The 72,089-nt window shown below is 41.0% G+C and overlaps 1 protein-coding gene across 8 annotated transcripts; it reads left to right on the forward strand.

Annotated features, from left to right (window-relative positions):
• Window positions 1-29,164: 29,164 nt before the first annotated feature.
• On the forward strand, window positions 29,165-57,658 carry pax2a (paired box 2a). Of its 8 annotated transcripts, none has more exons than XM_061039839.1 (12): window positions 29,165-29,909; window positions 31,323-31,500; window positions 32,080-32,100; window positions 32,534-32,731; window positions 36,345-36,430; window positions 36,564-36,683; window positions 37,688-37,732; window positions 44,519-44,685; window positions 47,378-47,498; window positions 54,554-54,655; window positions 56,818-56,904; window positions 57,101-57,658. In XM_061039839.1, the coding sequence occupies exons 1-12, from the start codon at window positions 29,867-29,869 to the stop codon at window positions 57,220-57,222; spliced, it is 1,290 nt and encodes a 429-aa protein (XP_060895822.1). In that variant the 5' UTR covers window positions 29,165-29,866; the 3' UTR covers window positions 57,223-57,658. The 8 variants fall into 8 exon arrangements, with proteins under 8 accessions (XP_060895822.1, XP_060895821.1, XP_060895823.1 ...); XM_061039838.1 differs by having other exon boundaries at window positions 29,166-29,909; window positions 44,510-44,685; XM_061039840.1 differs by having other exon boundaries at window positions 29,166-29,909; window positions 31,335-31,500; window positions 44,510-44,685.
• Window positions 57,659-72,089: the final 14,431 nt, after the last annotated feature.

The following is a 72,089-nucleotide window of genomic DNA, read 5'->3' on the forward strand; positions in this document are numbered from 1 at the left end:
AATAAATAACTTGAACCAGACGTTACTTACGGCAGACTCTCCACTTGAATAAAAGAAACGGTTGCACTCTTGGCCCCTAAATAGTCCCAGTCAGCATGTTTAAAGGCTAAAACAAAGGGATTGTTTTGTAATAGATCTGAGTTTAGTAATCTCTCTGGGCTCCAGAAAGCATGTCTCACTGCTTTATGAAGCCATGACACACTCATATCATCCTTTATGAAGCCAGAAAGCAGCCCTCTAACACCCAGGCCCATCAGAGCCGATCCCATCAGAAGGATGTGAGGCACAGAAGAAATTGGGCTCTTTAACTCCCCGTAGCGTAACATGCTAATGCAGGACAATGACTCGCTCATTGACTGCCATTATAGAAGATACCGGAGGCCCAACATGAGGGCTGAAACAGAGATGATGTGATGATACATGAAAATGCAGACTAGGCCTCTTTTAAAGCCAAGAGTCCCACTTTACCTCTCAGGTGTGAGGAAGATCTTTCAAAGTTTGAAAATGAAGATTGATGTCTTACATCGCTGTTATTAATATATTGATGGTGCTGTCAAAAACATTACAAATAACACTTTTTTACTCTATATTGATACATTAGCTCAGATAATTGATGGAAATCCTATGAAACTCTTTAATTTTCTCCCCTTAGGAGCTATTTGTCTGCCATCTGCTCCACTTAGAGCTCCCTGGGGACGCTCGTGATCGACTGAAGAAATCACAGCTGATGAAAGTCCTGGGTGTTCAACTTAAGTCGAGCATCATATTCAAAGCAACAAATACACACTTTTTTTCTTTTCACAAAGAACGTACAATATTTGGCATTAAGCATAGAGTCAGATAAAAATGGACACCATAAATGGCGATTCAAGTGCTTGATCCTAAACGCAACAGGACTTAGTTGAAGTTCTTGAAGTTCCTTAAGTTGCCTTTTAGATCAAACTTTCAATTCAACATAACCTGGAGGACTGAGAAGCGTATTTTTCATCACATGTTGACACTCATTGCACTCAGAGTATATTAATGCTAAGTCTATATGTATTTCAATCAATCAATCTTTATTTGTATGACGCTATTTCATAACTAATGTTCTCTCAAGACACTTTTCAAAAAGTGCTGTTTGTTAAGTGATGTGAGTTTTTCACATGAAAGGTATTATCCTCCTTATCCACAACTTTAAATGAGTCTCAGAGCTCCCCAAAACATGTCTGTGAAGTTTCTTGCTAAAACTCCTCTCTGATCCTGTATTTGTTCATGCCTATAATAAACCCCTCTATTTCCACCCTGCTCAGAACAGGCTGTTTCTGTGTCTGTAGCTTTAAATGCAAATGAGCTGTCTTCCACCCCACCCCTCTAGAGGGGCTTGGGTGACCTGGGTTTTCTCGCTCCATGGATTCATGACTGAAGATAAAAACCTGCTTTGGAATTTCCTCATCCAACAAGGATGCTTACAGTAGTTGTCGTTGTTTTAACTGTTGTTGCCGATGCTTTTCTACTCTCTTGTAGTTTTTCTGGTCAGAAACTTGCATAAAATAAACTTGATTGTGATCCTGCCATGAAAAAGTAATGATTTGATAATTTTTCCATATCTCACACCTCTAGTACAAAATTTAAAACAGGGTTGAAATAATTGAGCTGTGGCTGTAATTTAAACTCATTCTTTTTTTTCTTTTTTTAAGATTTATTTTGGGCTTTTTGTGGCTTTAATGGAGAGACAGGACAGTGGATAGAGCTGGAAATCAGGGAGAGAGAGTAGGGAATGACATGCGGGAAAGGAGCAAGAGGCCAGATTCGGACCCGGGCCGCCCGCCCTGAGGACCACAGCCTCCATACATGGGGCGCGCGCACCAATTTAAGCTCATTCTAAAGAGTGCGGGCATACAGTATTTAAAATGATCCGACTACATGCAGTTAGGCTAGCAAAAGAAGACCTCTGTGTTAGTTAACTATCAGTGACACGATGCTGAAAATCACACGAGGAGAGAAAAACATGACTACAGCAAGTACGACTGATGGCTACTGAGGGGTATTAAAGTTTGTGAGATTTTATTTTACACCAAGTGTTTGCTAAGATAATTGACTGAATTAATAATAATAATTCAGCAAGGACTGAGATTTTGTGAAATTCAGAGTAGATGCCGCTGTAACTACCAGATATACATTTGATCAAATCTGTATATATGCTTATAGGATGGGAGTAGCTGCAAAGAAGAGGGGGGGGGGGGGGGGGGGGGTGAGGGGTGGCTTTTAATCTCTCTGTAATCATGACTGCCGTTGATGTGAAATGAAGTGTAGCCACTCTCCTTGACCAGTTGGTAGTGGTCAGCGGCCCACATCCAAGAGACTAGATTGGATTTATTGCTACTGGGCCAAAGGTAACAAACACATGCAGCATAGAGGCGGAGATGGATGCCATTATCACTGGATGGATTTTGTGCCCATCATGAGGGGCGATCACACGGAATAGATTGATACTGCGAGCAATAGTTTTATATTAAGCTTCTATATCTTAACAGGACCATTCACTTACAAGAGGGGGAAAAACAAGAAGTGGCTGAAAGAAGCAACTTTGCAGACAAAGGGAGGCAACTTTAAACACAAAGGTATGTATCTATCTGCTCATTTATTCCCATCACATAACTTACAGTATGATTATTAAAGAGTGAAACCGGTCTGACAAATTGTGATTTTTCAGAAACCATTATAGCCTGGAGGTTTTCAGTCAGCTGAGGTGGAAATATCTTCATCTCATCAGCAGGGTCGGCCGAAGGTTCCTGGGAGTCCACGGAGAGTCGAGATGGGGTTGTGAGAGGTCATGTAGAACAGCTCAGTGTGACAGCAAATCAGAGGCCACCCCTCCGGATGGAGTCACGTGAAACAAAAGGAAACAGGGAGATGAAACACAAACAGAAACCTCTGTGGGCAAACTACATCAACCTAAGAGATTTCTGCAGCGCTGGTGACGTATGACCTCATTACAGGGTCGTGAAAAGAAAAATAAAATGCCTTAACTGTTCATTAAACTCTTAAATTTGATGTTTTCTTGCTCCTGCTTTAAAAATCTGGCTCCACAGCAGAATTGTGATCTTTTATTAGGGAGACAAAGACAGCCTACATATATATTTTAAAGTGTTTGGTAATAGATTTTTAATGTTCATTTGTCTATGCCCAGCAGGCTTGGATCTTTGACATTTGAAATAATTGTTGTTCGAAGGATCATCACCAGGGGAGGGTTTGTGAATAGTGCAGGGACAATTTGAGTAAATGACTGTGTCAGCCTGTTTATTTGTAGCATGATTGCCTCAGGCACTGCCACAGGACAGCTATTAGAGGTGTCTGGCCATAAAGAGATACAAAGAAAAGCCCAGCGATCTCCCAAAAGTTAGCACTTAATGTGACAACTTATCAGACGAAAGCTTCCCACAGAGATGAGAGAAATGAGAGAAAGAGAGAGGGAAGAAAGGAGGGAGGGAAGAAGACATCATTGCCCTCGAGACAGAATTGCTGGCTGATATAATAGCACAATGAAGAAGAAGAAACTGTATTATAATCACAATCACGTGAAGTGGCTGCAGTGTCAAAGATCACATGTCTATTCAGAGTCCCGAGCATCGCCCCCATATGTTAGCATATTGCACAAAGCTGTCCGCTCCATGTCGGCCTGAGGGGAGGCACGGAGCGCAGGACGTCCGGCCCTGGATTTAATTAGATCTCTCTAATACCCCTCGCCTGTGGCAGGGCCTGAAGTGTTGGTGTTAGTGTTACTGCCGTCTGTAAGAGCTGCTAAATAAACACCAAAGGTCCCAGTGGGCCTTAGAAGACATGTTAAACACAGACGGGGGAAAATGGAAATAGATAGGGTGAAATATGGACGTAAATAAACAAAATGATGTCATGGGTTATGACAACTTAACATAATTATTAAAAGCTGTGATTAAAAAAAATTATAGAGAAATTAGAAAATTATACAGAAAAAGAAACAAAAAGTTTTTATAACGCTCTTCAAATGCATTGATCTAGATAATAATCAGTAGATAGCAATGCTGAGTAACATTCACCAATTACTGTGTAAGGATCAGGATTGTTTTGGCATAGAGCAGGGAGCATTTGAAACTTTAAATTGTAAATAACAAGTAAAAACTCCTGCACACTGTCTCACTTGCTAAATCACATTTCAGTAGAAGACTGTCACCAGATCTTCTGCTAGACTAAAAATACATTCATCATCAACTTTTCGGCATTGTTTTCGGTAGTAGACCTCTAAATTAATTCATTGGAAATGAAGTCAAACAATGTGTATAGTATGCTTGATACTTGGGTGGACTCGTTCCTCGCCTAAGTGCCTGTCCTCTAAAGTAAAGTATTGTACTCCTTTAAAACTTCAAATAACAGAAAATGTTTCCCTTATGAATATTACTAATAATACATTTATTTATTTCCCCTTTTCTTTAAAAAAAAATGTTTACAAGATGAGCTTCTTTAAAAAAACAACTAAAGAGTTTCAAAAGGAAGACATTGAAAACTGAAAGTTTATCTTAAAACTCATCAACAGTTAGAGATTTGAATTCAACTATCTTTTCACACTGTGGAAGGATGCTCACCCTGCAGCTCAGCACCATATTCATCCTTAAGTTATGTATTAAAAACCCTTCTTTAGACTTACATATTCAGAAAATTACACACATTTTATAATTTCATCCATTTGTGCCATTCATATTCTGTTCTTAAAGACACAGACCATGTTCAGGAAAGTCTGCAGAACGCTCCTAGCATCACAGGTCTCCACGGCAGCCCCTGCTCTGTGGAAGAATGCTTGTAATCTCTTCTGGCAGGAACGGATCCTGTGGCTCAGGCCGGCTGTGGAGTGGACGGATCTATTGTTTCCTAAAACCTCAAAGGAGAGAGGAGAGATAGGAGGGCACACAGCAGGCAGAAAGAAAGGATGGGAGGAAAGAGACTCTGAATGTATTTAAATATAGCATCCATCTTTAATCATCCTTTTTTTTTTTTTTGTCAAATCGAGAGAGAGAAATCTACTTTGCTGTTTTGTTGTCTGTAGATATTTATGAGGTGCTTTGATATGACACGGTATAACTGACCTTTCTGTCATTTCCCTCTGGGTGATAAAATGGAGAGGAAGAGTTTCAGTACATAGATTGTGAGTGTGTGTTTTGAGGAGTCTGAGGGGGAGGATCCCATTTTTTTTTTGGGAGCTTATGCTAAATCTGTGCCGGCTAGAAAAAGGGGTGGAGCAGAAGGCCAGACAAAGACTGAAGAGGATGCTGCTGTTGGCATTTAAATGGGCACAAGAGGGTGAGGAATCAAGAAAAGAAACAGAAAAAAAAGAAGGAAAAACAAGAGAGAGAAAAGCGAAGACTTTCTCCGGCATGGCAGACATTTTTTTTTCTAACTCCTCAAACAGATGCTGAGGCAGATGGTGGTGAATTAACAGAAGATGGGAGAAGAAGAAATGAGAAAGACTAGAACGGGCCCATGGAGGGCAGACATTAAAACACTGCGTGTGTTTGTGTGTGTGTGTGTGTGTTTGTGTGTGTCTGAGTGCACAGGTCCAGGGGAGAGGCTGTTAAACAGTATCTCAGCTGGGAGGACTAAAGAGGATGGGTGGAGGATTCCCAGTCAGAGATAGAGCTCGCGATAATAATCACAGGCGTGAAATTACAATGCTGATATTTGTTGCACCCCAGGGTGTGGTGTGGTGGGGCTACCGGAGCTCGGAGGGCCCACATATCACTGGAGGACTGCGCCGGCTGACGGTCATCAATGATCAGAAGAGCGGCCATTCCGACCCCCCCTACCCCCTCCCCCCCCCAATCTCTGCCCAGTGTAGATCCAAATCATTCAGCAGAGACACAACTTTAAAGACCGTCATCTGTGGAGCCTGTGACAAAACACAGGAAGAACTGCACTTTACATTTGCAGAAGTATTTTTTCTGTTATTGCTCCAAGTTACATTTTATTTACAATGAACATTATTTACAGAATAGCTGATTTTACAAGATATGCAATAATATATATTAATGCAGTTCTTGTTTGTAATACACTGGTGCTGCAGCTACTTTGTGTTGAAGAGAATTCCAGCACTGTTAAATGCTCCTTTTCAAATATTCAGGTATATTAAGGAGGTGTTTGCACATCATACTATCTCATGAAAAAGGTGCATAGGACGACAAACTGTGACTTGAAAAGAAAAGAATCCTGCACACTTGCTAAGAACCACCAATTTATTCAAAAAAAATCACAACGTTTCAGTCCCTCTGAACCTTTGTCAAGTGACTGAACTCAAAGTGTGCAGGATTTTTTATTTTTAGTAAATATTAAAAGTACAAAAAATCATATTCAAGAAACCTTGAGGAACTTTTTGTGGCAGTGCCAGGGGGCAAAGCAGTAGGTCTTATGTCTTTACTGATCCGTTCCTGTACTACCCTTTAACAAAAAACAAATCTCCTCCTGCTCTCTTTTAACTGTCTTATACACTACTTACTGGGAAGGTCTGTCAAAAAACTCCTAACATTGACTCTTTTGGTCGCTATGTAAAAAAATTGAAAAACCTGCAATAAAAAAAAATATAGAAAGAGTTTTGTTCATCTCCTTTTCTGACATCGACAACATTTATAGTAACCATTATCATTACAAAAACCATTACAGGAGCTTGAATGTATCAGCGTTGGATTGAGCGTGTGATGAAGTTACCGTGCAAACATTTGCATCACAGTGTATTCCAGTGAATTTTCTGAAAACCTCTCTCTCCTGTCAGTTCCTCTTGTTAAAAAGTGAAATCTGAAGCAGAGCGGCGGTGGCTGGACCCTCTTCAGCATGAATATCCTCTTGGACAGAAGCCAAACTCTGACAAGATATGACACCACATTTTCTTCCATCCATTCAGTGAAGGAGGTGAAAAAAGAGGAGCTCATTTTCATGTCCATCATCCCCCCCCCCCCCCCCCCCCCCATTTGTGGGGTGAAAGTGAAAAGTAGATGTGTTGTCAGGGCAAAACTGATAATGGCAGTGAGACACAGACTGATCCCAATTGCCCTGCTTTCAGCCCCTGCCACCCCCGTGCACCCCGCCACTAAAGGGTCCACTGACAGACGGGACGGGGCACAGTGGGACTGAGTGCTGAGTTGGCATAAAAAAGCGACTTTTTCTTGGCATCATCAATCTGCACAAATATTTTATTGTTGGCTTCGTAACCATCTGCATTTTTGACTTCCACTCATTATGCAACACCAAGGCACGTTTTTAAAGGAAATGGACTCTTTGTGTGTAAAGCTTCTGGAATTTTGTTTTGAAATATTAATATTCATACATGATATCAGAGACGAGTCCCATTAAGCATCAACAAAACATTTGTTTTATTTGATTGATCTAAAAATGCTCATTTAGCTTTTAGACTGTTTCTCAAGACTATGTATCTTTTTTTATTGACATCTGCCAGGCTCCGCCCACAGAAGTGATGTCTGTGACAACAAGTTTGCAATTGATATGTTTGTGTCGTCTGATTCAGAATCTGAAGAGGAAGAAGATGCCTTGCCGTCTGAGGTTATATTCGCTTCAAATGGTCGCTGAATGGTGAGTAACAAAATGCCATCCATATTTTAAGTTAGAAGTTAGCATACACATCCAAAGTTAGCAGAGATTAGCCTTTTTGTTCTTGAATATATGAATGCAATGCAGCAGTTCTGCAGCATCTGCAGTCCTCTTATGATTTGTTATTTTTTTGTGTAGTATATTTGTTATTTTTTGTGTATTTTAGCATCACTTAACTATGCCAAAAAGCAAAAAGGGATTTTAGAAAATCACTGACAATATTTTGAATTCAGATTGAAGCTGATTTTAATACTTTTAGATGCCTACTATCATGCACATACGACCTAAACTTATATAGTTTGAAGACTACGAAGGATTTGGGTTTCCAGTGGCTTTATATGTTTAAGTTCAACTAAAAGATGATTTTATTAAAAGTTGGAAACAGTTTGTTGGGTGAAACTGGGAAGATGCTCACTGTTGATTTCAGTTATTTTGAGTGTCATTGCTCATTGATTCATGTTAATAACTTCTGTCCTTTGCACCCTTCGGTTTCCCCTTTCTTTGGATACGTCTTCTGATTAGCTCTTTATCAGCTTTGGGATACACTCGAAAAACTACATTCCAAACTTTGACTTGAATCTGGGACCAGAGCCAGTCGAGCACAGCGCCTCCACTCTACCCTGCTGTGTTTATTTTCTCCCATTTGTAAAGTAGCCTAGTGCCCACAATGCACTGTGGTTATCACTTCACAGCCCCTTTTCAGTCAGATAATGTTCACCTCTCAGCAGAGGGGGAGATAACGCGGGGGATCTATCAGCAGAAGGAGCGAAAAGTGAAGGTCATTATAATGTCATCACAAGTTCTCCTGCCCACTCTGAAAAAAAAGTCCCAGAGATTTAATATTGTCCCACTGAGAGTGGATACACGACATGAAAGAGAGAGAGAGAGAGACATGTTGACAGACAGAAAGTGAGAAGAGGGAAATAATAACATATTACGGTAACATATTTATGCAGAACCATGTTGCATTGGAACAGGTCTAATGTATAAGCTGCCTGTTAGATTTATTCCACAGAGAGTAGGGCTGGTAAAGATGCACTTTATCTTCAGACATGAAAACAGCCCTTCTGCTCCGGCACAATCCCAGCAGGGGCTTGTGGGAAATTGCTGTTTTTACATTTCTGTATCATTTTTCCCATAAGGAATATGGATAACAAATGAAATATTCAGCCCCATTGTCTGATTTATTCCTTTTATTATCCACAAATATCAGCCCGGCAGTCAAAGGATGCTTCGCCTCATTCGTGTGGGGGCATCTTCCCACTTGGGGCCCTGACAGCCTATCAAGTCTACGTGCATAAACAGGTCAGGATCGTGTGCGCGCTCCAATATGTTACACTTTAAGCTCTTCACCATGCACAATCACTAAACATGAATTGAAAATTACTGAGGAAAAAAAAATCCCACAGGTATCTGCAGGTCCCCCCTGCAGAAATAACATGCCTCAAATTAAAGTCAAATAAATCATATTAAACCCACATAAGAGCCTTAAATAATAGGAAAGTGTTCCTTATCCCTTCTACCTGAAGTGTCCGATCCCCCCACCAGTTAAAGCCTGTGTGCTGCTGTTGTTATGTCTGTTTGCAAAGCAGCAGAGACAGATGCCCAGTTACGGCGCTGTAGTAACACAATAAGCCTCATCAGATATTAGTAATTGACCATTAATGAACTCCCTATGATAGCCCACTAAGGAATACACACAAGGGCCCCTGGGGACCACAGGGCAGCGGGGGGAAAGGGGCCTCATGGCATTAACATACTCCCAAGGCTTCAAGAGGCTTTTAAATGGCCAATCAATAAAGAGCATTAGTTCATCATGCCCTCTGAGGGACCCTGGAGGTGTCTGTTGTGTGTTGAAAGGCAACACAAAAAAAGAGGGGAAAGTGTGCAGTCGAGAGGCCTTTTCTCTGAGAAGATGAATGTGAGAAAGTATGCATGAGCGTAATTTGCTCTGTTTGGAATTTGTCCATTATTACCTTCTTCATCTGGGAACAAAGTCACCGCATATTTTGTGTTTTTGTAGCTTTAAAATATTCAAGAATTCACCTGTGCTGCACGTCCCAAAAGCCCTTCTCCTGCAGGACAACATCAACATTTAAAGCACTACTGTAAAACCAGGACAAGGGCATCACAAATATCATGTGACATTTACTGTACATATCCTATTAGATAGCTATGAATAAAAGCTAGCCCTGCTCTGCAGCGTGCGGTTTTATTCTTAATTTTCTCATTTGTGTTATATGGCACAATGAAATGGATATCATTACATAGAATAGCACTATCGTACAAATACCACGGCGTGTCCTTGAAGGCGGCATAATAAATGGTTCATCACCGGCAACCAAATGGCAAGACAAATTTATGGGCGCTGATCTCGCTCATCATCAGAGCAAAGTACTCGGTAAAAATTTCATTGTAACTTCCAGGGAAATAAATAAATTTGAACCCTGACCTTGAGGAAAAAAACTCCTCCCACCCTTCAGGATGAGATGATGGACCCCTCCTCCTCCTTCTCTCCCTCTCTCTTTCAATCACCTCCATACATCTTACCTTCTTTGGCACTGTGTCGGTGCATAGACATCAGGCTAAAGATAGGTGTCCCACCTCTACTCGCTTTTTATTTCCACGCCCTGAGATTTGTGCCATCTTTCAATCTCCCCTCTTTCTTCTGAGACCTTAGCCCCCCCTGAGGAGAAACACCAGACAGAAACTAGCAGATCTGGAGGGAGGTAAGGGAGGAGAGATGGGGGGGAAAAAAAGGAAGGGCATGAAATGACAGTGGAGGAATATGCAGAAAGTCTCAGTTTAAATCAAGATAAAAGACAGAAATAGAAAAATAATGGAGGGAACAAACCCCTGGACGCTGGCTCCTAATGGAAACACACGACTGAGGGCTGAGGTGTTGTCAGCAGTCTACCTCCACAAGTTGACATTCCCGCCTGATAATCTGGTCCTGCCATAAAATTAGAATAGCAAATACCTCACTGACAGAGATGCATGTCCTCCCTCTCTTGTGCCACCATAAAAAAAACTCTTGCCGGTGTCTTCCAACGCCACTAACTTCAATTTAAATTTACAGCGCAGCAAAAGGAGAAGTGATGTGCATTCAAAGATTTTAATAACCCATTAAGTTATGACTTCAATTTCATTTTTATGAATATTTTCCTTGGGGAGCGCTGCCATCGGCGGAGAAAGACAGAAACTTAAAAAAGATAAATAGTGTCATTAATCTATAACATTTCTCTCCCATTATTCTTGAGAATGAGGAGTTATTTTTGCCCGGATCGTCTTATAATTAGCTCCTTATACTTGACTCACAAGCCAGAAAATGACCGTGTTGGAAAAGAACGTCAAGTCCGTCAATTGGCTGTGGGGATAAAATCATCATTTGTCTTCATAAAATCTCTATGTGACAAGCAGCATTTGAAGTTGATTAGCTTTCAGTAGCTTTATTAATAACAACTCCTGGATCAAAGTGAGGTAAGCCCTCTGTGTTTTTAAGTGACACAATGTGAGAATGAGCCGCTGCAGACGCCAGAAATTCTCTTTTCATTTTGAAGGATCACTGTACAATAAATCCTTGGATGTCGTTTATAACCCGACATTGTGTTTTTACTGCATAAACTGGTTTTGAGCCACAAAACTATTAAACAAGTCATCACAAACTCCACTTTGCAGAGGGCGAACGTGGGAGTGCAGCAGAGTATAATAGCTTTAATCTGTCTGTTGTTTGTCTCATGGGCATTAAACACCATCTTGATATGAGTGAGACTACAGTGCACACAGGAGGTGGTCCTCATAATATTTAATAGGTCATCAAAGGGAATGGGGGGTAGACTGCTGACATTTGCCTGGATAGTTAGGAGAAACCCCAGGAGTTGTCACATGACTCATTACCAGAGCGCAGTCGACGTGACACTCGGTTGCATCATCGTTCAAAGACAGAAAAATCATAATCCAAAAGACATCACTATTCAATCCACAACGGCCCCATTAACTAGCATGAGATTTTTGATTCTTGTTTCCACCCTGAAAATAGAGACTAATCAGTTAATAAAACTCCATTACTGCCTCTGAGAGTGAGATACTGGCTGCCATTAGTGTAAAAAAAAAAAAAACCTTTGAGTATCAGCGCTCGTCACAGATTATATTTGGGCTCTTTCGCTCTTAGTGCAACACCGCCTAAAGCTTCTTACAGCCTGCCTCAGCAGCTCCTCATCCTCTACCTCTGGTCAAAGATTAAAGCCAAGGGAGATGAAGGGACGTCATTTGGTAGCTGTTGGATTTTTCCATAGAAGAACAAAATGAAATATACCAACCGTACCAGCTGCTGACCTCCCCGGGCCGACTGGACAGCAGGTGTCAGAGGAAAGAGTGGAAGTTAAAGTGGCTTTGTGACACTTAAAAAGCCCTGAGATACATTTAAATAGACTTAAGAAACACATGTTTTTAAAAATATTGAATTTAAATATCGTTGCAAAGGTATCAGAAACAATTTTGATTTGACAGGCCAAAAAGGAAGTGATGCTTTTATTTGTAATCTTCTCATAAAAATGTATACTTTTGAAATAACTGATATTTTTGCCACACCTGTTGGGTTCAGTTCATTATTGTTTAAATGTTACTGAATTCAATCCTCACTGTATTCGCATAAGAGGTAATTAAAGTGATTGCTCTCATTGTTAACACAATCTGATAACTTAGATATCAAAGCACCATCAAAGCACCATCTCGGTTAATGCAACCTGTTTTGGTTGTTCAACACCCCGCGTCTTCATTAGTTTCCTATAAGACTCGGTTCAGATTTTTGGTGAAGGTCCCTGGTTGAGTCCACACCGTCCATTGTTTTGTTTTGGGATGAGTGTTCTTAATCGAACCTTTGCATGATCAGGGTTCAGTATCAAGAAGTTGCCATACAACAATTTTAATTGTGTTGCCAAACACAGTGCTGCTGTTTCTTCTTTGTAACCTAAAAAAACCATTTACAGTTATATTTTAGAGTGTCTTTAGCTCAGTGTCAGTAATAACAGAGGTTTGATTGGACCTGATTGATTATATATCTGCACAAAGGGGGAAAGTGTTCTCGTTAGTTTGTATGTTTTTCTTTTAAATCCATCACAGTTGTCCAATAATCCTGGGACGCAGCCACAATACTGATACAAAATTGTCCTTGGGGAGAACTTGTTTTGGTGGAAAACCTTCACATTGGGATGATAGACCTGACATTCACATGGCAAAATCCCTGAACGAAAACAAATCTTTAAGAAATACCCTATAAAAATATCAATTGAAAACTAAAACTTTAATTGATAAAAGAAAATATATAGTTTGAGCTTCAGTGTTCTCAAGGTGAATTTGAGACATCAAGTATTTCAAACGTCTTATTTGTATATTTAACCAACATGTCAAAAGCACCCAATACCATCCAAACCTGCTGTTGTCATCGTTGGATTTAAATAGTTGTTGGATGGCTTTATGAGGTATTTACTGTTCATATTTTGAACGGTAACATACAGATGATGAGGGGAGGAACCTGCCTAAAATGGGCAGCCGATGGTAGGCACAGTCACACAACATGACACCTACAGGAACAGCTATAATTGGTATGACTAAATGCCATAAATCTGCCTTCAGACATCCCAATTATAGAAACAGATTGGAATCTTGCCCTCCAACTCATCCCATTTTAAAACAGAGAGCTCTTCTTTGTCTGGAAGAACCAAACAAAATGTGGACATTTCAAAAGAGAATTCAACTGTCACATTCACGACCCCTCAAACTTTGGACAACCCCCACAGCCCTGCACAGAACAACAGTACAGCACTTCCATGCCCCTCACACATTGATTCCCCTCCCGAGGGCCCAAACCAATTTCTCTTGTTCTCAGACTCTCTCCCTGCCTCAACCTGCAGTGGCCATCAAAGACATTCATCCATCCACCCAGGATGACTATGACTGATCTGGCCTCCAAACGATCAATTTGTATCCCTTTCTCTTTCTTCTCTTTGTCTCCTTCACTTTCTCTCTTTGTCTCCTTCACTTCATACTCTTGCTATTTTGTTGATGTGCAGAATATGATGAAAAAGTGAAAGTGCAGATCACTGTGACACTGTGGCATGTGAGAGTAACAACGCAATCACTATTTGACCTTGGAGAACAGCTAATTCATATGTTCATCTATCTATGTTTTTGACATATAGAACTTTTTTTTAGTTCGGGGAAAGCTAACAGATCACCCATGCAAAGACACAACAACCATTCTTTACCTGCAGGATTTGATAATGAACATTTGATATGGGGTATGTTTAGACAAAAAAATACAATAAAAGCTGAGGGTTTATTGTGATTGTCTTCAGTATGCCCGATTTGCTCACCATTATATGTCTTTCCTTCATTCATTAAGCTGTAATTGGACATGATTCTCATCCAGGAATGCAGCATCCTCAGACTCCTCCAAGGCATGCAAGGTGATGATGACAGTGTTAGAAAGAGCTGTTAATCCATCTTGTAATTGCAGCGAGCAGACGGCAGGGTTGGTCGAGTCTGTGAAAAGGCTGCGAAGGAACATTTGTCACCAGACGGGGAACAATAGGAGGCATTATGTATTTTGGTACATGTGCCATGAAGGCTTTTGTGACGGTGTGACTGTGTACACGTGGTGCTGGTCTGTGCATTAATATACGGCTAATGCTAATGGTTGTTTGTGTGTGCACGGTGGGGTTTTAATGCATGTGCTGGGGGACCTTTTTTCTTTCTATTCACAGACAATTTGTAAGCCGGCTGTTGAAGCCAGGCCGAGGCCCGTGGAACAGCTGGAGCCCCTCCATGATTGATAAACGTGGCGGCGAGAACTTCATCTCCCCCTGAATGAAGACAAAGGCCCCACAATGCTGAGCCAGTGTGTTACGCCTGCCTGTCGTTAAGTGCGTACGGCGGACCTGCCCCAGTCCTCAGCTGGGGGAGTCGAGGTGCCAAGAGGGAGGTCAGGACCCAAACTAATTACCATTTTATGACAAAACGGTCTTTTGTCGTCGTTATATAATTGATTTACCTTTCAGGGGGAGATCATTATGAAGTGGCTTTAAGAGGGTGAGATTAAAAGGGGGCAAGAGGGATTAGCTTCACTTTTACATGCTCTCAGTGTCATGAAAGAAGGGACAAGCATGTTTCCCTGCAAATTTAGATTACTACAATGTAAGAAAATGTTGACTTTTAAGATGTATCATCCTTTACACAAAAAAACATGCAGTTATTTCGATTAATTCATCACACTATCAGTGTTTAAAAAATCAAAAAGATATACAGTTTTGGATAAAACAGTGGCAAAAAATTATTTCGGCTTATTGATATTGAAAAAGTAAAAATCAGTGATCCTATGATTGGACATGTGATTTGAGCAGCTATGTGTATCCACTATGAAAATGACAAAAACAAATCTGCATCAATTTTGCACGATTAAAAACATATCAGCATGTTTTATCGATCCTGGCAAATATCAGCAGATTTCCCAGACACTGGTTTTAAAAGAGACGTGTTCCCAGGTTCACTGCCTCGCTGTCGTAAACTTTTGCTTAGTTTGTGACCCATGCAGGAGCAGGTCAGTGAGTCAGATCAGGGCCAGCTTTGTCAAAGTCACCATGTGGTGATAATCGTTATATCGGCTGGGATGAATCCCACACAAGGATCTGTTTCCTGTGACTACACATTGTACTGGAAAATGTGAAGAAGCATTTTGATTTTTACAATTTTTTTCTTTTTGTTGTTTTTACCAGCAGAAGCTAGCCAACTTTGAAATAAGTTAGCTGCTTTTGCTGCACAGCTTTCTCTTAAGAAAACCCTAACTCATACATCTATTCAATGCATTATTTGCTTGTGAGTGTAACACTTCAGTTGTAAGCATTTCCTTTTGTGTGAAACAGATGTTTTTGCAAGCGTGCTCCAACTTTCTCTGTGTGTCTCAGAGAGCAGAGTGTAGCCTGGGTACATCCATCCTTGACCTATTTAATGGCTGGCTTCTGTTGAAGACCCGTCGCACAAATTGAAAAGTTTTCAGTCGCTAAGTGAAATGTATGGCCCTGCCTCCGGTCCAGAAAAATTGGGGATTGTTCTATTTTAATTCCAAACTCAATTTCAGACATCCTCCGCGCTGCGACAAAGTGGATTTCTGGGCCATCCATTGCGCCGAGGTTGTCGACATTTCAGCTGCCAGAACACACGATGAATGAGTGAATATTGATGAACACAAAAGCCATTTTTTCCTGTTATTGTTGGCGTGTAGGTGGAGAAGAGAGGAGAGAGGAGGCGGCCTTTGGATCCCCTGGGACTGAGGGAGCCCTCTCCATATTCAGAATATTCCCTGTGAAGTTCAGAAAGAGATATCAATCTCACTTTGAGGCTCTGGGCCTTCATTTGTTTGTGAGAGATGCGGAGCGCTGCTCAGATGACTGTGCCAATTCTTCAAATCCCACTTACAGTAGGAGTTCACACACACACACACACACACACACACACACACACACACACACACACACACACCACACACACCATGCACAGCAGAGCATCTGCCACTTTCCCCACCCAGCTTTGGTGTCCCAGCCTCAGTGTGTACAGCGGTGGAGTCTGCACTGTGCCTCTCGCAGGTCTTGATTGAGGAAGCAGTTGCAGCTCTGTCGGCAGCCGAGAGTTAAGAATAAAAAATACACCATGGCTGTTTGGGCAGCAGCAACAGCAGTCTATATTGGATAAATGGGTTAGTTTTTCTATGTCACGGGCTGTTCAGGAAAGGTGTGTATGTTTGTGTATGACAGAGAACGAGAAAGACAAAAGGTGGTGTAGCTGTCTAGCTAATTTTATATCGCATCACTATACATTTTTTCTCATAATGAAGTGTTGATGAGTCACAGGTTTTTTGTATTTTTACCTTCTGTTGACAGCAGGATGTCAGAAATAGTCATTGACTATCAAATCAAGATAGCAGCCATCCTAACTACTGTAAGGGTATTTATCACATCCCTACCAACTCCCCAATGTCCTGTCACCTCTTCAGTGTTCATTATTTCAAGAAAGGCAAGGAAACATTTTTTTTTAATACATGCATGTTATAGTAGGAATGAAACATGTCCATAGGGATTATAAAACTATGTCCATATTTGATATTTTCACACGTTTTCACAGAAAATATAGCAGAATTGTCCACTTATACATTTTGATGATGATTTGTCTTATTGCCTATTTGTGTTTGATGGAGGACGTTCTTGCCTTTCTTTGCAGCACTGGTCTGATAATCACGAGCAGAGGTAAGAGAGCACTTTGAGGGAAACACATGTTAGATTGCCACAGCACAACATTACACTGGTGCTCTGCACGTACATGCGAGGTTCTTAGCCGCTGACAGTACAGCAGGCAGGGCCTATAATGACTCTAAGAAGTGAAATAATTACATGCATCCCCACAAACACAGCCATTCTTCACCTCAATGAACACCCCCTCTCCCTGCCTGGCTCTCCCCCTCTCTTTGTGTGCTTGATGTGTCCTCATGTAGCCCGCTGCAACAAATAGACCCTCACTGTTAGCAGCTAACAACATTTTAAAAGACAGTGCTTGATTGTTTGCTCTCAACTTTGTTTTTATGGCACCTTTCACATACAGCCCCAAAGAGCTTCACAGAGGAACAAACAGACGAAATAAGGAGCACATATTCAAAACGGTCGATCACATTTTGCAAGAATTACGAAGAAATACAAACCAATCAATTAAGAAAAAAACCTTTGCAAAAATGTTGTTTTCTTTTTCTGTCTTTGGACAAGTTACCAGATATATACACATGTCTGTGTAGAAAATGTTCACATGTATATACACTTTTTTACTGTTTGCAGATTTATTAATGATCAAGCTGACGTGCTATGACTTTTTTAAAACTATTAAATAAGGAGTTGTTAAAAAACATGTTATTTTCTTGATCTCTTTGTCTCTATTTTTATGAGCCCCCCTCTCTCAAAGACACCAGTGCATCAGGCGTCCCAGTCTGGCTCTGGTTTGGTTTTAGCAAGCCAATGGGCCATGCCGGCCTTTTTTCCCACAGTGGGCTCTTGAGTGGAGTCTTTGCCCTCACATGCGTTCAGTTGGGCCTGCTTTACCCACACTATTGATTGCAGGTGATGTTCTGGACTCAGTCCAGCTGACCTCGAAGGGGAGTCAGATACATCATTGTCCAAAGAGGAACCTCTGGAGACTGGACAGAAGCAGCAGCACACGTGTTACGCAGTCTGACTCTGTCCAAATGCTGAATATGTCAACAAATACATGAGGAGCAAGCATCTGGGCTGCTTAACGTGGACTCAGAGCTGCAGATTCAGCCATTTCAATAGTAACACAGAAAAAGTAGATGATCCGCAGACAAATGTGCATCCTTCAGCCGCTTTGTTTCCTGAACGTCCATGCACCACATCTTCCTCCACCGCTTCACCTTTTCCTTCTGCACGCTAATTAGAAATCTTAATATGCAATCATGTTAACACTGAGTCTAATTTGTGCAGCGTGCATCTTTGTTTCTTACACACCTCATAGCAATTGATGGATATCCAATGAGACGCCGAGTCGCTGCCAAAGGGAGTCGCTCTGCAGCTCGTGACACATCGCTGAGGCTGGTGGGAAGTACGCCTTAAATTAATTAACATCGGACCTCTTGTAGCTGCTCACTTCTGTAAACAAACATTTTAATATGCAGTAATTAATTAAATCTGCCAAGCTTCTCTGCCCCTCCCATAGATCTCCCTTCATTCTTACTTTCCCCGTCTTGTTAAAGAGTTTATTATGTGCTGACTGAGATGAGGAGGAAATTCACAACTTTGTCCAGCGCCATCTCTCCAGGACACAGATTTCTAAATGTTAAACTGTGATCTTTGGTATTATCCCATCCAGATTTCACATGTCAGTAATGGTGACACATACAAAGATAAATGCCATCTTGCACTTGTAATGATTTAACCAAAAAGTAATTTTCACTCCATATTCCAATTCCGATTAATAATAATTGATCAAACGGACAGTCAAAAATGTGTGTTTTTGACTTTTAATATTCTGAACTTGTCTACTATAAGTGTTTATGTCAGTTTTTATTGTCTAATAAAATGTCTCTGTAAGGCACACTGGATATTTATTTTGTGGATTCACTTGAAAAGGCAGAATGTTGCATGTAAACAATTCAAGTTTTTTTGGATTTAAATGATGCCAAATATTGATAACTAGCGAGTGAATTGACTGGGCTGCAGGTGTAGGATGTCTTTAAGCAGAGAAATAAAATCAGTCCGGTGTTATTACTTATGTTAATTCTATAAATGAGTAAACAAGCATTGAGTGGAATCTGTAGGCCGACTACACTAGAATAAACTGTGCCAAATTTGTTGGATTAAGATTTATACAGCAAGATTTCTTATTCGAGATAAATAAATTCAAACACTTCAATAAATCCCTCAAATTATCTACAGTGGATAGCTTTGCATTTATCAGAGTTGGAAGAGGGGGGAAAATAAAAAGAGATTGCATGAGTTTATGGAAATCCACATCAGCAGGGAATGGATGCAGACTCAAGGGGCATCGCTGCACAGGTAAGCTGCTTTTGGAGGGTTCATGTAAATCCTAAAGTCCAAAAAGTCAATTACTGGGGCATCTCAAGCGTGTGTTACTGAAAGACTCTGATGTTTTATTGAAGAGAGGCTTTAATTCATCAGGCTTCTCAGCTCCCTTTCATGCAGCTTGGAGAGGGAGAGCAAAGGCACCTCCTTCAGATGGCCAGTGTCATATATCACACACACACACACACACACACACACACACACACACACACACACACACACACACAAACATACACCTACACACAGAAAGAGAGAGGGAGAACACACACTAATGCCCAAAAACAACTCTCAGGTGGTCTGCTTCACTCCACTGACCAGACCATTACCCCCAACACACACACACACACACACACACACACACACACACACATCCCCCTAAGTGAAGACCACACAGACTAAACAAGAAATTCTAACTCATCCATGCAGCTCTTCCTGTCCACAATTATTAACATTTCATACAAACCACTGACTAATTTTAATGACAGAACAAACCCTTTTATTATAACCCCTCAGTAGCCTTTCTTACTGGTTGGCCTTGAGCTCTAATCTTAGAGATTTTCCAATAGTGTATATGTTATCTTTTTGATTCCAACGCCTACATTTGGGAATTTGCTCATTGGGTATAAACCTGGTACCTGTGCAAAACTTACTGTATATATAAACAGCTGAATAATTTAAACTCTGGTTAGGATTTAAACCATTGCTCTCGTTTTTAATTAATGCCTGAGCTAGAGATTGTAGGATAGAGAACTGTCTTTCTGATGATTTGACCATCAAAACAAACAAATCTTTAAATGATATAACTATTCTATATGGAGAAGATTTCTTTGACACATCTCTCTCACTTTTCACTCAAGAGACACCATGACAGAAACACTGAGTTTTGACATGGAGTTGCTTTGTTCTGTGTTTTCATGGTGTTTAATTAATTATTTTCCTAATGAGTTTGTTTAACAGGGGTGAGACCACTGTGAAAAATATGATTCCTTTAAAAAGTTTCAGGAACAACGAATGTGAGGGGAATGCCAACCTGTAAACAGCTCAAGAGCCTTACAAACAAGCTAAGCTAACGTTAGCAGCCTGCAGCACTGATGTTTTTCTCGGAGCTGCTTTGCTCAGTGTTTTCACCCCCTTCGATTACCAGACGAGTTTGTTTTGGAGATGAGAAGACCTCTGAATTATCTGGTTCCCGTTCAACACTTTTTAAAAGAACAAACAATAGCCGTAATGCTAACCAAAAAACAAGCAGAGCAGCTACAAACAAGCTAGCTAACATTATCAGAAGCTTGGCTTGCAGCCCCTCTGACGTGCTGTGTCCTTTGTGTCAGAGAAACACAGATTTTTAATTTGACACAGCTTTATTCAGAGTAGTGCAAAATGTTATGCTTGCTATCATGACCTAATATATTACCTAAAAATGTTCTTCTCTAAAACAGTATTGACCTGAGTTTATCATTTTATACTATGAATAACATCTATATATAGGACACTGTTTTGGAGCATGAAAAAGAAATTAATTGGAGAAGTAAGAACAAAAACAGAAAAAAAAAAGGAGCACACTCGACAATGAATAAAGTTCCAGGTGCATGACCGCAAGCAAGACTTAAACAGAGACAAAAAAGTCAGCGCACTAAATGTCCTTCAAGTAACTTTTTATCTGGGCAAGAGCAGCGTACAAAACAACAACGGACGCGTTTCAGCACTAGGCCTTGTTGTTTTGAACGCTGCTCTTGCCCTGATAAAAAAGTTACTTGAAGGACATTTAGTGTGTTGACTTTTTTTTGTCTCTGCTGGAGAAGTAAGAAGCCTTCTTTTTTTCCAGGGTTTACAAGTTAGTTTTTGGATCGATGTACCAACTGGCGTCATTTTTGCTACCCTGTACCACATTTTCAATGGTTTGGGAAGCTTTTCTGAAAGTGTTACCAGGGTAAAAACAACTACTCATGCTGTCTCTTGATGTCATCCACAGAACCCTGGTAGCTCGTTGCGGCAACATAATGTTATTGTTTTATTTTGTCATTTTTCTCTGCTGATCACATCACGTCTCCGTGCCTTTATTCCCGCTGGAGTCTCAATAAACAAACACTGGTTGCAGGCTGACACAGTCCCATCACAGCACAGCGACTCCTCGGTCTCTAATGTCTCCACAGCTGGAGTGAAGGCTCACGTTGGCATCGCCCAGAGTGAGGCAAGCAGACAGCTTATTTTTCCACTGTGATTAGCTGAAACTGTGCCGCTCATATACAAATGGAAATGGGATGTGCATGAGCGTCCCCCTCTCCTCACCCTCTCTCGGTCTCTCCCTCTCTCTTCCATCTGTCAAGACAATAGATTTTAATCTTTAATCCATGAGCAGCCATTGAATACTCGGGAATCACAAATTACAGATGTTTTACTGTGTTTTTTTTTCTCTCAGAATCATTCCTGCCCGCTGTCTGTCTCCTTGTTCAGGCCCTTCAGCTACCTGCCATCTTAATGTCAACATACAAAGGTGATCACACACTCACATTTACAACAAACAAACGTAGGGGCAGGGGGGAGAGACACACACACACATATAGTACACACCCTCATTCTGTGCCATCATGCTACCATATGACACTGTCATCATTTGGTAATTAAACCCTTGCTGGCTTTAAATATGAAAATCTGGCAAGAGTTGATGATGATGATACTGGCTGTCGCTCAGCCCAGATTTCCAACAAACCATCCAGACATCAGGCAGGAAACATATTGTCCCGCTGTTGACTTAGTTTGGCCGACTATCTCCTTCCAAAGGAGAAGAATCTGAATCAGATATTCTTCTTTAATCCCAGTGGGAAAGTTTAGCCTTACTTTAGTATTTAAGAAGAGAAATAGAATATACCAGTATCTGAGGACAACTTCCATACTGCCTAGAATCTGATATCACTAACAGCAAGTATATTTTCCCCCCCAAAAAACAACTATGTTTGTGTGACAATAAAACTACAGAGGGCTGTACATGTTACTTAAAGCGAGCAAAATATCAACCAATATTATGTTTTTCCTTTAACCACAATATTGATGGGCTGCTTAATATCAACCAATACTCGGGTTTATGTCATAGTCAAAGCAGAAGGAAAAAACATGGAATTGAAACTTCTCTTTATAGAGGAAGATTTATTTATCTGTTTATTTATTTCACACAGGAAAAACATGGCAATGAAGATAACATGAAATCAGGTGTGTGGGTGTGGTCGAAGTCTACATGTGGCTTGTATGAAAACTACACCCAGAAGACTCATTAAAGGTAAAACAAAAACTATCTAGATTATCAGACTCCACATAGAATGTGTGAGATTTTAGTTATTTAAATAATAATAATAATAATAATAGAAACCTGAAAAAACGTATTATAAATGATGGACACTTTCTTCTATTTTTTTCATGAAAGAGTTTTCAAGTATGTTTTGTTCACAATTGTACACAACATTAAAAAACAATGTGCAGATTTGAACAATGTTAATGTTAAAAATAGTCAACAGCTGCAGTTTGAGCACAAGCTGTGAACTTTATGATAAATAGAATACAATGACATTGTTACTAAGCTGAAATAAAACTTCCTGTATATCAGATATACTAAAATAAGGGATATGTTATTTTAGTAAAATAGCCACACAGAATCAATTGCTCTTGTTATGTTGACGTTAATGGAAACAAAAGTTATACAAACCGAATCAAAGAAACTATTATCAGTTTATTTATATTACATTTGATGTAAGCTTAGAAGTCTATAGATTAAAACAAATTTAAAAAAGAAGCACATCTGAGCGATGATGAATGGTGGGTGAAGCCTGGTGACTAGAGCTACGGTGGCCTCTGAGTGGGGAAGGGGAGGGGGGGCACAGAGAGATGGAGGAGCTTTGAGGGTGAAGGAGGGAGGTTTATTTAATGTTCAGCCCATGAGCAAGTGGGACACTATTTTTAAAAAGAGAGGGAGGAGGAGGAGGAGGAGGGGGGGAGTTGGGAGGGTTTTTGGGGGGATGAAGGGTGGAAGTGCAGGTGAGAACTTAGAGAGGAAACAGGAAGAGCCATAACACACACACACACACACACACACACACACACACTAACTCTCCCCCCTGTTAGCCCCCTGGCAATCTTGGCCAGAGTAGATACCATTGACCAGTCTAATGGACTACGCCATAAGATCTCTCCCCCCACACTAACACACACTCACACACACACATTGAACACCATCCATCCAAAATCACTCCTCTCCTTCACTTTTCACTCTGCCTCTCCTGCAGACTCCGCTCATAACCCGTAAATGTGGTGTGAGGCTCGGAGAGGAGCTTAGGTTCCATTACTGACAGCCCACACAGCTTTATGGCCGTTTAAGCTCCTCCATTTGGGTTCCTCCCATTCGGATGTTTCTGCAGACCCCCAGTGTGCCGCCTGCACAAATACAGAGAAAAAAAATCACTTATTAAGATCATAAATATCAAGATTATAGAGGCAGAGTCGACTCTTTAGGCTGGAAATGTATTTTAATCCTCAAAATATAATGCATTAATCAGTCAAAACAACAGGATGATATAGGTGTTTCTGCAGGAGTTCATAATTCCCAGCTTTTATATTTGCATAAATGTAACATTTTGGCTGTAAATTGTGGCGTTTTATGGATCACCTTACATACAAAATGAAAAATAAAGAGAATGACATACATTACGATTGGCTGGTTGCTAATTTAATGCAATTCCAATTTACAAATTTAAAGGCCACTGTTTGTTTAGCCCATGCTTTAAAGCTTTATTCAAATATATTTGTTTTACAGTCACAAATTTAAAGAGAAAATCACATTTTCTTTATGAGATTATTCATTGAAATATTTAAGTGGATAAAAATGTGAAGGTGTTATGAAGTTTTAATAGACAGCACTGCAAGTTGTAAAGAATTAGTTTTTTTGTAGAATAAATCATGATTTCATGAAGATTTTATTCATTTAAAAGTTATTCTATACTGTGAACATGTCATGTCAATTCAACACACGGGACCAAGAGCTGCAAAGAGAGCCCGTGTTTAAATGACATTTTAAGTATGAACCGGTCTGTTTTAAGCTGAGTATCTCAGATATAAAGTGTTCCATAATATCCATTACTGGTCCTTGGTCCAGTGGCAGTCTTATTGCCGTTTCTGAACTCAGAGCACTGTAAAGAGACTGATAACACAAAATGTTTGTTAAATAGCCGATAGAGAGGCTATAATCTTTTAATGTTGGATTTTATAGCTTTACCACGCTCTGCCGTTCTTGTGGATATTGTAATATTGCATTTTTACTGGTTATTCATCTGTTAATGTTCCAGTTACTAACTTTTATTCTCTCCCTTATACTTTTTTTTTTTTGTATTCTCTCACACTGTTAAACACACAGAGAAAGTTTCCTCTGGGAACTTTATGTAGCCTCTCTCTGTGAGGTGTCCCACTGGACTGACTCTCCTGGGATGTGCAGTTTGAGAGGACTGTGTTACAGGGGTAAAGAGTCAAAGCAAGTTACATTAAAATAAAATAAATATATGAAGCATAAAAAGAGGGAAATGTCACAATAACAGATGTGACTGCATTTTTAAACGACAAGGTTGTTGCTTGAGTTAACGTCTGAATAATTAAAAAGTATTTTTGTATTCTGAATACTTATGATTGTGTTATGTCTCTCTCTCTCTCTCTCTCTCTCTCTCTCTCTCTCTCTCTCTCTCTCTCTCTCTCTCTCATACATATACACACTCGTGTGTGTCTGTGAGGGCGAGAGAGAGACATGTCATTGTGTAAATAGTAAGCCTGTGCATCAAAGAGTCATAGCTCAGTTAGCCCCTACAAATAACTCTTGTCTTTTTAACAAGTCAGTAATTATAACATAGTGTTTTGAACGGTGGTACATTTTTTGAGAATTCAAACTTCTACAGAAATGTTAAGCATTTTTTTTTTATTTCTCGTGCATTAGCTGTCATCCTGAATTTACCAATAATAAATGATTAAAAAACGATCGAGATACTAATTTCAAGTTGACTTTAAGTATTAAAGAGGTTGATTAAGCTACTTCAACCACAAACCATGATCAGTACATCCAGAAAAAAAAAGTGTTTTCAAAGAAAACAGAGATCACATCACGTTTCAAAAAAATAAATTCAGCACACAACAGTTAAGCAAGAACAAGTTTTAAAATGTCCAGTCATGTTGCTGGGTCGATCTCTGCAGGTGTTTGAGCACCAAACTCAGTTTTTACACACAACATATATTCAAGTTTACAGTTCTTACACTGCTCTTAATTCAGCAGCTGCATCACTCTTGTGTTCTTTGATTTTTTTTTTGTGACTTTTTTTTTTTTGTCTTTATCAATCTCTAGCTCATTGGAGCAGGGATGCTTCCGCTTTTTGTTGTCGCCTAAACCGTTTAGTTTTGGATGATCGCTTAAAGATTCTGACAAGCAGCGGGGAGAAGCGCGACGCTCAGCCGGGGAGGGAGCGCAGGAGGCCGGACAGATCTGCTGGGCTGCATCGGGGAGACGCACCATTAGACAGGGGGAGAGGCACGGCTCAGAGCGCGGGTCGATCAGGTAAGGATTTCTCCCTCTGACTCACACTAATGTCACTGTTTGCAGGTGTGTGGGCAGAGCTGCGTGGGGCAAAACTGCGAGCAGGCTGCAGCTCCATGGCTGCATTTTTCCTTTTTATTTTATTTCATTTTTTTAAGATCAGACAACGCATGCCTTCTATTTTTTGCAACGACTTTGTTGTTGTTTTTTCTGTTCGTTTTTGGTGTTTATATTTGGTATAAAAAAGGTAAAATATGTTATAATTATTATTATTAATATTATTATTTTATGGACATCACTTGTGCTTGTGGCTTTAATTGAAAACATAGATCACAATCTAATTCACCTCTCAATTTTGGGTTTAGATGGGAAGATCAATGGGAAACAGTTGTAATGATCTAATTAATTATGGCAAAATTAAAAGCAAGTACAAAATCAATCTGTGACGGTGTCGAGGATGGAGTCAAATTGATATCCATCTGCTCCCGTTATAAAGCACATGAATAAGCAATCTGAGGACGCAGCTGATATCCTGCAGTTTGCCTCAGCCTGCACATATGGCTGCGGGTGTCAGGAGACACCAAATCATTGAGGGACATTACGAGTGACTCCCGGTATGATGCGGATGTTTTGGCTAATAGAGGAAAAATAGATCCAAGGGAACAGTAGAGTGAATTATAATTTGGTAAAATCATGTTTTAAATAGGCTTTATATGAATGACAGGAGCTGGGCAGGTGAGTGTTTTGTTCACTGAAACAGATGTCCTCAGTAGGATTTTTTTTTTTATGTTTCCGTTATTGAAGTATTTTTTATACAATCAAACATTCTTTAAAGGGCTCTTTTTGTTGAACATAAATAAATATTTCACTTAAATGATTCAACATATCAGCCTAAATGCCTTTACAAGCTTCACACTAAGACATTGAACCTGAAATAGATCCACCATGGGTCAAAATCACAGGCAAATAAATCAAATACAGCCATCCAATGCCCCAAACAGTAAACGAAATCTAAAATGTATTTTCATTTCCTTAATGCTCCCCTGTGATGCCATCTTTCAAAACGTGTATTTTGTCTCATATCTAATAAATGTGCCTTTTTCATCAGAGATGATATTGGTGAAGAAAGGCCCCTGACGTGAACATGTTTGTGGACACACTGCATGGTCTCCAACACGCGTTGAAGTCACAACAGGAGGAGGAAAACAGAAATATCGATTGTTGACGTGCACGTGCGTTTCAGGCCATATGTTTTCCAAAAAAAAAAAAAAAAAACGGAGGAAGAGGATTTGTTTTGTCCTCCGTGGAAATCCATCATCCTCCTCCCTCCCTCTCTGTCTTCAACTCCCACTTTAGTATTCTTATTCCATGCACCAAAATTATTCCACAAATTATTATTCGTATTAAAGCATGTGATAAATATTATATACAATGGAGATTTTTCTGTAAATAAGCCAAACATTTAACCTCTGGTGATATCAAATAAAAGACAAATGTTTGCAATTATTTTTAAGTGTCTGAAATATAGTAAAATCATCTCTTCTCATCGTGAAGGCCCATACCCAACAACTGATCTCAGACTCTTTGGTGTGAAATGCAGGCAGAAAAAAAAAAAAATCGAAAACAATAAAGGCATTGGGTTGTGTGTGTGTGTGTGTGTGTGTGTGTGTGTGTGTGTGTGTGTGTGTGTGTGTGTGTGTGTGTGTGTGTGTGTGTGTGTGTGTGTGTGTGTGTGTGTGTGTGTGTGTGTGTGTGTGTGTGTGTGTGTGTGTGTGTGAGGTGAAGTCAGGACTAACAGTTTCTTAATTATCATGCAGTTTGTTGTGCTGTAGTGCTGTGACACCGGGACGTCACCGTGGCAGTGCAGGGAGGCGTACGGGGGGCAAATCGGGCTGTTGTGGGGGAAATAGCAGCAGCTTTAGGGCAAAAGTGCACTGACGTGTGAAATTACAGCCCATGGTGCTACATATTGTACCAGAAGCTCCCTCCAAAAAAAAAAAGGAAAAAAAAAAAAAACACAAACAAAAAAAGAGGAATCGTCCTCAAACTTGTCCAGAGGGCAGCGTCCACGAAGCAACATTATTATTATGATCATCAATATTATTATTATTATGACCTCTAATTATAATGTGAATAAAATGCCTAATAATAATAATAATAGTGTATATTATATCAACAAACAGATCAAATTGAGTGAATTCATTGCATTATAGGATATTTTTCTTAAATGAAAAAATATTTATATACATAATAAAAAAAACATTATTATCTCCTGCATGTAGAAACACTTTGTAGACAATATTCGTTTAAAGACTGCATACACTTTATTGCAGAAATGAATGCTGATCTCGTGACCCAGACCTTTAATGTGCAACCTTTAAAAATCTTCTTTGATTGAGTGTTTTTCTCTTCTTTCCCCTTTCGGATTAAGTTTCACCGGAAGAGATTAGGAGTGCATAATTCTTCTACAGTAGGCTTACCCGCAACCTTTGACCCGGCCTGCCCCTGCAGCCCCAGCCTACCTGCCTGCCTGCTGCACCAGCACAGCGGGCCGTGTAAGCCTCTGTGTGAGCGCCATCTACAGAGCGATGCTGCACACAGGCGGTGAGTGCATGAGGAGAAGGAGGAGGGTAATGGTCATAGTGATGATGATGATGATGATGATGGCCTACTGACTGACTCTCGCTGCAGGATGGTCTCGAGCTCACCTTGTGCACCTCGGGTCTGACCACGCACATCTAAATCCAGCCACAGCCGCTTTGAGCCAATGAAAATGTTATTTATTCGTTCAAAGATGTGGATAACTTCCTTTTAAAGGAGCAGGCCCATTTTTCTGATTCAATTTAACACAAATCAAAAAATAAATGAATGCAAAAATAACCTTTTGGCTGAAGGCCTTATAAATGTGGAAAATTTAATATTTGCATTGGAAAACGGACCAGATTCATATTTGTGGAACAGCAGGGCATGATGTAGCCTACATATTACCGGGGGTTTAAAAAAGCTCACACAGTGGATGACTTCTCCTCCCCAGGTGTAAAGGGAAATGAGGGATAAAGTTCGATATTATGAGCGTTTCATTTACAGAGGGGTCATAATTATGATTCATTTATCTTTGGCCTTTTGCTTTTGATCATCACTTTTAAAACGTTGAAACAGAAAGAAGAGAGAAAGCCTGTCCCTGAGTGAAAGTCTGCTGCTGTGAGTTGTTTTTATTGACACTCCTTCATAAGAAAACATTTGAGGAGCGTCTCTTTAAACAACGCAGCAGCCTGACAGCGCCGTACCTCTCCTCTACCCCCTGCCTTTAATTTCCTTGATTCTTCACCCCAAAGTCTCATCATTTCCCATTTCGTCTCCCTCCCCTTCCTGGCTGTCGGATGCAGGGACCTCCTCATTTGAGCTGCAGGTTTTTACGTGGGCGAATCACAAAGTGTTGGAATCTATTGCCTTTGTCTGACAAGTCATCCATCTCTATGCGAGGGATCTGTGGGATGGAGGCAGGGAGGAGGAGGGGGTGATCTGTGGGACTGCAGCTTTTAGAAACAGACACACAAGGAGAGGGGTTTCATTCTCAGCCCAAAGCTCCGCTCAGGCACAGCCCATTCCGGAGGAGAGGGGGACTCTCTCACACACACACACACACACACACACACTGCTCCTCGCTGCTCCGTGTCCATGTTGTTGTCATCTCCGCCCAGATCTGATTAGAACGCGAGCCTGCTGCTGCTCCTCCGTCAGAGGAGAAGGATTGTTTTCGGCCGCTGCGGACCCGTGGACCTCTCAGCTATATTCCTTTTGTTTTCCTCACGATGTCCCTGAAACACAAACTGTGAGCCGGTTTGAGTCCATGTTGCTGCGGCCGGTGCGCTCTGCACCTGACAGCCTCTCTGCACACTTTGAGGAAAACTCCCCGAGAAGTTGTTGACTGCTGCAGCCTGCGGACTCTGCCCTCACGGACTGATTTACTCCAGATCCTTGATATATATCTTTTTTTTTTACTTATTCAAAGCTCCATCACCGAGGCGAAACGGCGACCTCAGTCGATTACCTTTCTTTCCTTTGCTATCCCATGGATATTCACTGCAAAGCGGACCCCTTCTCGGCCATGCACCGTGAGTATTCTGAATAAGTTTACACACTCGCACACCTCTGTGTTATGACTTGAATTCATTCTTAAATCAGACCGCAGGTGTTTACAAGGGCTGTAGTCTAATTTACACATAAAACATGCATGAAATGTGCTCTTATATATTTTTATTTGGTTAAGTCCATTATGGCTCGTTATGTTTTAATCTTCTTCATAAACGCAGCTTTCTTATATCTAACATATCAAAGAAAATCCCCAAACACCTTTTTTTTTGCTTAAACCGAGTTATAGATCTTCATGGAAAGTCCTTTAGAAATACGTTTAGTAACGTTGACTTAGCAAATAATAAATATAATAAAATAATCATGATGGAGGCTGTCATAAATAAGGAACATTATTCATATTTCTCAAAGGTGCAAAGGTCACTGAAAAGGTTTGTTACTATTGATAAATTGGGGAAGCTTTATTGACTCATGTTTTAATTCATATAAAATAAAAAGAGTAGGCTACTGTTAGTTTGAGCTTCATTCACGTGTACTAAGTGACAAAACAGAAATTCCCAAATTTAAATACAAAGCTTTTATGAGCTGTGAAATGACAGAGACAACCCACGCTGTGTGTAAATAACGTGTCTCTTTATTCAGCCTCTCGTCCTTAACATTTAGGAAAGAATAAGATCTAGCTGGTCTTGTTTTAAAATCTAAGAAAGCACAAGCTCGAAGTGTTTATGTTTGTCTCCTCATGATATGAGTAAAGGAGAGCCGGACTGTGCGTGAATTATTTATTCCTCTTCAATCGCTCCGTCCGCGTTTGTAATATGAGTTATCAAAGCTCATTTAAATTATTTACAATAATTGTGCGAGGAAAATTAAACAGGTTGAAACGTAATATCTGCGACATGTGTTAGGCTGCAGAGGAGGAGAAGCTCCTGGAAAATATTGACTTAGCAGTCCATTGTCATTTAGAAAGGAAAAGGAGTTTCATTTTTATGTTGGGGAATGAAACGAGAAATATAGCTGAATTTATTTTTATATTTAATATCGATTTAAAATGTATATATTTGATTTTATTTTTTACCATGTTTATTTTCTTAAAAAGTTACAGTTTAGAAGATTGCATTTCTAATATATTCTAACTGTTTTATTATCAATATGTTATAATTATTCTATTACTATTATTATTAATATTATTATTATTCCAAATTAAATTCTACCTATTTTAAAAATGTTCAGAAAGCATGCAGCGACAAAGCCAATATAAAAATGTGTGTGTGGCTCTATACATTACACTGTTTGTGTGTATATAATAATGTGATTGAACGTCTTTGACTGTAAACAAACGCAAAAACAAATAAACCAAACTGGCTCCACACACGGAGCCCTGGAGCCCCCGTGTCCTCTGCAGGTATGTAATGTTATGCTCCCCTGTTCTGCTGTTGTGTCCCACGCAGGGCACGGCGGTGTGAACCAGCTCGGCGGGGTGTTTGTGAACGGCAGACCCCTCCCGGACGTGGTTCGGCAGCGGATCGTGGAGCTTGCCCACCAGGGTGTCCGGCCCTGTGACATCTCCAGACAGCTACGGGTCAGTCACGGCTGTGTCAGCAAAATCCTCGGCAGGTAAAAGAGGGGATCCACCTCCACCAACAGCACCAGAGCCCTTTAATGTGTGTCAAACATCAATCTTCTATAGAGCTTGTATATGCGCACCCAGCTCTATTTCAGCCTCAGTCATCGGTTATATAGGCAGGCCATTTTTTCTCTTTGCCCTTTTTTTCTTTTGCTTGAACACAGCAGTTCTACGTCCGAGATTTTCTATCCATCACCGGCAGCCTTTGCAAGAGAATAGCATCATAATCATGTAGTAAATTTTAGAATGAGACTATACAGCTAAACATTACGCATAAAATATCCAAGAGGAATATGAGACTGTTTTAATGTGATGAGAGACTGTATGAGATTTTTTTTTTAAGTGAATAAAAAGTTACAGAAAAAATTAGGGAGATTATTTGCAGATCAAAACACATTTGAGGCTACAATTAACTTACATTTAAGTATCATAATCCATCAGGAAAAAACACCTCACTCGTCTTTTTCGTCAGTCTACTTTAAACCCTGAGAAAATTAGCTCAACTATATCATTTTTTACTTCAGAGCACAGATGCTGTGAGATAATATTTTGAAATATATTTTTTTCAGCTATCAGAAGGCATATCAGAGGTATTTCATTTCACACACACTGAATGTTTGTCACCAACATTTACCAGTATAGGTCATGGTGGCATGTCGTGCATGCTGCTGTAAGCTCATGGAGACTGAAAAAAAAATGAGGTCCAAACTGTCCTTTTGTTCTGTCCGTCTCACTGCTTATATTGTGTGATTTTAATGACACATGCTTTTCGTGGAAAAATCCGCTCTGTTCACCTCCCAGCTGACACTCAATCAGGCCCATATTACAACACACACACAAACCAATTAATAGATTAAACCCGCCAACATATTTGTAGCTATTTTTAAATTATTTGACCTAAATGATCGGCGGTAATTTGTTTCCACACAGACGATTCTTAAACCACTCCTGCCATAAATCAGACTGAACTTTTGAGTTTAAAGAAGGATCCATTCAGGAACAAATCCCTCTGTTTCCATGCAGGTACTATGAAACCGGCAGTATTAAACCTGGAGTCATTGGTGGCTCCAAACCAAAGGTTGCAACTCCGAAAGTGGTGGATAAAATAGCGGACTACAAGCGCCAGAATCCAACCATGTTCGCCTGGGAGATAAGGGACCGACTACTGGCTGAGGCCGTCTGTGACAACGACACTGTCCCTAGCGTTTCCTCCATCAACAGGTAGGTGGAAAATACAGTTATATTTGATGTGATGATCGAAAAACTTGCTGAATTGTTGCAAAGTATGTAAATTATTCGTCAAACATAGTTCATTTTTTTAGATAACCCTTTGAATGTGTGCGTAAAATGAGCCAAATTTTCGACGAAAACTTAATGAGACATTGAGTAAAAAAAAAAAAAACATGTATTAATTGACTATTACAGCTGTTAAATAAGATGGTAACTTTTTTTCATCTGCACACTGAGCTAAAGATAGTCCTATAGCCCGAGACGTTTCCCTACCCGGGGTGGTCTCACATGTGCAATTCAATCCCCTGTGCGGCCCTCCACAACACAGCCAGCACGGGGGCTGAGGCTGGGGCCACGAAGAATCACATCTGTCTCGATAAAAACCGATCAATACCGCGTAACCAGATCCAGAGGCGAAGGGAAATACCCAACAAAGTCGTTCAATACGCGGACCACACTGCGACAGGGGCGGCAGCAGCCTCTTTATTGCCAACCAATTGCTCTGTTTTCCAACACCGAGGGGAATGTGGAGCGACAAAACATCACACATTTACACCAAGAGCGTGGTTGAACAATCCTGGATTATTCTCTATATCTCACACAATTATCATGTAGCCTATTATAGTCCTCGTTGTTTATATTATTATAGGTTTAAATTAATGCTGTAAATTGAAAAAAAAAAAAATGAAAGACTTCTTCCGAGCTACACCAGTGGTGAATTATGCGTAAAAGGACTATAAAAGCGTTTCTGTTCCAAAGCAGCAGACACCCTACACCTGCACCTTTCCCCGTGAAGCGGGACAGCAGTGGACAAAGTGTCTTTAGACAGAGGACACCGGTGAAAAGCCCTCATGTGTGCATGTGTGTGCAAAGTGAAAAAAAAGCCCCATAGTGGCTGCGAGTGATGAACTTTGGTTAGGAGGCACTGTTCCAGAGAGCTGGTCATCCGCATTACATTTTAATGAGCTGTAGAGTCTCATAACACAGGCAGCTAAATGTAGGAGATGAATGAATCTTTTCCAAAAACGTCAAAAGATGGCAATATTACAAAATCTGGCTGCTATGGAAATTGTGGCTTCAACAACTTATTTGGCGCCCTTTCTTTGTTTTTCTCTGTTGTTCCAAAAACATTCAAAGGTGTATGGAAGCATTTTTTTCTATGTTGTCATTTGGGGGAAAAAAAACTCTTGATTTTTACACAAAACTTTTAGAAGAAAATTTGACCTTTTTTTCCATCAGTTTAATAATTAAAACTAGGCCCTGCTGCTGCAACAGATAAAACTGCGCTTTAACATTAATAATAATAAGCTTTATTCATAGAGCTCTTTTAAATTAAAAGGGACGTAGAGCCCCACCAAAGTAGCAAAATTAAAAGAAAGTTCATAAAAATCACCAAGTTTTAAAATATATTAGACATCAGTACAGTGGTTATTGTGAAACAAATAGATTCATGACAACAAGCTGCTTTCATTCTTGAATTTTAATTCCTTTAATGGTCTTAGAATTTCTAAAATATGACTTGAAATTAATTTAACCAACTAAAAATGCAGAATAATATTTAAGAATGTTTATTTAACCTAACTCCAGTCATGGTTATCAATACTCTCCCACTATGGACTGTTTTAATGTTGTTTCTGGATGTTGGTCTTGAAGGGAGGATTGGGAAACGTGGAGGAGGAAGAGTGTGAGGAGGAGAAGCTAAAGAGGCGGGCAGAGGGGGGAAAGACAGAGACAGTGGACCCCTGGTGGTCTCTGTGGTTAGAGAGGTCTGACCTCTGCTCTGTTGACTAAAGAGGATGTCCTGGCTTTAAACACATTTTTCCTGCATGAATTATTAAAGATTACACAGAGACTCGGTTGCACTTTGTTTTGCTGCCGCAGAGAGGAGTTTCCACCCACTGGAGACGGAGGTGTACCCAGAAGGTTCTAAGCGGCTTTCAATCTTATTGATCCACATTTTAATCTTTCTTTGGAGAGATTTTTTTTTTTTTTTTTTTACAATACCCGAACATAGATGTCATTAATTCAGCCATCCAAATTGCTTATTCAATAGCAACAACATAGAGTTGAAACAAAGTCCTTGAATTTATGAGGCTCCCTCGAGTCATGAGGTCAGATAACTGTTGTGGTGAGATGTTAGAAATTCAAATAAAATATTGATGTGTGTTTTCTGGAGGAGCCTTTGTTGCCCTGCCTGGAGGAGAGAGTATGGAGGACACACGAGATAGCGAGGGGAATGAAAAGAGTGTGATGTACATTTTTGCCCCTGAGGAACTTAACCCCATAGCTGCCTGAGTCACAACTGATGGCTCATTGCTGCACGCGTGAAGCCTCAGTCTGCTCATCTGCAGTCTGTAAAAGTCTGTTTTTGTCACACCTCTCCTGTGAGAGGGGCGTCCATGTGGGATTTTCTGTCAGTACACAACGCTGCCTGTTAGTCAATGATCTCACGTTCATCTGTCAATCAAAAGATTACCACAGTCATGGTTTAATGTAATGGGATCACGTCCCATAAGAGCTAAAGCTGAGCTACGCTAAATCCCGCCGTACCTTTAAAAGAAATACAACAAATCTCTAATTTACAAACGTAACCTTATCTCCTCATCCTCTAATGTCAAATTATCAGATTATTGTGATACTTTATTTTTGCACATGTTAATGTCATTAAAACAAACTGGATGTGGTAGTAGGTCACAGTAGGTTGGCCAAATAAGACACTATTGCTCTTCTGTCACAGGCAATATATAGATCACCATTTGCATTTGTGGTTTCTCACTGCCGTTCGTCGTCATCTTTTCTATCCCAGAGTCCCAATCAATAAATGCCCTGATCCTCAGTGAGCCCTGTGAGGAGTCCTGTGTGCTAAACTGAGCAATATAAGAGATACCACAAAACTACAACAGACAGCAGAGAGGAGGCCGAGAGTACAGGGACGGAAAAAAGAGAGAGGAATTGGAGAAAAGAGAAAAAGATCAGGGGCCTGGAAGACAGAGACTGTGGAGTACAGTACATAGATAAGAAATGAGAAAAAAAAAAGGGGAAAAAGAGAGAAGTGAAAGATCAGCTTTGAGCGATGGTGAGATAAAGAGAGCGAGAGAGAGCGAGTAGAGGAGAGGGAGAGGGAGAGGGGAGCGGGAGAGGGAGATTATTAGAGTTGGCCAGGTAGAGCCAGTGAAGCTGATCATTGAGGTGAATTGATGTGATTTCATGCTTTGTTTGCAAGATCATTCAGACCAAAGTGCAATGAAGACTTTCCCGCCACATCACATCTTACTGGTGTGGGGACTTTATCATATTTCTAACCTCAGAATCCAGCTAGATTGAATCCACAATCTCAGGGGGCAGAACCCATTCAGCCTCACACAGGAGCACAGAGATTGGCCCTAAAGCCCCGAGATTGGCTATTTGCGACAAGGGAAGGAGGGGCTGAATATGAGGATACAAGCGGCCCCCAAACGGTGGAGCACTTGTACATGCACGGGTGTAAGTGAACCTGATGTGGCGTGTTTAAGTGTCCCGGCTGGGGCGGCCGGGTTTTGGGTGTGAAATCTCCATGCTCTGGAAGCGGTATTGATTGATCCGTGTCTGTTGTTCACTTTGCCAGGATTATCCGCACCAAAGTCCAGCAGCAATTCCACCCGTCCCCTGATGGCTCTGTCACACCACTCTCCACGCCGGGCCACACTATAGGTGAGCGGAAAAAAGAGGCGGCGCACAGATTACAACAACATCAGAAATACCCATTCAAATACACGTTTAAAATAGTTTTTCACATATACAAAAACACCAATAAAACACAGTCCAACTCTGCTTCCTCCATCAGTGCCCAGCACGGCCTCGCCCCCTGTGACCAGCGCCTCCAACGACCCCGTGGGATCCTATTCCATCAACGGCATTCTGGGTATCCCTCGCTCCAACGGCGAGAAGAGGAAACGAGACGAAGGTAAGAAAAAGGGAACACACAAAATCCCTTTGTGGTTTTTTTTCTTCTTCTCCCCATCCTTTTAATTCTCTCCATCACTCGTCTCCTTCATTTTTTTTTTCTCTGTGTGTGAAGAAGAAGAAGACGAAGATGACATTTATGACAGCGCTGCAACCGAGTGTGTTTCTGTGTGCTGTCTCAAGTGACTTGTTATGTTGTATATCAGGGCCGGGGCGAGTGTTAAGAGAGAGCGTTGTGATTCAATCTGCTTCTTTTTCTTTTTTGATGCCTTGTGTTTTTACCATGCACCCACAGAGCTGCATCTCTATTTTATACCATGCTTAGATGTACTGTAGATATCCTATATAGCTGTCTTACAACTCTAATCCCCCCCTTGGCAAGGCATCAGTGCTGCTGCTTCTTACTTTGATTTAAAAAGACAGAAAAAGAAGCTCTGGATTGACACAGCCAGTTATTTAATTTTCTGCACCTCATAGTTACATAAACACATTTTGATTGTTTTTTTATTGTGTGAGGCTGCACAGCATTAAAACACCCAATTTAAAGTGTTTTCTTTAATATTGTACACTAGTCTATACACTCCCAAGGGACTGGCATGAAAACAGACCTAGATATGCTCAAAGATTAAGTGGAAGCTTATCCGGTCCAAGCCAGAATTTCTCATTCCAAGGCAAGAGAGTGGACACACACCGCCTGAGGGCTAATAGATTATCGGTTTTGCAAACAATTGGCTTTTTTAATGCCTATGAATTAACATGTCCCTAGTGGAGGCCTGAACAGGTGTAGGAACAGACCGGTGCAGGCAGGGAGGGAGGGAGGGAGGGAGTGAGGGAGGGGGCCGCGTGTGTGCAATGTGCATGTGTGTGTGTGTGTGTGTGTGCGTGTGCGTGCATGTGTGTGTGTGCTGCATTGAGGGGGCTGATGGGATGATATGGTTGAAAATGATATCAAAGAGCACTCATCACAACAGGCCACTTCCTTCTTTTATGTTTCTGTCTCTTTAGTTCTCTGGAGTGGCAACCACTTGGATGGAAGGAAAATAGGACATTGTAAGTTCAAGTTAGACAACCTTCTCTTTTTCTTTGGTCAATCAGATCACAACTCTTTCCTATCTACTGCTGTTTCTGCTCTTCCAGGTTGCAAGCGTATTAAAATGAGGTGGGGAAGCCTTTTTTCAAATGTTAAGGCTTTCAGTTTGATAAACAGTCATAGCAATGTAGCTTATTTAAAAAGTATTATCATATAAAGATAATCAGATACAGTTTCTTATCAAATTAAGTTTCTCTATTTTTCACAATTCTCTATTTTGGCTTACCTTTTTAGTTTTTCTCAAATTATCTCTGTGATGTAATACAGTTTGTGTTTGGTTATTCATTGTGATTTTTTAACCTCCAATGTACACAAATATTTTGACAACTGTTGTTTAACAAAACAAAGCTATAAGAAAGGTCTAAGCCTCAAGAGCTGCTACGTCTAGGTCACATAACAAAAGTACCTGCAAAAGTGTTAACGTGTGAACTTGTCACACAACTTAGTAAATACAGAACCAGGTAAACATAAAATATGCAAATGAATAAATACTTAATGAGGGGAGATCTAGTGCTGCAAACTGTTTTAATGTTCCTCACTTTCTGTTGCATGTCATGTGTTTTGTGTCCACATTTTGGTAATTTAACCAAAATAACCGTGATAAAGAAGGCCTTGTACAGAATGGCGATAGTTGTACTGTGTGATCTCGGTGTGGCTGAAGTCAGCGGTTGCCCTTTGAGGAAGAAAAAGGTCCCCATTACTGGAGGGCTGTAGAGATAATGTAGTGTGACACGCGTTATGTACACCGGGTCCCCCGTAAGACGAGCTTCAGGGACATAGGTGCCATCAGAGCCATTAATCTGTCCTTGTCATGTGTTATTGCAAATTAAAAGTAGCATGTTACACTGGACGGCTTCGAGTGAAGACGGGAGGAGGAAGAGGAGCAGGGGGGATTAGAAAAAAAAAAATAGTGGGAGGAGGGAGAGAGGAGGTCTCAATGAGAGTTGAGCAAGGATCGGTTTTAGGATTTGTGCATGCACACACACACACACACCTGATGCACGGAAGTGTGTGTGTGTGGAAAGAGTGTCTGTTTGCAACTTCAGAATCTTCTCACACAGCGAACATAGTGACATTTAGAAGAATTTGCAATTCTGCAGAGAAAAGCTATTAATTCACAAATTAACATCTCCCCCCTCCCTCCCCTCCCTCTATCTTGGATGTGCAAGCTATCGCAAAGACAAAAGAAATAGCCTTAAGGGGGGAAAGAGAGAGTCTCAGCCCTATCTGTGCAGAGATTGGTTTGCATGTCTGCAAGCAGCGATACCAATTATGCCAGTGCTGGGAGAATGCGTCTCAATGCACTTCCCCCCTCCCCCCCTCCCCTCTTCCTCTTCCCACCACCGCCACCACCCTGAATCTATCCATAGCCAGATTTATTTGTGTATCTCATTACAGGAAATGGAATGTTGTTCCTGCCAAATGCATTAATAGTGAAGTGGGGAAATTAGCCTGTTGTACAGCATGCTCTCGCGCAGTCATTTAAACCTATGGTGGAAGTGGAAGCCAAGAAAAGAGAGAGAGGATTGGGTGACAACTGCAGGAAGATTGTCAAATGTGTATTATAGAGCAGGATGTCTATGCACTCCTTTGACAAGTGCCATCCTCGAGTCGTTTTTTCGAGTAAAGGACTGATCAAATTATCATGCCGGATTTGCTCATTTTTTAAAAGGAGATGTTGTCAATGTAAAGTCAGTGCTTTCCTTGTCTTGCACACAGTGACAGGTAGCTCCTGACCCGGCTCCTGTTTGCAGTCAGGTTGATGTGACCTAACTGTATGTTGCTCTCATCGGGCCCGGGATGGAGCCCAGTGGAGCTCCGGGGAGGACAGGCAGGCAGCAGGGAGCAACGGTGATAAATTAGATGGAGAAAGCAAAGGTCATAACTTGTGATTGTAGCGTGGGTGTGGGATGAGTGTAGAAGGCGCTTATGAGTGTGTGAGCAGGGAGGGGTGGTGGGGGGGGGGGACAAATGCCCGAGCAGGTTGTTCATTCATGACATTAAAAGAAAGAGTCATATCAACCTTGTGCAGTAGGTGCAGAAGAAAAATGAATACAGTGGCTGTTTTGATTTGTTCAAATTTGATATTTGGCCCCTTTTGAAGATTGCCCGTTGCGTATCTTTCAATACATACGACCCATTTGTGGAGTTCAAATCAGTTAGTGTATGGATTTGAACCTGGGCCTTCACTGGTTGGCTAGTCAAGCCAGTCCATGACAATGAGTCAATAGAGGATCACTTTAGAAAATAAATGCATCCAGAGCGAGGCAGAAATAAATGGAATCATGAGCACCATGATGGCCCTGATGGGCTGTGTTTGAGAGAGAAAAGCTCAGGTTTGAGAGGGGCCGCAGAGCGTATCACAGAGACAAGAAGCTGTTAGGGCCCCGACAGTAGAAGAGGACACAAAAGGGTCCACATTTTATTTCTCCCCCTCCTCCTCCACCTCCTGTGCTCTACCTCTTCAACATTTAATTTATCCTCTTATCGTCTGCCCTTATTCTTTCTGAGACTTGTGGGTTAACCGTTCAGCAACATGGCTGCATGAGACCCCACGTACAGTTGTAAACAATATACAATGAGAGCCGTCACAAAAAATATAAGGAGAGGGAATTCACTCAATGGAGAGGAATCATGTCAGAGAAAAGTCAATTACGGGCAGCGATGCCGAGAATTAATGGAGCGATGCATTACTCAGCTTGAGGAGGGAGAAAAGGCGAGAGAAAAGAGGGGATACGTTAATTGCATTTCCACAAATACTTGCAGCACAGGGTGGCAACGCTAAACGACAGACTGGTCCAGAGGAGGGAAGAGGAGGACAAAGAGAAAAAGAGAGGGGAATAGAGACACACTAAAGAGGGAGAGGGTTTACTGCAGTAATATCCATATAATCAGGTCATTTTTGACTATAACAGAGAATGACTTATCTTCTTCCATTTAAACAAAAATAATCTATATTTAAACTTGTGTTCAATGCAAACGTAAAATAAAACTATATATTTTTTTGCACTGCAGGGTCTAGCTTGAACTTTTCTTTCTGCATTTTTCTTGCAATCTTACTTAACTTCCATTTGATAAAATTAAAATATTTTCTGAATTTCAAACACTGCCACATTTTTTTTTCAAAATCACATGTGGATGGACCAAACGAGCAAGTCTTTGACTATTTTAATCTACCGCCGGCTGATGACCCCCTCCCCCCGTCTTATAGACTTACTATAGGACTTCATCTTGACTTTTTGCATTGGCCTGGATCTGTGGTTTAAAATCAAAGTAAATACGATAACTAGAGTTGAAAACACTACAGACCCAGCCTCAGTGCAGGCGGTGAGTGCAAACATCAAATAAGCATCTCTCTGCCCGCTGACAGTCAGTACACTGGTTGGTGGTGCTAAATCGAATTAATAAAGCTCTTAAACACGCCACAACATAACAGGATCTTAACAGCCATGGCAGTGCTGCTGTCTCTCTCCCCCACTCTCTCTCTCTCTCTCTCTCCCCCACCCCACCCAACCCACCCACCTCTCTCCTTTCCGCTTCAGAGCTTTCATAAATATAGCTAGCTTACAGGGGAGGAGTGTTCACCCTCTGGGTATACCAGTTTGTTTGCACTCTCTCTCCACCCCTCTCTCTCTCTCTCTCTCTCTCTCTCCCTTTTTTTTCCAAGCATAACTGCATTTTTAAAAAACATCAACAAATGATCCACAATTTGCGATGGCATCATTTCACCTATCAGCAGAGGACTCGCAGCCTCTGATCTGGGAAACCCCGCGCCATTGATTTACGGAGAGCGCCAGGCGGTGTGGAGGAATTCATTTGCCTTTCAAACAAGCCCACCCCCCCCCCCCCCCTCTCTTCTCTGAGTTATCTTATCACAGGAACAGGGGAGATGAAAGAAGGACATAAAGTACCACCGTGCCACCGCAGGACGTTAACATCCCCCTTAGAGACAAAGCAAAACAGAACAGCTTTTGATACGATTGTGGTCTGTGTCACAGTAGCTTCTGTCATTGGTTAGATATTTAGGTGTGTGTGTGTTAGAAAGGCTGAAAGTGCACGAGTAAGAGCTCGTTTGATAAATGAATAGAGCAGCTTTAATTTCTTTTCTCACCGTATTGTCTAGTAAAGGAGAGCAGCTGATCCGTTTTTCTTAAACAAAGCTGCTCAGTCCACTTATGTTTGAACACATCATGATAAAATACCCGACTCCAGAATTAACGGAAGTGCTATAATTAATTGTCTTATTAACAGAGTGCATCATTCTGTTAGTTCAATGTAAGAAACGAGACATGTGTCTATCACAATCTTTACATTATCTTACTTCATCTCCAGACCAGGACTCCATTGTCACAAACTGTTCCTTTAATTTTTTCAGTAGTAAACATCGCTTAATAAGGTCAAACAGCATCTGTCTGTGAAAGCTGACCAAAGAAAGTATCGATCAGAGAGAAAGCTTCTTTAGAGTCGGATGTGTGAGTGTCACTGTTGGAGAGTCTTGTTTTTATCTCCTCACACTTTGGTGTTAAAACGAAGAAACGCAGTCAGCTGGTGCTGTGGGAGAGATAAGAGAATACCTGCTGAGACACCCAGAGGGGTTGAAGAAACACTGTGAAAATGAAACAAGGCAGTCAATGAGACACACACACACACACACACCCACACACACACACACCCACACACACACAATCTGACAGTCGGGCTTCACAGCCCACTTGACACGCTGACTGTCAAAGGATGAATCTGATTTATTGCAGCTATCTTATGATATATGTCAAACATGAAGCTCTAATGGTGAATTCTGAAAATAAATGATTTACTAGTTTCACCACTTAAAGGCCAAATCAGTAATTTTTTTGACCACATAAATGTGAAATATATTCTGATACTTAACTTTAGAGCTAGAGACTTAAAAACCGAGCAGTCTGAATCAAACCTGATAAAAAATAGGCCTGTTTTACTCCAGTTTAGAAACATTTACAGGCTAACAGAGGTTGTGTAATTGGACATTTAATTTGATGATTTTTGTTTACGTTTTCATCAAATAAAGGGCAGCAACATAATCCTGTGGAGGGATTTTTTCTCCTCCTGCAGCCAGTTCAGTAGGCCTGATTAAGTGTTTGAGGGGGAGCTGAGTATAAGCACGATCCTCCACAGTGAATGACAAACAGTTGCTATTGATCCGGCTTGCCTCTTTTCTCACACCAGCTGATACGAGGTAATTAATGACTCCTTTTTCTTCTGTACCTCAGACAACAATTGAGTTTCATACAGCAACACTAAAGCTGCCCCTCCACCCAAGGGGAAAAAAGAAAAACTGCTCAAATATTCCAAAGAAAAAAATACATGAGGCAGGAGAAAGAACTGATTCCTTCATAAATGTTAGACAAAGCTACAGTCAATATATTTAAGCAATGAAACACAGACACACACACACACTCTGCCATCTACACACACTCGTACCCAATTGCAGTCCTCTATTCCATTCTCTCCATGGATCTATTTCTTGGTGCAAGTCGGGTTCATCCGCTGGCCTCAGCCATTGAAAAAAGGTCAAGCAGCCGAGCAGAATGGCAATAACGCCCCTGAAATGGTACCATCAGTGGAACATGATTGATCAATTGAATTCCATAGCACAGAAAAATGTGGGATTAAGTAGAGTATTATACGCACAATGAGTTGAGGCATGATGTTCATTCCAAGTTCATTTCGCCTCCCCTCCTCTGCCGGCGGATCAGGCAATCAATAGCGGCCTTGCATATCATATATCACCGCCGGCTCGCCCAGGAGAGAACATAATCTGCTGCAAATTTAGAATGACAGATTTGTATGGGAGCTAAAGCCCTCATCCGCTGTTGGCGGCCGGGTAAAAGGGGAGGAAAGGGAGGGCGGCATGAGGCGGGATGTGTAGTGGAGGTTCCTGGGATACAGGCTGGAGGTTTTAGCTGCAGAATGGTTTTTTTCGTTCAGTGTTCGGGACTTGATGAGGGAGCAGAGGGAGAGCTGAAGCGGCAGTGGCCGAGTTGATAGGGTCAGAGATCAGAAGAATGAGGGAAGCATACACTCATTTGTTTATATAGAGTGTGACCAAGTGAGGAAATGCATACGCTTGCCCTCGACGCCCCGTCCTCATTCGGCCCTGAGTGCCGTCCACACTCCATTCTGTTTTCCAGAAGACAGGCAATATGCGAGGGGGGGGGGATGGATGTAGAGAAAGAGAGGGAGACAGAGAGAGGGAAGGGTAATATGTTCAGGAGGAAATAGTGCAGTTAAATAATGGCTCTCCATTTCCCGCCAGCAGAATGAGAGGCTCTGTATGTAATCGGCAGCCCCAGTTTCTCCTCCTGAAACACACGCTCTCCCTTACAAGTATATATTTGCACTGAAGGTAATCCATCAATTACCATAGACCTATCACATGATGACCGTGCTGATGGTGGCCGCGACGAGAGGTGGGGGTGGAGGGGGGTGAGCAGAAAGCTTCTTGAGTGAGTGTATATGTGTGTGAGGGGAAGACATAGAGGGAGATGAAAGGCAGACATGCTGGTGGGTCTCCCTGAATTTACTCCTGCTCCTCATCCGCCATCATTCTCACACCCGTTAGGCTCAAAACTAATTTCTCCTCATGCTTACCTCACATTGCTAGAAATGTATTAAGTAAAAAAGAGTCGAGCTATGCACTCATGCAGTTGTTGTTGCCCTTTCCCCCTCTCCCCTCCTTCCTTTACCTCTCTTTCAAGATGGCTCAGATGGTTCAGGCCCTGGCAGCGACTCTCAGGGCAGCGTGGAGAGTTTAAGGAAGCACCTGCGAGCTGACGCCTTCACCCAGCAGCAGCTGGAGGCCCTTGACCGCGTGTTTGAACGTCCTTCTTACCCTGATGTCTTCCCCACTTCAGAACACATTAAACCTGAACAGGTAGACAACGCTGATTTCTTTACACCCTCACATTTATTGTTTTTGCACCAAAATCCCCTTTTCCAGTATGTTTTTCAACTGTGGTAACAAAAGAGGAAAGAAGCCACACTGTAGTCCTTGTGGGTTACCAGGTACACATGCTGACACAGGTGACAAAATGCTCCCTGCAACTTATTTCTCAAAGCAACCTGCAAGCCTATACCCTATTCCAGCGGATAACCTTTATTTACATTCATTAGACTGTTAAACAACAAGAGGACTATTAATTTTTCCATTGGAACTCTATGTGGGTGCCCATGCAGCCTGAGCAGTGCCCTAATTGAGTTCATTTTCATCTCTGCGCGATCGCGGGGAATTACAGCGGCGATAAATCAGGGGGACAGCCCCTCAGCCTGCTATACAGCCCCTAATGCAGCTAATTACCAAAGTGATTTCTACGGCAAGATCAATACCAAAACGAATTGGAAATGACTTGCAATCACAAAGACTGGAGGAGAAGGTATTAAAAAGGCGAGGAGAAGGTGGAGGAGGGGGGAGAAAAACGGCACCAGAATAGTCCAGAAAAATCAGTTTTAATTTAATGTAATATTAATCAGGCTGCTTTCCACTCGTTTTGTGCACCTCCTCTTTTCTCCCTGTTTCCAACACCCCCTCCTTTTCTTAAACTGGTGAAAAGGTGGGATATTAGGCTATTAGGGGCTTGTCTGGTGTCTGCGTCAGGGCATTAAAAAGCCATTTTGAAGAGGCCAGGCTGAATAGGCCTCATCCCTCCCACACTTCTGGCAGCCATGTGGTCGGGTCATTCAGGCCCCTCTGTGCTCGCCACTCGCCCTCCGCCCAGCCCTGCCCAGCCCTGCCCACAGCCCATCTGCATGACAAAATGGCTCTTGTGCTGCAGAGGCCCAGCGGAATAGAGAAGAACATCCAGCCCAGTGCCAGGGAACAGTTGTAAGCAGACAATTAGAGTTTATCTGGGATAGAGGCAGACAAGACCAGGGTCACCAACTCGCCCCTGTGGGACCCCCAGCCCATTGAGACAAACAGATGCACGCTGATACAAACACTCGCAGACACAAATGTGTGCACACACACTTATCTTTTCAAAGAAGAAGAAGAAGAAGAAGAGTCGGGTCAGGAAGTGTCATCTCATTAACAAACAGGATTTATCACAGCTGCCTGCAGAGTCTTAACCTCAGATTAAAGTGAATAAATACTAAAGAGACTAGCTTGATCCACACATTAGGTCTGCATGTGCAGTTCTTATCTCCTTCACTTATTGTTCTGTATTATGTTGAACATGTGCAATAAGGGAAATTTGTTTTTGTGGTAGTCATTGGTAGGTGCTACTCTGCTAACATGTTGATTGTTGTTTGTTTTGTGATGTTTTTTATTTATTTTTGAGCACTACTGCAGACAGGGACAATTAAGTATATCGCATCGTATAGTATGGTATACATTGAAATGTATTGTATAGTATCATAAAGTATAATTACCATATAGTGTAGTATCCATTGTAGCCTATTCCATTGTATTCAATAAGGTTTATCACATCCTAAGTCACATCGCATCGTATCGTTATTCAGCAAATGCTTCATTTCCTAGATGGCAAAACTGTGACACATGAAATTGGCTGCAGAGGCACAAGTTTTATGACAATTGAAAAGTTTTTTTTCAACTAGTACTCTATAAAATGTGTAAAAAAAGTAAACATTGTCATTGGGCAGTGCTACTCTGTTTACATGTTAATTGATTCTGTTTCTTTTTCAATCATATTAATGTGGACACAGCTTTATGTGTGTGGCATTCCAGTCCAATAGGACCTTCCCTTAGTGGACAAAAAGTGTATTGCATCATATCGTATCGTATCGCATTGTATCATGGTACAGCAAGAGTTGCATTTCCAAGACTGAGAAGCTGCGAAACATGAAAAATGGCGGTCGTTCATGTTTTATTACAACCAAAAGAAATGTAAAGAAAAGCTTGAAAATGAAGTTACAAAATAATCAAAGTATAAACGATAACAACAAAACACTATTTAAAATAATTTCAATCCCCTTATATTTGTGTTCATCCTAGAAACAAAGCACAAAGGCTGATTTTGAGGTTTGTACTCCCCTTTTAAAAAAGCACACACCACATGTCTCTCCTGTAACAAAGCCCTGAATGTCTCCTCCCTTGACTGGTCACAGGGATGACTGCAGTGGAGCACAAAGAGCCAGCTGACACCCCGTCCTTTCACTCCTCGCCCAATCCCTCTCTCATCCCTCACTCCCTTCCTGCCTTCTCCTCAGACAAGCCCTAATGCATGCATACATCATAGGTCTTGGTAAAGCATGGGGAGTGGGGAAAGGACGGGTTGGTGGTGGTGGTGGGGGGATAGTTCACAGAAATCACAGGAAATATTCAGAAAGGAAACACGGCGAGAGGATCACAGGCAGCTTCCTCAGATACACAAGGGGTTTCCATCAGGCATATTTTATATAAAGTCTCCTAAACTGGGAATTTTGCTCTAAATCTAGCACCCAAAGTGGGCTTATGGGCAGTGCATAGCTGAAATTAAGAAGATCAGGGAACAATCTGGTGGAATGTGAAATTAATTTGTGTTTAAAGTTGCTATTTCTGGTTTCCAACCTTCTGACATGTGCCTTCTTCAGCTGACATATTTTTGCATTTGTTGTGTATTTGTCCACAGGCCAATGAGTACTCGCTCCCCTCCCTGAACGGCGGCCTGGAAGATGTAAAGCCAAGCCTCTCCTCCAGCGCCAGCTCCGAGCTCGCCTCCAGTGTCTCCCAGAGCTACTCTGTTGTGACAGGTACAATCTGACTCACGCTAGGTTGACCCCTAAAAGAATGAAAAAACAGCTGCAGCAGGTTGGGAACAAGTGCGCCATGGTGCTTAAACTCAGAACTTGACATAGATTTTGTGGTATATTCGGCCCTTCTTCTGCTGTTGCACATGTTGTTGCATAGCATCTCGCCAACCGTTCTACTCGCGAACCAAAGAAGAGGAAAAACCAAAACAAAATTATCTAGATGCTGTAAAGTTTTCCAGTTCCTTTGTCACCTATCACAGGTGGATGCAATTGGGACTAAGGCATTGTTTTGACCTGATTTTCAAAGTTTATAAATTCCCAACATCCCTGATATCTAAAAGCATATTTATCCCCTAATCAACAGAGTTCATGTGTGCATACTATTGCAGATGGCAAAGTAACTTATTCTGTTGAAAACATGGTGCCTTCTCTAACTGAATACACTGTAAACTGTGATTTCACAATCATTGGTTAAAGTCTACCCCTTCTATTTGACCAAGTACTGCAAAATCTATCATCTTGATAATGCATCATCACCGACTCATCATCTCCTTATGGCAAACACATTTTCCAGCCATATCAAATTCTCATCACAAAATGAAAAAAGTCCTCTGGACCACTTTTTGCAGCACTCTGTGAGTTTATTTGCCGTGGTACAGAGCGAGGCGATATATCATCTGAGCCCATTAAATCCTACAGGCCTTTCACACAACTGCTCCTAACTGGCTATTGTGTTAGCCCGGATTGGCCCGCTAACAGATTGACTGGGAGCACTTCTCATGAGAGACAGCTGCTGTTCTCGCCGCGACACGACGTTGTCATCAAAGGCTATGATAGCCTGTTGATTGACAGCGGCTGGAGTGGCAGCGTGGCTGGCTGGCTGCCTCATGCTGTGGAGAAGAGGGACAGATACAGAAAAAAAAAATGAAATTACACTTTGCAAACTGGCTCCTGTTTTTAAAAGTCACTTCCTCAATGAGCCAGAAGTTGAATGCAGGCGCAGTGTATTAAATATCTTGTAGTGTTAACTATCTGTATCATATAACCCACCTTGTATTGCACCATGGCTTCTTTTGCTCTGCTGTCGAGCTTGATGTCCGCCTCGTTAATTGAAATATTGTTTCTGTTGAACCTCTCTCCCAGGAGAGGTTAGGTTTACTGACATGAGAATAATATACCAGCCTTTTAATGAAATGCCCATAATTATGCAGTGGGCATTGAAGTCAATGAGTCCACTGTGTGTGTGAGAGAGAAAGAGAGTAAAGAGGAGGACAGCATGATTGAAAACTGCCGTGGCCCTTCTCAAATGATCCCTATAGTCTCTTCCCTGGACCCCGGCACAGAGCTACAGAAAAAGAAAGACCCCTTTTTTTCATTCCTGAATATGTGGGAGGTAATTTTGCCCCAGAAAGTTGGGCCTCAGGAGAAGAAAGGTGTGTTTTTGTCTTTTACGCCGGGCTCCTCCTATGAAAGCGGTCTCGCTCCGGGGAGCACACTCATAGCAGGTGGCCTTCAAGCCACCTGGGGGCCCCGGGGCCTCCTAAAGCGATACATGTGAGGGCCACAGATTGCATAATGAGGAGGCAGACTAACAAAACTTTTTTTTTTTAAGTGGAGTTTGACAACATGCTCTGGAACGTGCGTTAAAAAATAATGTGTTTATTAATTAAGCCAAGAAGTCATTTCCAGTAAAATTTTATTGCTTAATTTTAACGACTATGCAAAGTAATGCTTGTTGCATTTGATTGGATGTAGGTTGTCAGTGCATAATATTATTTTTTCTGCCATTAGCAATCCCTGTAAATAGGAATGTATGCCAGGGCTGAAAAATGCTAAATTACCTCCCTCACTTAGGCTGGGATCCAATTATCAATAAATTATGCTCTCATATTGGATGGAGCTACAAGATTATATTCATTCTTTAAATGTTTTCTGCTCCCAATTAAAATGCATACAGTTATTGATCTTGTTGATTTTTATGTCCTGGAATTTGCATAATCTATTAAAGATGAATGATTAATGAAGTGCTCAGTTTCGCGTTCCAAGGGCGCCAAAGAGAAGGCAATGTCGGCCATTTTTGTGTCCTCTGTTTACTCTAATGTGTGAAAGAGACAGTTACCTAGGAGGAGAGGAGGGCGGCGGAGCAAATCAGGGAGAGATTTAAGGCACTGAATCACACCACTGGTGTTCACAAGGAAGCAACAATCATTTACAAAGACTATCTCGAGTATTGAAATGAAACCATTTTCATTTTAACGTCTTTTGGGAATAAAACTGAATTTGTCAGCAATTATTTGGAAGGAGTATTCTTATATCCTCCATCAAGACAAACATAAGAAATCTAGTCTTGAGCTAATTCATGCAGGTAGATTATGTTCAATAGTAATCATGTTAAAGCTGGTATTGTGCAAATCTGACCGGGCAAACAAGGACATTTGCAGAGAACTACTTTTACTTGTATGAATCAGTGTCTAGTACATGAAAACAGTGTTGTGTTTTACATAGGGATTGACAGAGAAACATGCAATTATTAATCCCTGGTCTCTGGATTAACTGTTCATGTGTAGTTGTCAGCTAGTATCTTCACAATACATACAGTATCCAGTATCTGGTTTACAATATTTAAATCAAGTTTTGCTTGAAAAATGGTGGTATGATATTGTACAGTAGTTAGTATGGGTAGTGAAATAGGGATGACTGAGAGTAGCCTCTGTGCAGGCTGTGTTTGATAATCACTCTTACCAGAGCATGTGGGGAAGCTGGGTGTAAATGGACCCCCCCTCTGGCCTTCTACAACTCTAACACATGTGGAAATCCAATGCTTCTCCATCTCTCTTTATATATGTCTATCTTTGTGTCTGTTTCTCTACGAGTATTAAAAGGACAGAACTTTAAAGAGGAGGGAGAAGCGGTTAAAAGAAGCTTTATTTTGGATTAATTTGAACTGAAATTAGCCTTGTTATTTTGACTTGGCAGTGGAAGCTTTTCTCTGCTGGATGGCAAACAAGAAGCAGCCACCTAACCTGCAGCGCCTGGTGTGTGGCCTAGTGACAAACGGCTTGTCTGAGCTCACAGCCCCCAGCTAGGAAATTAATGTTTTTATCAACTCCCGCAACAGCATAATTACCTTTAAGCACACATTGGATAATGAATGACTCAAACAATGGATGGAGATTTCAAGCTATTTGGGCCAAGAAATGATCTTTACTCACTCATGATTGGATGCAGCTTTGATGTTCTTATATTACTTTTTTTTATGACCACTTCCAAGATGCAGGAGAGTGGATGTAGAGATTTGACTGATTGTACGTAATAAATGTAAAAAAATAAGTTTTGCAGTGGTCTTGAACATACTGCGGTGATAAGAAAGTTCTCAGCAGGTCAGCGTTTGAAAACAAGAGTTCTGCCGGTAAATGTTTTCTTCTCAGAAGTTCCTCTGTGTACGTTTAAAAATGAAATGCCCACTTGAGAGCAGGCTGTTGCAGCTATATCTGAACGCAGCACTCTGAGGACTGCTGTAGGTTCTTAAGAGTTCATTTCTATGGTTGATGGGGTCTGTGGACGTAGCAGAGACAGATGTTGGAGAACTCTATAGCGTCTCCACCCGCTCAGAGATGTGTTTGCTGGGTAGAAAGAGTCCCCAAGGACCAACAAGTTTATCTTCCATCTCCATCATCGGGGCCTGTGATTTGACAGGCTCCCTTTACCCGGGCTCTGCCTCGTCTCCAGGACAATAAGCAACACCATGTCTGATTAGTTTCAGAGTTCAGTGGTCTTGAACGCTTGCGTTTGTAGCGGTTGTTGTTGCGCCGTAACCTGTTGTCTGTTTGACAACGGTTGCTGAGGGGCTGAGAAAACAGAAGCTAACGGTTGTGCACAGGAGGTCTGGAATACAGTGTAAACAGACTTTGCCTTTTCTTAAGGTTTGGTACCCTCAGTATTGTCTTAGAGGTCAGATTACTGTCCTTGAGTTTAGGAGAGCCCTGCAATGTTACCTTTATAACAAATAAGGAGAAAAGGAGAACAATTACATAGAGAATCTGCATGTGCATGGCTCAGTTAAGAAGCACCTGAAGGGATAAAAAACACTCTACCTTTCTAAATCGTTACACACAGTAGTTGGATTGTGTCTAAAAGCCTGCACTTATAGAATCTGAGGTTTTTTTTTTTTTTTACTATTTTATGTTTTAAGGTTGTGTCAGAAAGTGTCCATTATCTGAGGTTTGATGGTGGTTGTGGTTCACTTAAATCAGTGTTAGACTAAGTAGACTTTTGAAAGCTGTTTTAACTTTAAAGACTTGAACAGACCATGTGTAGATATAATTAAGTAAAGAAGTGAACATGTGCACTCATTCCTTTATTGTGTTCTTGTTCCAAGGAGATTTATGTCTTACTTTTAGAGACAAACTTTCGGTCCATCCAATTAAATGCTGAAGCCTGGTTATTAGAATATTTCTGTACATGTCAGAGATTGTGTCAACCGTTCGTTTTAATGATTTGATCATGTGTTAAAAACTTACTTTGTTAAACCTTATCTGGCATTTGTCTCTATAAGATGAAAGTATTTAGTGTAATTGCACTTCCTCAGTCTGAATCCACATTTACAGCTGCCACAGAGACAAAGAGAGCGGGAGAACCTGCTGTGGATTTCTATGGGAAAAACAGTCAGTTACGTTGCCTGGTTTCCTGGCATAAGGTTCATAGGGCTGACAGGGTTGCATCCCCCCTTTCCATAGAACAGCCCTTATCTTAATGAGGAATTGCAACACACAGTCCTGTTGTAAAATAACAATGACGGGGGAAGCAGCTAATGAGGCTATCATGGTGTCGGGAAAGAGCCATCTCTCCCCGCAGGCCCCAGCGAAACAGAGCGGGCTCTGCGGCAGACGTGGCGAGGCCGGAGACGGAGACAGAGCTCACATTGATTGCACGGGTTCAAGAGGCAGAGCCGGTGAAATGAAAGATGCCAAGACTCATCAGCCAAATTAGATCAAAGTGTGGAGTTCTGAACTGTCTGCAGGCCGATTGTTTGGGTATTTGTGGGAGTGATTTTGTTGTGAGAAAGCAGCCGTGAGATTATGTTGTTTGTTTTCCCAAAAACCTTTGGGAAATTTTTTACGCATTTGAGCTTGATTGATCAGGCGCGATGTGTTGTTGCAACATTTCACTGGTGTATGTTCCCTGCTTAGTTGACTGAATTACTGCAGGGTGCATATGAGATGATTATTATTATAAGCTATGTAAATGAACGAATCAACTGAAGACTGCTTATCTATTCAGGAGTCATAGGAAATGTCTGGTCTAGAGTTGCTAAAAGATAGAAGTTCATCTTTGTTTAATCATACTTCTTGTTGGGTTCCTATTCTTAAGGCTCCTTTCCTCGTGCCTAACCCAATACATTTTAACCTTAATCAAACCTAACATTCATTTAGATCATATAAGACCTTTTATATCCATGTCAGAATCCATTTTCTTTCATTTCTGAATGGTAGCAGCAAATATTCATTTTTTGGCAATTTCATTTGAAAGATTGGAAAAATAATCATTAACGTTTGAAGCCTGCTTGAGTGTTGTGACATCAGAAACTCATTCTAATGCACTGATACCACAAACCTGCATCAGTGTATGCAGTATCTGTAGTGTTTGGCTGAGGGCATGATAGAAGAACTTTTTGATCATTTAGAAAACTGAACATCCATCCCACCATACATCTGAGTGACTGAGGTCAAAGTATGTCCAGTAAGTGTGGAGATGCATGTCTACATTACATCCAGTTTTTTTTCTTTTTTCCATCTGGCAGACTCCCACCCATCATATCCACCTTCCATGTGTGTAAAGCGGGAGCCCCATGAGGCCTCCTTTGCCCCCTTCACCCCCTCCTCTGTTGGGGACTCTGCTCTAGCTGACATCTTGCCCCACCAGTCCGGCCTCTCTGTAGATGCTTTTTCTCCCAGCTACCCTGCCCATGCCTACGGCCAATATGCCAGCCAGACCTTTATAGCAGGTACTACTTTACTTTAAGGCCTCAAAAAGTAGAACAAAGTCCAATCAAGCTAAATCTTTAGTTTAAGTTTTTCCCCCCTTTGCTTATTTTTGTTAATTTTCTAGTTTTCAAACATCAGATTAAAGCGTCCAACAGGCGTGTTGCATGTTAGCTGGCCCCACTGTTGTGTACACACAGGAGCAAAACTGACTGTTTGCCCCTCATTAACAGCCCGCAGGCTCTCCCCCTCTCTACAGCTCTGACCCCTAACTCATCTCCCAAGTTAACAAAAGGGCCTCCAGGTCCATCCAGCCTCGTGACAGGCCCGAGGTCTGAGGGGCCAGAGGAGGCCAAAACAGGGAGGGGTTGGTGCAGAGGCAGAGATGTAGAGCTGATGCTGGGGCCTGCTTTGGACCTGTGTCTCCCCGTCCCGAGTGACCCTTCATCCAGTGCTGTCACTGTTAATTACAGGACGGAGCAGCGAGCAGACGGGGCTTTTGGTGCTCCTCTCCGTTTTAGCTGCATAGAATGTTTGTATTTTGTTGGCTGTTGCTGCCGTTGTACATTTTATGGCACATTGATTTAATACAAATCATGTTAAATCTTTGCTTAAAATGACATGCCAAATGTCCTGTGATATATACACTGATCACCTTTAAGACAACGCTTAAGAAGAAAATATGTTCCATTTGTTTTACAGCAATTTCCAACCCTAACAAAACTAAAGCATGGTTACTTTTTTTATGGTTATGGTTGTGCACTTGCAGAGCTAGGATAAAAAAACATGGTTACAAAAAGTCTGTAGTGACTTGAAACACAAGGCAAGACTTGTTTTCTACATTTTCATCTATCTGGAAGCAAAACCAATACCTTCATTTTAAACCTGATTACATCAGGAGCTCAGGGTGCAAAGTCCTGAAAATCTCCTGCACTGTGCAGTAAAATGTAACACCTCTTTCTTTCATTTAAAAAATACATGTCCTGGAAAAACAAAAATCAGAGCATTGACTACATATCCACCCTCCCTGTGTACATGCATCCTTGTAAGACTTCTCCTCCTTTGTGCCTGCAGGTCGAGACATGGCCAGCACCACCTTACCTGGCTACCCGCCTCACGTCCCCCCCACAGGACAAGGCAGCTACCCCACCTCCACACTCGCTGGAATGGTTCCTGGTAGGTGACACTGCTCCCTTTTTTATGAGGCCATTAATTTGACTTTCACATGCTTTATTTTCACAGCACAGTATCCTTCAGTTGATCTTGTTTGGAGAACTTGAGGTCGAGCAAGTTGTGATGTTTTTCTGTGTCGCCTTTGAGAGCATACGTGTAACACATAAAACACAGCAGAGAGGCTGAGGCACCTTAAAGCCCTTCTTCTGACTCAAATAGGATTGAAGCAGGCTTGTTAGAGCTTTGTTAGACTGCGGTTAGCGTTGCGGTTAGCGTCTGCGTACGAGGACATTAGATGAACTCGATAGGCGATCACCACAATCAGTGGCCGTGAGATAGGACAGTTCCTCTCAGTTACACTCCAGCTCCCAGCGCTCATTACCCTCGTCGTGTCCACACAGCGCGCTCTCCCCGGCCCCGTCGATAAACACTGCTTTTTCGCCTCCCCGGACACCCCGGGCTGCAGAGCGTATCTCTTTCCCCTCTACTTAACCTGCAGTTCAGGTTCACAGCAAACAGTTAAGGGTCAAAACACAGAGGCGTGGAGGGCCTGTAAATATTTAAATCACTATCTCTCTCAGGGATGAGCTCCAGTTACACGACCAGCGGTGAGGATGCTATAGCTGCCAGCGTGTGTAGATCTCTCCACAAACAACTGAAAACACAATTCCCTTTATTGCTCTGAGACTTGTTCCTTTCACGCTGACCCATAATCAAAGCAGACGGGCCGTACTTACAAGTGTGCATGAGGGTAACATTTTCAGACACATGGAGGTAAACGCTGATACTTGAAGGTAAATGACTCTGCTTCATTGGATTATAAACCACCGGAGAGTGCTTATGGATGTACTCACCAAGCACACAAGCACAGCTCCCTTCTTAATCCAGAGGTCGTCGTTTTTCTTCGCACCAGGGTGTGAATGACTAAGATTTAGTGACCGGGCCCAAACACTGTTAAAGCAAAGGCCATTCTTCAGCAGCTTCATATAAAACCCAGCCTTTATAGTCTCGTAAAAAGAAAGAAACCTGTGGACCCACAGCGTCGCTCGCTGACATCCCCTCAGCCTCCTCTACGCGTCCTTTCCTCCACGACCTGAGCAGCGAGGACAAAATGAGAGTTTCACAAAAGCTATTAGGGAGTTTTGAAGCGGAGCATCGTTACTTAAAATCAGGAAAAGGGAGCAGAAATTGTCACTTAAGGACACACTAGAAGATTCCTAAAGACTAATATTGGATTAATAGAACAATCTGTGTACTTTGAGCGAGACAAGCAGCATAGATTAAATACCCAGTGTTGGAAAAGCTAGTTTAAAAGGTGTAGCTTTGTAAACTTCCGTTCAATCACTCGGTAAGAAGTTAAACTGCAGCAGAGCTACACAGGGGAAAAATCTACTTTGATTAATTTGAAATACTTGAGAAAAGTATGTCAAAATAATTTGTGAGACGAAATTGATAATGTGACACAAAACTACAACTTAACATAGATATCCATGAGTCAGCAAATAAGGTAACTTAAATGACCTTCAAAACGTGCTCACCTTGTCAGAGTTCATAAATCAAAGAAGGAAAAATGCTCAATATTCATGAAAAAGTGCAAAAGTGTCTGCTTTTGTTTTTATACTATGTCCATCAGTCAGAGCCAGTCAGAACATATTACAGTCTAGGTCGGGTTATAACACCATGCAGCTTTACTTGGGTAGCCAGCTTGCAAATTTGAATTATTGTTAATAAAATGAAATAACCTGAAGTATGACTGATGTATTGCATGTGCATCCCTTCATAGCAGTCAGGATGAAAGTAAAAGGCTGCATGGCTAGTCGGGTCAGGGTCAAATCAAAGTATTGAAGCACAATAAACAACAATAAAAAAAAATCCATGTCCTTTTATTGCCCAATAAAGTGAAATAAAAAAAAAACTAATTTAACTGCTTTAACCAAATGCCAAAATGAATGTATCTGAAACTCCAGCAAGCTTCTGCACAATCTAATTTACCCGTTACTATTTCATTAAATGAAGTTCCCGTCTCCCCAACGCTGTATTTACCTCACATATATTGTTTTGTAACAGTATTGTAAGACATGTTCATTTACCCAGGTCAAAGGACCTTTTTATGATTCGACAAAAGGCTCTTCCCTAATGTGTGTTTGTTCTGGTTTGTTCTGTAGGAGGGGACTTTTCTGGAAACCCTTACTCTCATCCACAATACACCACCTATAACGAAGCATGGCGGTTCAGCAATCCAGCACTACTAAGTAAGTCTCTTCTTTATCACAAAATCCTTATAAATATTCCTTTTACACTTAGTTATATACTTAGTATACTCTTACATGAACATGTTTCTTAAATGATAAACAGTAAAAAAACACGTGTGTCTTACGTCATGTTTGACCTCATGGTTTCAAACGGCTCGCTCTTCTGTTAACTTTCAGGTTCCCCTTATTATTATAGTGCCGCATCTCGTGGCTCCGCACCTCCCACTGCTGCCACTGCCTACGACCGCCACTAGTTACCATGGAGACCAGCTCAAACTGCAGGGCCAGGGCTTCGGCCTCCATATTGTCCCCGTCTGAGAAACACTGAGGTCAATGAGAAGCGAGGAGGAAACCCGTGACGTGGAGGAAAGATCAGCGAAGTGGATGTTGGTGTACCTAACCCGAGCTTCAGCCTTTACACATGTGGGGGTCAAACTGCCCCGCGGGCGTCCAAAACTCACCCATCATGCCCTGGATCTCTCACAGGGCCTGAACATTTCCAGAATGACTTTAAGAGATTATATAAATATATATATTATAAGATATTAACTGAAGAAAAACAGTGTGAAAATACCATGTGGAAACAATGTTGTGGGTTTTTAATTTTGTTTATTTGTTGCTGTTGTTGTTGTTATTTTATTCATGGATCCTCACATTCCTTTCATGTGATGAACTGCAGTATTTTTTCTGCTATAAAGAGAAAAGTCCATGGGGGGGGGGGGGGGGGGGGTGCTAAAGGTCCCATAGCTTGATGGTCCAGTGTGGTGGGGATCCTCTGACACTAAATGAAATCTTGGCTACACACTCCTAGTTAGGACGGCTTCAATCTGGTGCTTTGACTACGTCTTCTGCTGTCATTTCTCCGGACTCCACATCATCAGATAAACACAGCATGTCCTACGACTAACCCTATATCGACCAATGGCAGCATCACACTCCCTGTGGCACACAATCAGATGTAAAAAATGTAAATCATTTGTTTTGAAGTATTTAAAAAAAGAAAACATGGGAGTCACAGAATTGTCTCACCAGACTTTTAAATACTTTAACTTATTTGTTTCTGTCACTATTTTTAATGTAAAGAAAATCAAAGATTTCTTCAAAGTAGACGTCACATTTCCAGCATTTTCCAGTCATGTCCACACATGTTCGTCTTTTGCTCTTTTTTTTGCACTATAACCTCAGCTAATTCAGTTTATTGGGAACATTCACTAATTATCGAGTTTAATTAAACTACAAACTGTACTCAAGAGTTGAAATATTTATAATGGGTGTAACAACTCAAAGCAGACAGACAGAGAGATGTGAAAGCGGTGCATTCAAGGACCTGAGGAGTTTTTTAAGCCATGGCCCTATGGCTACATGAACCATCTCTCCTGGGTTCATCTTCATTCAGCTACTTAGTCATACCACTAGATGCCTACACAGTTTAGAGATGGCTGTTTGCAGTTGAGCAAAGCAACTGTAAATTAGCTTCAACCAATGCCTTACAAACCTGTTTTTTCAGCCTAAATTCATGCCTGTTCAATGAAATTATAATTGCCTTTACAGACACATTTTTTTAACCGCCTCCTTGATTTACATTTTTCTCTCCATTGGGACTGAAAGGAAACACTAATTCAGTTTGCTTTTTTTGGAAAAATATTTTGTGAATGTACTTTTGACTACATTTGCCAAAGACTTAGTTTGATATTTAATATTTTATTTACAGTATATGTATGCATAAATAAAGCAGTATTATCTTCGAAATAAGTAGTCAACACTGGTGTATGTGGAACAACACAATGGCTGGAATGAGAAAAAGGTGAAATTCAGTGACTCCATCGGTTGCAACAAAATGCTGCTTTGTAGAACGATTTGTGAATAATGTGAAGACAATTCTTCTCTGTAAATAATATCACACACACCGCTACAGTATCATACTTATGTACTGGCTCCCTTTGTAGATATACAGACATGCATTACATTTGTGTCTTAATGTAATGTTGTGCCCTAAAGGAAACGGCACAACTCCTGTATAACCTGCGGCTGCATATACTGTCGTGGCAGGTTTCAGATGCTAACATCACGTAGCTTGTCTTTGTCATTTTACTTTTGTTTTTTTTCATGAAAATGTCATGATGATGTTTTATGTCACTATGCAATGAGTTATATGGCTTTCTGTATCATCCTTTGTTGTTGGGCTCAGATTAAGTAATCCCCATGGAGAACGACATGAAAAGCTAAGACGTGCAAAAGACCTCCTACATAAAGATCAAACTGAAGTCCTTGGCAGCAATCAAAGATATTGTCCTGTTTGTAGATGTTGTGATCATTATGTTAATCCAATTTACAGTCATCTGTGCCTCTATGTATAGACACGCATCCACATGTAATCCCAGTCGCCCATCTCTTCTCCTTCCCTCCACTTCTAAGGCATCCAAGATGGAGTCTACTTTAGTTCTACACAAGCAAATACATCCTCTGGTACCAGGGTTTACGTTCATTGTTAAAGGGGAACCAGATAACAGAGATACAGACTGTGGTCCTGCTCTTCAGAAGAAGCTCTCCTCCTCGTATTGCACTTGGGATTTGCCTTTCTCTGTCCACATGTAGCTCGACATATCTGAAGATGAAACACTGGCGCGGAGAGTGAGCCAGCCACCGTCAACCAGGCGAAGTCCACCTCTGGAACGGGTCTTCTGCTGTTGTAAAGATGAAACAGGAGACGTGTCATGGACGTAAAAAAAAAAAAAAAAAAAAAAAAAAAGGATTTCTGATGAAAATCTTTACAGAAAGCCTTGTGGCCTCAATCATTGTTCTGTTTCAGTTTTGTTCCAATTCTTTTTGTGCACATGAGAAATAAATTCTTTTATATGTCAGTCGTTGACTCGGTGTCCCCTCATTATTAACCCCATAAGAAAATGATTCAGGGTTCAAGGTTCCCGGGGAGCGTTCCTACTGCCAGTGTATTGATGTTTGGTTTTATGAACAGAGGGCGCTCATACAGGTTACAGCTCTCAGATATTAAATACATGATAGCTGCAGTGCGTGTGCGCAGTACATCAGAAATTCAATATGTTACGATTGATATAATTAAAATGATCAGCTATATTTTCATTGTTCTTTTTTAATTTGTATTTTCTGTTTTGGTTTTTGTCTCCACATCTCCCTTTCTGCCAGTCTCTCTCTCTCTATGCATCTGTCTCCGCCCGGTCAGCCGTGGTCAGAGTTTGTTAAGTTATGCTTCTGCTCGAGGTTTTTACCTGTTCAAATGATTTTTTTTTCCCCTTGCCCCCCTTATTTGCTAGCTCATTGCTGGATTAATGTTGGGTGTCTCTAAATAATATAACCCAGTAGAGTATGGTCCACCTTTACATGAGTATTTACACCATCAACTGTATGAAAAATGGACGACTATCAAAACTCCAAAAGGGAAACCAAAACATTTTTTTGCTCCACTCACCAACTGGCAGAAGCATAGATCATTAACTCCGCCTCTTCCATGTAAGTAGATGGGTCAAAGTAGAAAATCAAAATACATGTAAAATCATTTTTTCTCAGCTCCACCAGCCGATGTCTACCGTGGGCCCCTGCTCCAAATGACATCATCAGTGAAATATGCCAATCAGGGGAGAATTTGACTTATTTTTTTGTAGAACTGGAAGAGATGGAGACGCGTCATCCAACATTATGTAGTCAATGATTTAAACAGATAAATGCCTCTATTTGTTCTTTCTCATCTATCACAGTGCTTTGTAGGTTTTATATTGTGTGACACCTGTAGTTCTTGACCTTTATATTTTCTGCACAATTAAATGTTTGAAATATGATATAAAAGGTCGGGTCTAGACATGTTCTTTGTTTATAGTTTCCTAACTCCACTTTTGTTATGATTTGGCACTTTACACAGTATGATTGAAAGTGATTGATTGATTAATGGATTCTTGCTTCAGGATTCACTCAAAGATGAACAGCTACGTGTTTATAATGTAGGAGAGTGGAGATAAAAAAAAAAAAAGGAAGAGAAACACAAAAAGGCAGGACAGTTGGAAGGTCAGGAAAGTGATTCTCCAGCTTCTGACTGGACTTTATTTAATGATGCATCGGTTTCATCCTGCTCTACCACACTGCTGCTGCCTCACCTCCTCTCTGCACTCTGAAACACACAAACCCACTCGGTTCATATTCAATTTCCCTGCTTTCTCTGCCTATTGTTTATTTCATGGATCCCCTGTGAAGCATCAAAAGCTGCTGTTTCTGTCAGCCCCCTAACTGTCCTATGTGTTTGTCATTCAGGCCTTGTTAAAAGATAAAAACACACACACACGTACACACACACGTACACACACACACTTTCCCTCTCCCAGCTGAGAATTCCCAGTGGTAAAATTATTCCATTTAGACAGGAACTTTTTTGTCACTACCCTGTCTAAATTGGCATATCTGGCTCTCTCGTAGAAACCAATAAACTGTGAACCCACGGATGCATCTGTCAGTCAAGCTCATCTTTACTTTAGCAGGCCAGATGACAACAACAGGAGAATAGACACACACACACACACACACACACACACACACACACCAGAAGGATGGGGCACACTGATTGGCTCTCATCAGTTAGGCATTACGAAAAGCACCTGTCATCCTAGGGGCTTCTCAAACGCCGTGCAGAGAGGCCCTGCCACAGGGGCCAACAGGCCTCGTGCAAAGATTTACTCAAACACTTCACCCTCATTGTCGACTTGGTTTGGTGATGCCCTGCAGCAGGGCCTCTCTAACATGATTCATGTCTGTCACTGGTAATATATTCAGTGAAATAAGCCCATTTTAAGAGCTGCAAGATGGGAGCAGTATGAGGCAATCCTTTGCAAAGTTAAAGTTTGATGCAGACAAAAACATATTGCTTTTAATTAAAGTACATATTTTTGAAATGTAACTTTTTTATAACACTGACTTTGTAAATGAGACTAATTGTAGAAATCAATACTGGAAAGTAAATAAGATTTACTTTTTTTAAATAGCAATGTCCTTAGTTATTTTTACATTATACAACTTTATATTCCAATATCACTACATTTATAAGACAACTATAGCCTGTTATCATTCAAGCTATGCTAAGATAAGCTAAGCTAAGTTGAGAAAAGTCAAGATAATTCTTTGTTGATCCCCAGAAGGAAATTCAAGAGCTAGCACAAAACCAAATCCACGCCAGCCATTTACATTTATTTTTTTTTGTATTTAGTGTCAATAACCATAAAAGTAAACACGTAAATAGTAAAGCAAATAAGTCCCCACTCAAATTTGAGATATTGTCATGTTAGTATATAAATATGTCATTTTTCCTTTCACACATAAACATTAAGTTATTCAGCTTTTAGCATCTGGCTAAGGTCGATTGTGGCTGTCTGTTTTTATCCTGAGGAGTTTAATATGTGGAGTTAATGATCTATTTTCCTGCGGCAGGTCTTTGTGGTTGATGAAGGGGGATTAGTACTGTAATAGTATGGCACTATTTAACGCTAAACAGCAATGATGTAACATTGCAGTCAAAACGAGAGAGCCAGTCAGCCTAAGGGCTTTTTAAGCTAACATTTCATTTCAATGCTAACCGCTAAATTAGCAAAGAATTTTTGAAACCCACCATCCAGTAAACAGCTGAAATGAATATTTTCAGATCACAGGGTTTCTGCTTCCTCCTCTCATTTAGACCAAGACCTCACTAACAAACTGTACGCGTTGGCTGACTGCAGAGACAGGTAGATGTTTTTCAAAACCAAGAAGATTTCCTGCCAACAAAGTCTTTCAAAATGTTCTTTCCAATTATAATGAACATTTATATTCACTTTGATTCTTTAGATTAACTAATGAGACTGACACCTTTATGTCATATGTGTACATTTGACTATTACAAGGCATTCTTTAGACAATGTTGGGTCGTTTCACCAGTAAAGACGTGATGGATTAAAGAAATACAACACAAGAACATTTACAAACTGCCTACAAAAGTCTCTCTTTACAGGTTTTTATATATCTATTGCTATTTATATTGCGATCCCACCAGAGACAATTTCGAAATGGTTTGATTAATGATATAGTTGTTGTTGTTTTATTAAAGATATATTTTGTCATTTTTGGATAGCACAGCTGAAGAGAGACAGGTAATGTTGAGAGGAGAGTGTCGGGGATGACATGCAGCAAAAGGCCAAGATCAGATTCAAACCCACGGTCGCTGCAGAGAGGGCTGTAGCCACTTTACCTCTTTGAAACACAAAACCCCTTAGCTAGCCGCGCTATCCCCGTTAATGTTGCGGTCAAAGGCCAAAACATATAGGGTACATTTTTACATCCATTTATTAGTGAGTGGGGTTTAGAAGAAAACTTGCGGTAGTGAATACACATTTGTGCAGCTGTGATTCCTCTTCTCTTTCACCGTCTTCGATTAAAAGCATCATTTGTGACCTGAGATTGGGAATCACTGGAGCTACAAACAAACTAATAAGTAAAAGCAGCTGCAACTTTCACTCAAACCCTTAAAGAATGTTTTGCTTAAAAAACTTGCAGTGCTGCTACTTGACTTTTTCTCGTAATGGGCAATCATGCTATTGTTGTATTGGTACTTGAACTTTAAATTTAAGTTGAAAGTACTTTTTGTCCTGCCAGAAATAACCCTGACTGAGTACAGAGAGCAGGACTGGATGAATCTTGGATCAGACAATATTGCTGTTTTTTTTTTTTTTTTCAGAGATGAGGAGCGGTGGTGGTCCAGCAGTGACGTCCTGTCATCTGCCTGCATGGGAGCCTGTCATCAGCCTCATCATGTGGCTGTCAAAGTTGATGTCTGCGAGGGGAGAGGCCAACCCTGCTGTGTCAATCAACAAGCCCTCATTAGAAGCGGTTTAATTAGTGGCTGCACGGGCGCAGTATTGTTCACAACGGCGCCTTCGTTAACTCTGTTAATCCCAAAAGGGGGGGGGGGGGGTTTGGGTTTAGAAGAGGTTAGACTTCAGGAGTACAGAGGTAAAATGTGAAATTACTTTATGGGCTGAAAGAGTTATTTCCTATGTTTGTCTTTGTCTTAAATATATCTTAAAGTATCCTTTAAGAATCAGCTTTGTGTCAGAGCTTAACAGGTTTAAAAATGTAAATTGTTTGTAAAAGGGCTTTAAATGCATCCTGATTTCTTAGTAAGATTGTTTTAGCGAGGCAGAGGAGTCAGAGAGTTCAGGCCCAGTCTCCGATGATCCTGATCGTGACAGAACGATGATTATGAGGTTATTTTCACTGTCGGCGGGTGAGACCATCCAGGCGACAGGAACATGACTTTGTGATGTTTGTAATGAGTGAGCATTGATTGACTCAACACAGCCTAAAGAGGTTTTTTCCTCCATGTTCAAGCTCAAAGCAGCTCAGGCTCTGTGTGCATTCTGTACTGTAGATAGTCTGCAATTAGAATAATGAGCAGTCGGAGTGCTGTCTGCAGGAGAGCTGCCTTTCTCAACCTCATCTGCCAACGATCTGCTATTACACCATTCCCATCCCAGTTAGATCAGTCAGCAGTGCAGAGCGGTTTCCCTTCAGGAGCTAAATTATCGTTTTGAATGGCCATTGTGCAATACATTGTGTAATTAAGCACTAAATATGCCTCGCTACCTGATTATGTCACCTTCCAATAGGGGCTGAGGAGCTGAGGGATGGTGTTTCTGTGTTTCTGTGTGTTATCATTAAGTGTTGGGGAAGGACAAGAGGTAGGGGAGGAAGTGTGCAACAAAAGGCCAAATGTGTAAAAGGGGTAGCACTGACCTGCGTGCCCCCTTCAAGCTGAGTGAGGGTCTTCTCTCCTAAGGAGGGAGGGGATTTGTTTGAGTTTTGGTAATATGGTGCAACAAGAGCATCCAGCTTTCTGCTGAAACAGAAGAGACGAGGCAAAGAGGGGAGAAAGAAAAGTGGGAGGCCACAATCACCAACCCCCACCACCTCTGACTGCCTCCCCACAGCGCTCCAACCCCCTCCCGCCCTAACACACACACACACACACACACACACACACACACACACACATCCACACACTCCCGACGCCTCCGCACCCCACCCTCCCCTCCCCTCCGCAACACCCAGTCACTGTCAGGCCAAACACATGATGAATTGCCCTGTCAACAGAATTCATTCAGGGACCAATTAATTCAGCAGAAATGAACTAGAGCCATCAGTCGCTGAAAAACTCGGTGCAAAGAGAGCAAAGTAGCCCCACTTCAGAAAAACGAGGAAGCAAGGGAGGGTGGGAGGGAACGAGGGAGCGAGAGAGAGGGGTGAGGGGATTGGAGATGAGAGGGCAAGCAAAAGAGAGAGGGAGAGGAAGAGAGAGGGAGAGCGTGGTGGAAGTTAGTCTGACAGAAATTGGTCATTTAATGCTTTAGCGCACTGGAGACAGCCCCTGTCATAGACGAAGGCATGGCAGGGGCTCCCCTGGTATTTTATTTATTAATTATCCTATGCAGCGAGGGGCCTTTAACTGTCTCGGTCCGGCCCCGTCAGCCCGACTTGCTGTCATTTTCTCTCCACAAACAGATCCTTTAACACTGTGCTCCAGGTTAATGGAGACAAAGCCAATATCCAACCAACCTTGCCTTCTCCCCCCAAATACAGTATTCATCTGTGCCTTATCCAGGTAATTATGTCTCAGACGATCTCCTGAATATGTCGTTGAGATGCTAATAAACCACTTTAGAGGTGGCGTGCAGAACACGTCTGACCTTTTCAACTCGTTCATGGTGGCTACGCCTACCGAAGAGGGTAGCAATCATTTACATCTTATTGAATACAAACATAGTCCAAAATAATATAATGATGGCCGCATATTACTAAAGACACACGACAAACTGCTGCTTATTTCGTAATTATTTGCTGTATGGAAAGCTTTATTGATAAAAGAGAAGATTTGCCAAGCAAAGCTACCTGTCAGGAAGGATTGTTTTCCTTTTATATGAAGATATTTGTCACCTCAAATACTCCAAAGTCCAACAGAACCGTGCATGCCAGGAGCTGTTTTGCTGGCGGTGACAAATTAGCACTCTGAAGGGCGATATCAACACCAGCTAATTAAGGTGTCGTGTGATTTTGGGCTCCAGATCAAGAATCTGCTGAATCATCCCGTGGGTGATTATGATGTCCATATGGTCAACGTACAGGGAGCTAACGCAGGGGAAACACTATCGTCCCCTCTGTGGCGCTGGCTCTGCCAAAAGTTTGATCTTGCCTTTTGTGGCGGTGTTGGGTGGTGTTCATTCAAGGTTCTGAATTATTAACTGCATCTTTTCTTTGAGACCAGGATCCTCTGGTGGAAAACACGGGATGAGAGGCAGCTGGGAGGCTGCATGTGACTGGCTCCCCCTGTTCTCTGACATCAGGAAGCGAAATTTGACGCTGTTTCCACTGTCGCTCACTGATGGGCTTGTGTACCTTGGATGCCCCCGTCTTAGTGTCACTTGAGGAATTATCACACCTTGTGCAACATACAGTGGATTTTATGATAGCTGCTGTCTTCGAAGCCAGATATTGTTTATTTACATCTTAGAAATCATTAAAAGTAAACACATTCCGTCCATTTCTTGCCCCCAATTGACGAGTAATTACTCCAGTGACTCCAAGGGCTAATAAACTAATTTCTTCTACTTTCTCTGTGTCATTCCTCTCAATTCAGTCCTTTACTGTAGTGCTAAGCAGAGTGAAAACACACCTAATAGACAACACTGGCACACAAGCCAAGTGAACCTGACAAATGGAACAGAAACGCTAACAGAGAAGAAAGAGGTGCTTAGGCCGACTGTCACAGGTAAAGTGCTTCCCTGATTTCTGTTTACTCACCGGGCTCGAAAACTTGACTTGTTTTCCTGCAGCTCACTGAAAAGGTTCTGTCTGCATGTCAGCATGTCTACTGAGCAATAAGCTCATTCAGCATTACATCTTAAATCCAGAATAAGTTATCAAAGGCAGGTGTGAGAGAATAACAACATGGCAAACTAAATGATGTATTCTGTAGCAAAGTAACACATTTAAATTAACTTAGAAATACAATATCCAACTAATTACAATACTACTACAGTTGATCACAGAGAGAAAACATGATATCATCTGCATAAAAATAGTCTGACGGTATAACATTAGAAGGAGAGTTGTGGAACAAACTGGTGTTCCTGCAGTACACTGTGTGATTCAGTCTGTGCCTCAGCTGGCTTTCAACATATCTTCTAACCGCTAGTTTAGAATCTAATTTTAACAAGAATAAGTTAGCATATATAGATTTTCAGAGAATGTTAAAATGGTTAAGGGTGTGTTATTTTTTTCTCCAAATGTGTGAATAAACGTGTGTGAGGTCTATCACTACTGTCTCTACTCTGAAAGCTAATCTATTCTCACAAGCAAACAAGAATAGTTACTCTTAATTTGTGTAAATGGTATCATCAATGGTGTCAGCTATTCAAGCTATTCAAGTCCATTTACCATTTAAATTTGATTTCGGTATCTTATTCCTGTGTTTGCACATTACCTGTATTCAAAGATGCTTCATAAATACACTTTCTATTCTTTTCTTACTAAATGTATCACAAAATCACAACAATCTCTTAAACTTCTTTGATGTAACATACAGAGAAACGTTTGCATCATCTGCATAATAAATGTTCAAAATAAGAAGATAAAGAGGATGGAGAGGTTCAGTCTGTGAGTCAGCTGGGTTTCAGCTCATTTAGCATCAAGTTTAGATGTTGAAAGAAAAACAGATTAAAAGAGGATAATAACATTGCAAAATAAGGGATGTCTTTTGTTGCAAAACCACATCTGATTGAACTATTAATCCAACTATTTTAAGAGATATTGTAGCTTTCCAACAACCTTTTTCTACAAACTCAAATACTACTAAATCAAAGACAGCGAGGGACTCTCATATCATCTGCATAAAGAAATCTAAGAAATAATGAATATAAAAGGACTGGAAGGTAACCTACTAAAAGAAACTGCACATGCACAGAGAGGAGATGTGCTGTAGAATATAATTAATTAAATGAGACTAATTAGGAACATGAGAGCAGGTGCCAAGCTAGGAGCTGACAGGGAAGACAGCGAGACAACATGCCAACACAAAAAAAGAAAAAGCACAGCCACACACACATACACATAGGCACACATAGGCACACAAACACACACAGCTGCGGTTATGAGGGTGTATCGTGACAGGCACGGGGACAAAACAAGTTTCTGCGTTTTGTCATGTGAAACCCCGCAGGAATACTCCTGACAGGAAGCAGAGACCCAGGCACCGTGGGGGTCTCTTGCCTTTGTCTCACACACATTCTCTTTATTATTTTGTTCTGCAATGGTGGAAGGAAGTTTGCACAAGCCAAAGATTTCTCTCCCCCTAATTATTTCAGCACTTGCTCAAGAAGTCTAAAAGCGGTTTAAATTCACACACTGCTTTCTTCCTCCTCTCAGACCACGTTCAATGCTCCCTATTCTTCAGCAGAGCATATTCAAAAGGAGGAGTTTTAATTTGATACAGTAGAAAGTGATTGGATTGAGTAAACCTCTTTATTGTCTGTCAGCATGCATGAAATAATTTCTCATTTAACTATTTTTAAAATCAAGCATAATGTGCTCAAAAGATACATCAGTCATTTGAACCTGATACTATGATACCTAATGTATTTAATGTCATTATATTCATCACCCTGCAGACATTATTTGTATTACAGAAAAAACAAAATCTAACTTATTCTTACTCTCATGTGTTTCCTTGTTAGTCATTTGGAAAAAAGGGGAAAAAAAACTTAAGGCAGTGGCAGTACTATCCATGAGAAATACTTCAGAGATTCTTTTGAGTTTTGAAAGACAACCTAAAGTCAACTGACCGAACATAGGCAGCTAAAACATTTTTTAAAGGAATACAGACATTAGATTTTCTGGCTCTAGCTTCTCTTAATGACTTTTTTGTGTGACTATTGATTGAGTCTCTTTTGTTGTGGAGCTTTTTTGTGAGACTGAAGAAGCAATGAGGAAGACTTCACCTTGGACTAAACCATTGGGATCAAGACTCGTTCTGTATTTTTGAGATTGAATAAGATGATTGATTAACTGATCTGGAACAGTCTTTGAGTTTTGGTGCATATCAGTTAGCCTAAATAATAAGTGTTAATGCAGCAGAAAGCTAATATTACTCAGGCTGTCAAGAAACATCAACATATCAATGTGAAATAAAAGACTATTACATGCAACATGTACATTCATTTCTTTTTAAAAACCGTTCTTTCTATGTTTGCAGCGTTATAAGTGTTGGTGCAGGAATGTGTTACAATGTGCCATTGGAGTGTGACGATATCAAACAAAACAGTCAAACAAAGTGGAGTTACAATATTGGTGCTAATTGTTACTCATACTTTCTGTAGGACAACAGCAGGTAGTACTGTCCATCAACATCACAACTGTTTTCTTTTTCAGAGAAGAAGAAAACAGAGCAAAAAATCCAACATCATGCAGGAAAGGAAAGCGCTGGTACTTGCTCTTTCTGCTCACTCCTGACAATGAGGTTAAGTACTTCTTTGCACAGGGCAACGAATAAAAATGTCACTTGTCGCCACCAACTAGAGACCAATGTCAGTGTGCCACTTGTAATGCCTCCAACACAACTTACTGTCAGCTTTACAAAGTGGGTGAGCTTCTACTGCACAGCACAGGGAGACTACACAGATGCACGTGACGCAGAGTTATTTGGGCATGTTGAATTAAATATTCATCCAGGGGCTGGTTACAAATATAGCATTCTATGATTTATAATGAAGCATTAGTACAAGTTCAAATGTCAATAGTAGATGAATTATGTTAATAATTTATTCTACTGGAGTCAAAGCACTTAGAGATACTCACAAAAAGGGTGATTAATATTAGTTTATTAAAGAACTTATCCTGGAAAGCAATGAATTACAAAGCTTAGCAAAAAGACAATCCTTTCTTTTTGGTTTTAGAATTATGAAAGTAGATATTGGCTGTTTCACTCTGAGTTTGTCAAAGGAAGGGGTACAATTTCTACTTTTAGAAAAGGATGAAAGATCAGACCATCAATCCCAACCAAACACCTTGGTTCTCTACCTAACTTTTCTTTTTGAAAACACACAACACAACGGCATTTAGCAGGCTGAACGTGGTCCTGTAGCCGAGAGACTCTGCCAAGCGGACAGCTCAATATCCAGCCTTAGTGCGGCTTGTCAATGCAACACCAAACTCAAGACAGAGAGAGATAGGGGGGCGGGTGTGGGGAAGGCTTTTTTAATTATCTGTGGTTGGGTCGGACTGTGCATCATCATTAGAGAGACTAAATAGCAGTGGTCACTGACTCAGGTAGTGGTAAACGGCACAATTAACAAGCTGAGGAGGGAGAACTGTATTCAATTTGAAAGCCTTCTCTCCTAATCCATCTCCAGTGATCAGCAGTGCTGCTGAGCTACGCCCTTTTACATTCAATTACATTAATCAGGTTATTACCCAGCAAAAAGTCAACATTTTAATCAAGAACTGGCAAAGTAGGGCAGGACATTACACTGAGACAGGACTAAGTGACAGTGAGGTGAGGGGAGTGATGATATTCTATTGAAGATCATCTTTCACTCACAGCATGGAGAGGTTTAGAAGCTCTAGAGACATATTTTTCTGATTTATCTTTTTTATAATACTACTACTATGTCAGAATGAAGCCGTATAATGTGTGTGTGTGTCAAAAATGATATGGACCTATCACAGGAAACAACACAAAACTTAAATGTGTAAAATTGCCAGAATTCCCATGTGTAAAGCCTCTGCCCTTTTAAGAAGTATTAGTCAGAGGGACCTCAGAGAAAAGACTGCTTGTGATAAATGGGCTTAAACTGTATACAAACATACCTCAGAGTGTAACTTCTGTCATTATTGAGGCTTTCAACAACAGCCTGTTGTTTTAAAACACTCGAAGATAAGATAGGAAAACATAACATAATATATGAATCCTGAATAACATGTTAAAGCCAGATTGTTCCAATATTACGGTTCAAAATAACACAGAAGAGGCTTAAAGATACGTGAATTATAAAATCATAAATCCTCTAATAATACCAAATCTGGATGATGGTTAAATACAAAGCCACAGTGCCTAAAATAGAATAGTAATAGAAGTACTTGAAGTAGGGGCGCAGATGGCCTAGCGGTTAGGTCACACCCCATGTACGGAGGCTATAGTCCTCCAAGTTGGCGGCCCGGGTTTAAGTCCGACCTGCGGCTCCTTTCCCGCATGTCCTTCCCCTCTCTCGCCATCAATTTCCTACTGTACTGTCCTATCAAATAAAGGTGAAGCGACACATCATTCATTTAAGATAGCGTATATGTGGGAATGATAAAGTTGATATTAAAACTTTACAATAGCCATCATTTATTAACAGTACGTTCATAGTTAATTTACTCAAGCAAATAGTTGTTTTACTTATTTATTATTAAGTGTATTCAATCAGTAATATTGCTCACAAAAAGATCACAAAGGCTGCACAGCTGAACAAATGTGTCAGATCAACAACTCAAACAGCCTCTTAATGTAGAATAGTGAGCGTCAGTTTGTAGGGGGGGGTCTAGGTTCGCCTGGGGTTACATCAAGTTGATAAGTATTTATTTCAGTCCTTGATTATGGCAGTATCATCTTTAGACACGCCTATGCTTCCACTCTTAAAACCCTACACACCAATCAATTCAAGTCCCGCGGGATTTCTCTGAACTTGGAAAATTCGCATTTAGCTTTTTCGCTCCAAAAGTGTGGAATAATTTAAATAAAGGTTTGAAATGAAATGGTAAAAAGTCTAAACAGATATCAGTCGCCTCCGTGATTGGATCCTGTGAGATGATTTAAAAATGTATGTGCAATGTATGTTGTCTTTGCTGTGAATGTACTGGAGTCTTTCTCCATGATGCATGTATTGTGTTCCTGTAACTGCGACACAAAAGTGCATGCCAAACAAAATAAATGTATATATTTCAAAAAATATATCTTTAGTGTAAAGTCCAGATTACTCCAACTGTGAATGAATCTGATCTGTTTTGTGTGAGCTTCATGAACATGTGCAGCACATGGTAAGAATTCAGACACTTTTTCAGGCTGCAAATCCTCTCGGCTCTAATCCTCACAGGAGTGTTGTTAACAC

This window comes from Labrus mixtus, chromosome 6 (assembly GCF_963584025.1).
Source record: "Labrus mixtus chromosome 6, fLabMix1.1, whole genome shotgun sequence".
Classification (NCBI taxonomy): Eukaryota; Metazoa; Chordata; class Actinopteri; order Labriformes; family Labridae; genus Labrus; species Labrus mixtus.

Bases quoted from the DNA above. Each gene is read 5' to 3' on its own strand.
- pax2a (XM_061039838.1), top strand. From the start codon at position 29,867: ATGGATATTCACTGCAAAGCGGACCCCTTCTCGGCCATGCACC. The intron at 31,501-32,079 runs GTAAAAGAGGGG...TATTTTTTTCAG, and splicing joins GTCAGCAAAATCCTCGGCAG to CTATCAGAAGGCATATCAGA. The intron at 32,101-32,533 runs GTATTTCATTTC...GTTTCCATGCAG, and splicing joins TATCAGAAGGCATATCAGAG to GTACTATGAAACCGGCAGTA.